Below are 72,089 nucleotides of genomic sequence, written 5' to 3' on the forward strand. Positions count from 1 at the left end.
CTTGGGGTGGCAAAAATGTTAGAGTCGGCCCTGGCTGCCATGCTGAGGCTGCAAAGGTTGTTAGTCTTTGTTCCTATGATCATATCGCACTCTGAATGCAAAGCTTTTGTCTTTGGAAGTTGTTTCTGTGCCCAACTGGCCCATGCAGTGCAAAATACCTCCAGGGCTAGTCAAGGCTATATCAGGTGATTTCATCTCTGGGAAAGGTTGAATGTGATTGTAAGACTATTCTGAGATGATGGTCACATCTGCTCCTGAATTAATTTTAAAATCAATAGCCTTTTCACAAATAATCATTTTCACTCTCCAGGCAGGCTCTGTGTCATCACACAATAGAGCCCAGGAACAATGGCTTGGGATCATCTGTAATTATAGTTAGTTCTTTCACTGCCTTAGTACAGCAAACAGCTCCAAAATGTCCATATTTTGTACATTTATTACATATTTCACCTTTAGCTGGACACACAAGTCTTGAACTATGACATTTTCCACAACTTGTACATTAATTCTGAACGTCTTTGTAGTTTGCCTGGAATTTCCTCCTATCCTTAGGGCTTTTATGGTGATGTTTTAGCACTCACGATGCATAGGTTTAAGCATCTAAGCTAGTTTGTTTTCAGGTTTGTCAAGTTTGTTTTGCTGTTTTACAAGTTCAGACTGTTTTGGGTTAAATCTGTCTTCAATTGTAGGTGCAGTGAAAGGTTATTGTCTTCAAGACCTGTAATTAGCCTGTTTCTGATATTTTCATGTTTTGCATTCCCAAAATCACAAGTCTCTCACAATGCATGCAAAGCTCATAGAAAAGATTCAACATTTTCTCTTGATTCCTAATTTTTCTGGTAAAAACATGCTCTTTCATAAACCACATTTCTCTGAGGTATAAAGTATGCATCAAACATAGCCTTTCATTGTCATCTTGGGACTGTCTTCAGTAAAGCCAAATGATTTAGAGATATGCTCTGCCTGCTTCTCCATAGCATGTCTCTAGTTTCCTTGTGGAGTTTGTCTGCAATGTGAAATCTTTTAAAATAGAGGAGTAAAAGATAGGAGTACGGTATTGGGTTCACATAGGGAAACTAAGTTTTCCCAGGTGTCCTCAACACTCCAACACTCCAACACCACCACCAGATATTGTTGGGAGTTGGAAGGTTGTGTCCAGTCCATCACCCAGTGAAGCCAATGGGAGTCTTTCCATTGCCATCAGTGGAAATTAGATCGGCTCCTTGGTAGGATTCAGTAGATCTACTACCTGCTGGGGTCAGGTGACCCCTTCACTGAAACTTTGCATGATTTTGGCACTTCCTTTCAGATGTGCAGTGGTCTCTGGGGTGCATATGAAAGAAAAGCCCAGAAGCATAGAAGATTTAAATGGATTGGCCTGGATTCAGCAGCTAGGAGGAGACCGGAGTACTTTCAGAACTTGGGTTCAAAAAGAGAGCTCTGACTACTAGTTATCATCTTCAGGGCTACACACAACCTTGTTCCATCCTACCAATGTCCCAGTCACGTCACATTCTTAGCATGATTGCTACCACCTGTGACAAAGTTCCTCCTCTACCTTGGTGGGTCCTGCGCTTATTGTCAGATTTCCTCACCTCAGTGATCTTCCCCACAGTCTGTGTCAACTCCTCCTGTGTCTGATCAGGAGTTGGGAGGTTTGGGGGGAACCCGGGCCCGTCCTCTACTCCAGGTTCCAGCCCAGGGCCCTGTGGATTGCAGCTGTCTATAGTGCCTCCTGTAACAGCTGCATGACAACTACAACTCCCTGGGCTACTTCCCCATGGCCTCTTCCAAACACCTTCTTTATCCTCACCACAGGACCTTCCTCCTGGTGTCTGATAACGCTTGTACTCCTTAGTCCTCCAGCAGCACACCCTCTCACTCTCAGCTCCTTGTGCCTCTTGCTCCCAGCTCCTCACACGCACTTCTCTCCTCTGGCTCCCCCCTCCCTGACTGGAGTGAGCTCCTTTTTAAACCCAGGTGCCCTGATTATCTTGCCTTGATTGGCTGCAGGTGTTCTAATCAGCCTGTCTGCCTTAATTGGTTCTAGCAGGTTCCTGATTACTCTAGTGCAGCCCCTGCTCTGGTCACTCAAGGAACAGAAAACTACTCATCCAGTGACCAGTATATTTGCCCTCTACCAGACTCCTGTACCCCACTGGCCTGGGTCTGTCACACACCAAAACTAATGCCAAAAATGCCTTTCAGCTGTAGCTGAAAATAAAGGCCATGTCCTCCACTGACTGCACCTTATTTAATCCTCTACACCTGTGCACAGCTGGTATAAAATACTACCAGATCAGCATGGCTGTACTTTACACGACCTTGGCATGGCTGTAAATGGCTACATGAGGCGCACGGCAATGGGGAATCAGGCCCTTTATTTTCATTTCTTACATTTCACAGCTGATTGATGATGAGAGGAACTCTCTTTACCTTTTGGACTTCCAAACTGGTGGGCTGAGCAGAAATGTGCAGCTTGTCTTTCATTGGAAGAATGGAACTGACTATTTTAAGCTACAACTTATGAAGATGATTAACTGTCACATGCGTTTAGCTTCATCAGGATAACAACTGACACGCCTGTCAGGCAGCTGGTCTTACTGTTCAACCTCATCTGTACCAGGCTTAACCAGTGTGATTCAGTCTCACACTCCACCTTCTCAAAGGAAAGCCGGAACTGTGAGTCAGTAGGACATGGATCCAAGAGTCCTTGATGCAATAATGTCAGTCTTATCAAGCAACGTTACAATGTTTAATAAATACAAACAGAGAAGTGATTGTACCTTCCTAATTTGGCAAAGTTGTCTGCGTACTTAGAAGGGCAGTCCAGATCAACTTCATTAAAATGTTTTATTTCAGAAACTAATGATCCTCATCAGGCTCCTGGAAATTCAATGAAGAGAACAGCAAAACTGAATGAGCTAATATATATGAAATAATATAATATAATAATAAGTGCCAAATTCTTTTTGTAGTGCCCAGTTCTCTTGATTCCTGACTGATGCAGCCACAAAGATGTCAGATAAAATAGAAAATAAATATGCCAAGAAAATTTGGAACCTTAAATTTGGCAAGGACCACATCAAGCCTGAAAGCCCCATTCAAGAAACACAGTAGTAAATAAATATTAATCCTTTGCCCTTATATGGGAGCTTCCATCTGATGATCTCAAGGCACTTTACAAAACTGTGTAAGTATTATAATTCCCTTTTTACATGCTAGTAGTTAAGACTATTTAGAAGCATTCTTATGTTCTTATGTTCATTCACAAATGGACGGTTTATGCCAGATGAAGCCCACAGCAGGCAGCAACAGTCTTTTTGGAAGCCTCTGAGACAAACTCAGCGATGATGATGTAAGTGATGCTTTAAGTTACACATTAGGCCCACTCCTCAAGACCAATTTTCAGTTTCGTGCTCAGTGTCATTAAGGGAAAAGGCAACAAACGTGCCTGAAAGACAGCTTTATGCACCACTGATGCTTAGGCTACCAGGTGCCAGTCTGGGCCAGAGCAGCCTCAGGGCTAATGAGCAGGGGTTGGACAGCAGCCGTTTGTGGGGATGGAGACAGCCAGAAACTGCTGGGATTGGGTGCAGTTGTGGGTGGCAAGTTTAGAGGGAGCTGGAGCATGGAGGAGTCAGGGGATTCAGGGAGCCTGAGCCTGGGATGGTGGTGGGAGCAGCAAAGGGCTCGGGGACTGGAATATGAGGCTTTCCGGGGGGAAAATGAGCAGTGATTGGTAAGGGGTTTGGGGACAGGAGCAGTGGAGAGGTGGGCAAGGACAGGAACAGGGGGGACAGAAGCATTGGACCTGTTTTGTTCAATATCTTCATTAAGGATCTGGAGGATGGTGTGGATTGCACCCTCAGCAAGTTTGCAGATGACACTAAGCTGTGGGGAGAGGTAGATATGCTGGAGGGTAGGGTTAGGATACAGAGGGACCTAGACAAATTAGAGGATTGGGCCAAAAGAAATCTGATGAGGTTCAACAAGGACAAGTGCAGAGTCCTGCACTTAGGATGGAAGAATCTGTAGTACTGTGTCCAGTTTTGGGCTCCACACTACAAGAAGGATGTGGAAAAATTAGAAAGAGTCCAGCGGAGGGCAACAAAAATGATTAGGGGACTGAAGCACATGACTTATGAGGAGAGGCTGAGGGAACTGGGCTTATTTAATCTGCAGAAGAGAAGAATGAGGGGGGATTTGATAACTGCTTTCAACTACCTGAAGGGGGGTTCCAAAGAGGATGGATCTAGACTGTTCTCAGTGGTACCAGATGACAGAACAAGGAGTAATGGTCTCAAGTTGCAGTGGGGGAGGTTTAGGGTGGATATTAGGAAAAGCTTTTTCACTCAGAGAGTAGTGAAGCACTGGAATGGGTTACCTAGGGAGGTGGTGGAATCTCCTTCTGTGACGGGTTGGATCACAGAACCCCCCTTGGGAACTGCCAACTGATGTGCCAAGACTACTTCTGCTCCTGCTTTCCCTGCCAGCCTGGGACTCCAGCACCCTGTCTTGTTGAGCCAGACACACCAGTCTACTCCAACAAAAACCCAGGGTCTGAACCACGAGACCCAAAGCTACAAACATAACTGAAAGCAACTCACAGAAGTGTTCCTGTCTCTAACACTCAGATGCCCAACTCCCAATGTGGTCTAAACCCCAAATACATCCGTTTTACCCTATATAAAGCTTATACAGGGTAAACTCATAAATTGTTCACCCTCTATAACACTGATAGAGAGATATGCACAGCTGTTTGCCCCCCTCTCCCCCCCCCCGAGGTATTAATACATACTCAGGGTTAATTAATAAGTAAAAAGTGATTTTATTAAATACAGAAAGTAAAAATTAAGTGGTTCCAAGTAGTAACAGACAGAACAAAGTGAATTACCAAGTTCTAAAATAAAATAGAACATGCAAGTCTATGTCTAAGAAAACTACATACAGATAAAACCTCACCAGTTCCAGTAAGCTTCCTTTTACAGACTAGTCTCCTTCTAGTCTGGGTCCAGCAATCACTCACACCCCCTGTAGTTACTGTCCTTTGTTCCAGTTTCTTTCAGGTATCCTTGGGGGTGGAGAGGCTGTCCCTTTAGCCAGCTGAAGACAAAATGGAGGGGTCTCCCACAGGCTTAAATAGACTTTCTCTTGTGGGGGGAGTCCCCCCCTCCTCTCTCCTAAGCAAAGTCCAGCTCCAAGATGGAGTTTTGGAGTCACATGGGCAAGTCACATGTCCATGCATGACTGAGTTTCTTACCAGCCAAGCCACATTCCTGGAAAATCTCCGATGTGGATTGGCGTCTTCGAGTTCATTGTTGGCTTAAATGGTTCTTGACTGGGTATTTAATTTGCACATTCCTTTCTCAATAGAAATCAAGCAAGTGTACAGCCAATATTCCTAACTTCAAGTACAAAAATGATACATACATACAAATAGGTGGAATGTATTAAGTAGATCATAACCTTTACATAGATATGTTACATGGCATATGTAGCATAAAACATATTCCAGATATATCATATATATATTCATAAGCATATTCCCACAAATCCTTATGGGGTACACCGTCACATCTTCCTTAGAGGTTTTTAAGGTCAGGCTTGACAAAGCCCTGGCTGGGATGATTTAGCTGAGGATCTGTCCTGCTTTGAGCAGGGGGTTGGACTAGATGACCTCCTGAGGTCCTTCCAACCCTGATATTCTATGATTCTATGATCTCTGGTGGGAGAGCAGGGTCAGAGTCCCAGAGCAGTGGGAAATTGAGAGGGGGTATTAGAGGCAGCAGCTGTAGGGGTCAGTGGACAGTCAGTGGACAGCTCAGTGGTTTGGGAATGTGGGGGACGCCCTCACTAGGCTTCAACTTGCTGCTCCCTTTTCACAGAGAGGAGCAGGCATGCAGTGTGCATATGCAGCATGGAGAAAAGAGGCCACTCTTCTCCCCTCGCCACACAACATACGAATCCCAAGGTCTGTTCCCATTCCCCTTGGCTGCCCCTTTCTTCCCCCAGCTGTGTGGAAGAGCACGGCTGGTACGTGGGAGAGTGACGCACCAAAAGGGAATGTGTGAATGTAGTGCGAGATGTGCCGTGCTTGGCAGAGCTGCAGGAGGCACAGATGTTCTCATGATGATGCTCAAGAGTTTTATGTGAGCAAAGGAGGACTCACACGTAAATCACACCCCGCCCCATCATACAAGAACTAGGGGTCAGTCAATGGCATTGATGGCATAAAAATGAAGAGCACATCTGAGCAAGCTGTTCCTCATACAGCCTGTAGTCAGTCTGTGGAATTCATTGTTGCAGAAGGACACAGACTCAGAGAGTGTTGCTGGAACAACTCAGAAACAACTACATGGATTCTCACCTCACTTTCCCCCAAAATCCACCTGTGGCCTGCGAACAAACAAAAGAAACCAGTTAGTTTTGTTTTGGGTTTTTTTGGTAAAGTTAGAAGCACCTGAAAATAGAGGCTTAGAAAGCAAACACTTTGTCAGCTAGTTATAATCTCACTGCCAGCTCCTGTGATAAAAGAGCAGATAAAGATGAGGGAGTTTGTAACCTATAGTGTGGCTTTTATAGTCACGCCTGCATTAGAGGGGTAAGAAACTTAACAATCCAACAGCAATAGTGAGAGGCTTTCTCTGTGGAGGATTGAGGCAGAGTGTGCCTGGGGGACCATGAAAGTGGTACCTACTACAGCAGTAATTGCTACACCAGGGGTCGGCAACCTTTCAGAAGTGGTGTGCTGAGTCTTCATTTATTCACTCTGATGTAAGGTTTCATGTGCCAGTAACACATTTTAAAGTTTTTAGAAGGTCTCTTTCTATAAGTCTATAATATATAACTAAACTATTGTTGTATGTAAAGTAAATAAGGCTTTTTAAATGTTTAAGAAGCTTCATTTAAAATTAAATTAAAAGCAGAGCCCCCCGGACTGGTGACCAGGACCTGAGCAGTGTGAGTGCCACTGAAAATCAGCTTGCGTGCTGCCTTCAGCACCCGTGCCATAGGTTGCCTACCCCTGTGCTACACCCTTCTAAAATAGTTTTTTCTGCAACATACTTGGCAATACACAATACATGGAATGCCTGGACTTAAAGTTTTACCAACACTAGCTTGGAATAACCTGCATAGCTAAATGAAACCAGCCCAAACCAATGCAAAAAAAACAAAAACAAACCCTTTATGACACACCACTATGTATGATATAGGACCAGATTGTTAGCTGGCATAAATCAGTGTAGCTCTATTAACTAGGATTTGGTCCGCCATATCCATTCAGTCAATAGTTATTTAGCTATCTAAGGTATTATTGTAAAAGTAATCACTACAGTTTTTCATAAGTTGGAGATGATGCTACAATTTATGTAAGAGTTATGTTTATGAAAAGACCCTCTCAGAAAACAGCCAGGAGGAGAAAGACTGAGGAAAAATACTGATCAGATTAGTGGTAGCAGCTACATCCACTCCCAGTAAAGTCTGCAAACTGGATGCTCCATCTCAAACCTCATTTGTTCTACCTACACAACCTGCTATAAATTTGTTAATCTACAGTGACCAAAAAGTGAACGTAGTCCCATTAAAACTTCAAGCCACAAAACCCACAAGGGACTGAAAGTGTAATTACCAAGGGGAGAAGTGAAATGTTTTCCTGAAAGTCAATTTCATTTATTTGTAGCACCTGTTCTCCTTGGAGATATATGCTCTGTACTGAAAATATATAAACACCAAACTAGGCAGGTGAGTGATATGGACAGGCAAAGAGGTAGATGGGTTATAAATTAGCCAAATCATAACACAAATAGCAGCAAGATCTACTTAGAGCTCAATAAATGTTTTTGAAATGCCAGCAAAGTGCATGGCAGGAAGAAGGTTCTTACAGGCAACTTTTAAAGACAGATTATGCAGCAGAGATAGGATATTGGCAGTTTTGAAGATGACGGTTCTTCAAAGAAATAGCAGCATGACATTTTTTGAGATCCAGAAAGTAATTTTAAAAGGTTAAATTGAATTTCTTTTCATTAGACATTATACTAGGTGGAATCTGTAAAAGGAAATCAGAGCAATGGATGACTGACCTTTATTCTGATGAAAACTTTAAAAAAAGGAGTGAGAAGTCACCCTATTTATGGAAGTTAAATCAGCTGCTGAGACAGAATTACTTAGACAGACAGAATGGTTTCTGACTGGCTGGAGCATCCAAGGCTCAAATTCAGCAAAATACTTAAGCACATGCTAAAATCCATCCCTATCCAGCAAAATACTTGTTTAACTTTAAGCATATGCTTAAATCCCATACAGTGAATGAAATTTAAGCTCATGTTGAAACTGTTTTGCTGAACATGGCTGGAATTTGCTTTTAAGGTTAGGGACATGTTTAAGTGATTTCCTGAAATATGACCAGAATGCAAAAGAAGTCATCTCTATCAGTTTGGTATAATAGAAATAATATTATTGCAATGACTTCTTTTCAAATAAAGTAATTCAGCCCAACATTTTTTCCCTATAATGAACATGAAGGAAATGGAATTTAAAAGTTGTATAATTGGTATTTGTATTATTTGGGGGGGGGGAGTTGTTTTGTTTTACAGCAGGTAAATAAACACAGAGACCAAGGATACAACTGCTCAGCAAGCTTGGTTTTCTAGGATGAACGGGTTTTGAATTTATACAAGGACAAACGACATCTGAACCTGCTAAACTATGTTTTACTTTGTACTGGTCTTAATCAACAATGATAAAATTCCCTCCCAGTGCAAGATCTTCTGAATGATGTCTAAATGTGGAAGAATTTTTTTTCCTGAGAAGAGACAAAGGAGGCTCCTGAAAATGGAACATTATAAGGGTTCAGTCTCCCAAACCTTAAATATATTAACACTAGCAAACATTTTACTGAGGGATTCTGAAGACATCACAGTAACCATGAGTAAGAACAAAGCTCAAGTGCTTTGTGTGGAACCCTGAGCTCAGAGCACACCCTTAGCTTGAAATATACATTAGTCACATAATGCCGGATGCAGTGATTTTATCTCTGAAGTTTTTTATGAAATGTCATGGACCTTTCAGTGTGAAGAATTGATTTCAAATTATTTGGGAGACTTGGATTCCTAAAGCTAGGCATGAGGGCAGGACCTACCATCTATTCTGTGGGGAGGAGCAAACCTGCCACTCGCCTGACAGAATGATCAGGAAGGGATCATTTCTCCTTGAGGAAGACCTTGCAAAGAAATCTTCTCCCAGATTCCAACAAGTTTTACCACAAGAGGTGATGATCCAGGTACCTAAATACATGACCCAATTTTCAAATATTAATGTTTCAACATAACATTTTCTATACTTCAGTGCACAGATCAGAACACATTCTCCTCTGATCCTCTCTCAGAGATGATTACTCAGTCTTTTTACTGTGACCATAGTTTGCAGTGTATGTCACCTGAACTCCTCCAAGCTTGAGAAATGGTCACTTGTTAGGGTGAAACAATCACTTGTTGCCTAAAATTAGGCACCAAAATTCATATTTAGGCAATGGCATTTTTCTCAAGGGCAACAAATGACTTATTGGCCCTTGAGAAATGGCAGCATCTAGTCTTTGCAAATACTTAACAACCCTTGTCAACAAACAATCTGGAGATCTCCACAGCTATCAGCATTCCAGTCCTTGGGTTAATAGTTGACTGGTCTTCTCAGCTGCTAGTGAAACAGAAATCTGTAGGCTATATCCAAAGTGGTACACAGATTGGGATCAGCATTTAAATATCCATTTCCTGGCACTCAGTCTACAAGGCACCGTCCTCTCCATAAGCCCAGCTAAGCCAGGCAAGAATTCACAAACCCTCCCATCACTAAGTGTTGTCCCATTCTTTCTCCATTCACTGAGATAGAAATTCCAGTTTGCAGCAGTCAGCTGATAGCTAACGGTAAGCGCCACAGGCTCTGTAGCTTGGAGGGGTAACAAACTTTTCTGCTGGCCCCTACCTCTCCCTCACTGTGGACCAACCATTATTCTCATGGAGGGCTTCCCTGTAAATAAAGCTAGAGTAGCACTGACTTGTATCCAAAGTGGCACTGGTATTGGGAATCAGCCTTCACAGCAGACACATCTCTTGGTCAGATGAAATTTAATGTTGATAAATGCAAAGTAATGCACATTGGAAAACATAATCCTAACTCTATATATACAATGATGGGGTCTAAATAAGCTGTTACCACTCAAGAAAGAGATCTTGGAGTCATTGTGGATAGTTCTCTGAAAACATCCACTCAATGTGCAGAGGCAGTCAAAACAGCAAACAGAATGTTGGGAATCATCAAGAAAGGGATAGATAATAAGACAGAAAAGATATATTGGAATTGGAAAAGGTTCAGAAAAGGGCAACAAAAATGATTAGGGGTATAGAACGGTTTCTGTATGAGGAGAGATTAACAAGACTGGGACTTTTCAGCTTGGAAAAGAGGCAACTAAGGAGGGATATGATTGAGGTCTATAAAATCATGAGTGGTGTGGAGAAAGTAAATAAGGAAGTGTTATTCACTCCGTCTCATAATACAAGAACAAGAGGCCACCAAATGAAATTAATAGGTAGCAGGTTTAAAACAAACACAAGAAAGTATTTTTTCACGCAACACACTGTCAACCTCTGGAACTCCTTACCAGAGGGTGTTGTAAAGGCCAATACTATAACGGGGTTCAAAAGGGGGCTAGATAGATTCATAGAGGATAGGTCCATCATTGGCTATGAGCCAGGATGGGCAGGAATGGTGTCCCTAGCATGTGTTTGCCAGAAGCTGGGATTGGGTGACAGTGCATGGATCACTTGATAATAACCTGTCTGTTCATTCCCTTTGAGGCACCTGCCATTGGCCACTGTCAGAGGACAGGCTACTGAGCTTGATGAACTTTTGGTCTGACCCAGTGTGGCCATTCTTATGTTCCTGCATCAATCAGCTGCTGAGTCCACAAGGCTGGCTTTAACTTCTGTATTTATAGTGGTCCCCATGTCCCGTCCCCCACCCCCGACATCCGCTTTGCCCTCTGACTGGCTCAGTTCTCAGAGGATGACTAAGGTGTGACTTACCAGGTGCATTGCCAACCATGAAAACTTCCTACCCAGCCTCAAAAACACCTATTGAGCATGTCTAGTATATGCCATACTCTGTTCTGGATGTTTCTGGGTCCTTCCAGCTGAATTGCCCTGCCCTGCTTTCTGCAGGTGTGCAAAGACACAGAGTATCCGACTCAGCTCCATGTCTCCTCCCCACTGCTTCTCTTCCACTACCCAGGAGAAACAAAGTCAAACACTCCCATTTAAAGCATGTGGGCTGCAGAAAATTTTGACAAAACACAAAATTTCTCATTTTAATTGATTTTTTCCCCACAGAAAAGAACCCCATTTTCCAGCCAGCAGTGATTTGCATAAAGAAGGTAGATCTCATTTTGGTTGTGCATTTGCAATTGTCAATGCAAAGTTGGGCACTCTGTTTCCAGCAGTTCCAAACTCTAAGGTGCTCACTAGCTTCAATTTCCACTGGGTTCAGTGGGAGTTCACCGTACAAATCTGGGGCGGGGACCCATTCTGAACACAAAGATTTAGACAAATTAAAGATCTGACTAAATTAAGCAAACAACAGGATTGGAGGGAACACATAAAAGTAGGTGGAACCTTAGCCATTCACTTCTGTGCTTCTAAGATGGGTTTGTATTAAGAAAGAAAAAAAATTGCAAACATTTGATGTCAACATTCCATGTCAGGCAATTTCAAAGGAGTAGCAAATCCCTTCTGGGTTAGATAAAGCTGTAATGCAGAGACCATTATGAAGTTCTCTTAGGGAATTACGGAAAGTCACTCACAGGTTTCATACGTAGGCTGTGATGCTAAAAATAATATCCTATACCTTGCTAGTAACAGGCTTAATATTTCAAATAGCAAGAGTCTATAAATGATATTCCTTGGAGAAATAATATATATTTGTTTTCTTTTAGATCTACAGCTGGGAGAGCAAACCACGCATGAATTTTATGACCTTGCCAGTTTTCTTTCTCTTCTGGGAGCTATAGATTTTACCTTGTAGACAGCTGTGTTCAACCTCAGAATTAGAAATCATTTTGGGGAAAAAAGGCATTTCATTCTAGGATGACCAGATGTCCCGATTTTATTGGGACAGTCCTGATTTTGGGGTCGTTTTCTTATATAGGCTCCTATTACCCCCCCACCCCACCCCCTGTCCTGATTTTTCACACTTGCTGTCTGGTCACTCTATTTCATTCCCTTCATTTTTTTCAAAAATAGTAGACTCTAAAGATACAGGCCCAGTTTTAGAAGTAAATTGAAGACAAAAGCTGACAATGTTTTTCATAAAACATTGTTTACATAAAACAAAAATCACCGTTCTCTTAAATGTGTCTATTATTTCTGATAATCTGTGATATAACTTGCAAGGAAATTAAATACCAATGAACACTGCGTTTAAATTAATTTTAAAAAAGAGTGTGTGCAAAAAGCGATATGATCTGGTGGTCTGAACACAAGTCTAGAAAACCTGGAATCTATTCTCCACTCTGCCATTGAACAGGCTGTGTGGCCTTGGAGCCAAAGTTTTCAAACTTGGATGCCTAAACCTAGCAGGCCCTACCATCTATTCTGTGGGGAGGGGCAAACCTGCCATTCGCCTGACAGAATGATCTGGAAGGGATCATTTCTCCTTGAAGGAGAGCCTTGCGGAGAAATCGTCTCTCAGATTCCAACAAGTTTTACCATAAGTGGTGATGATCCAGGCACCTAAACACATGACCCAATTTTCAAATCTTCCAAACACCAAACCTCCCAGAATTGTGGCTGCTCACAATCCCTGGGAGTGGGTGGGAGTTCAGTCATTTATTTAGGTGCCTAAATATGAATTTTGGTACCTAACTTTAGGCAGCAAGGGATTTTCTATGGCACCATTGGCAGTTAGGTGCTTAACTGCCATTGACTTTCAATAGGAGTTGGAACTTAACCGTCATTTGTGCCTCTGAAAATCTCCCCCCAAGTCTGACAATTTTGGCCCCGACTTCCAAGCCTGAGTTTCTGCATCTATAAAAGGAGAACAATCATAAGCACAGGTATACAGTAAGGATTTATCAGTTAGTATTTGTAAAGGATTTTGTAGATTATACAGTGATGAGTTGCATGGCTAATTTCACAGAGAATGAATAAGCCAAATATGGGATCACTGTCTTGAGCATCCCAATATACAGTAGCCTCATAAACAGGTTGATGAGTGCATGCATGAATCGGCATGTATTTCCTGTGTGCACAGACATACTGCTATCGTCACTCAGCCCACTGTATGACTAGCACAGCCTTTAAAAAGAAGCCACCTTTTTTCCACATGCACAAATATTGTATGTGCGTGCCTTACACATAAGGCATTGGCCAAATGGCTTGCCCACACAGTTCTGAAATGTACCCTTTTAAGTCTTTCGGTGCCAAGGAAATGTTATTGACTAAATTGTACAACCCAGTCCATACCTATAAAAACCAGCAGCTGAGCGTAAGTGTCTATTTGAAGGAATACAGATGAATCAGTAATGATATTAGAGTGATTAGCCAACTGCCTTAATTGATATGTACAAAACCATATGTGCTTATAAGCTTACAAATGCTAACTCACACTTATCACCATCTGTCCAAAAAAGCCACAGTAAATTTCCTTTTCCTAAATGCAAGTTTGTCATTTTAAAAAGAGATGTGGGGGAAAGTATTGTTAAGCAGTGATGTACTCTATCCTTCATCACAGGCATATGGTTCTCTTGCAGAAGGAATTTGTTTCAGGAAAAGCAGCTTTAACGGAAAATCATCGTCCAGCTCAATGCAAACATTCTCAGAGGACTTGAAAAACTGTAATTCCAGAAAGCAAAATAAAACCACACTTGTCACCGTAGTATCGAACACCGTAGTGTCTACACGTCTATCGTGTGTTTGTGCTCTCATCCTCTTCCCACAGGGAGAAGTGTGTGCAGCAGAATGTCTTGTTTTGGTAGGGTTGGATTTTTTTTTTAATATACATGTTGGTACGTGAAAGCAAGGTCAAAGAAACGTGTCTTGCGGTTGGAGTGGAAGGTGGCGAGGTTCTTGTGGCAAAAAACAAACAAACAAGAAAGAGACCATTAACAGCAGCTCCCTTTGTTCCCTTCTGTGATGTTCCCCTCTGGTGTTATCTGGACCGGTGATCTGCTAGGTCACTCTAATCCTCGACTCTGGGCACCAGCCTTACCCTCTTTGCTGTGAGAACCCCCACCCTCGGGGCTGTTCACACACAGCCTCTGGCATGTAAGCTGCTCCTTGGATTGTGCAACTGAATGACACTAGCCACTATCTCCAGTCCCAGACACAACCCTAGGAACCTCCATCTTGCAATGTCCAGTTATGCCCGCTGGACACTTCAAGCTTATATGAGTTTGTCAATTTAACAAAGAAATGGATATGCACCAGGCTTCTTATCCCAAGGGGAGACTCTGACAGGCTTCAAACCAAATGCACTGCTTTAGGTAGAATAAACAAACAAATTTATTAACTACAAAAGATGGATTTTAAGTGATTATAAGTTGGATTTGGTCAAATGAAATAAAAGCAAAACGCATTCTAAGCTGATCTTAACACTTTCAATGCCCTTAAAAACTTAGATGCTTCCTACCACAGGCTGGCTGGTTCCCCTTCAGCCAGGCTCTCCCCTTTCATCAGCGCTTCAGTCGCTTGGTGTGGTGTCTGTAGATGTAGGTGGAAGAGAGAAGAAGAGCATGGCAAATGTCTCTCCCTTTTATCATGTACTTTCTTCCCTCTTGACTTTGCCCTTCCCCCTTCAAAGTCAGGTGAGCATTACCTCATCACAGTTCCAAACTGACCAAAGGAAGAGGGGTGACTCACTCCAGAGTCCAACAGATCCTTTGTTGTTGCCTAGGCCAGTGTCCTTTGTTCCTGTGAGGCTGGGCTAGGTTTGTCCCATACATGCCCTGATGAGGTGTGAACTGCCTCTCTGCTTCTGGAGAGTTTTTGCCTAGGCTTGCTTTAAGCCATGAGGACACATTTTCAGCCTCATAACTATATACATGAAATTACAACCTATAACATTACTATAATGATTACTATAACATTACCATAACAACAATGCTCAGTACATCATGAGCCTTCCGAAGACACTCGACATGACAAACTTTGTATTAGATACCCCACACAATCATATTATAATGATGCACATGGGGGTGCTGGATGTTCCTCCAAGGTACAGAACGTCACACCTTCATCCACAGTTTTCTCCCACATTGTGTATGGACCTTTGTGGGCAGATATCAAAAACAAAAAAACCTGATGGTAAATTTTTCAGAAGCACCTGAGTCACTTAACACAAGGTTGACACTTAAAAGTTTTATTGACATAGCAATGTTGGTTAGGGGGGTGATTTTGTGTCTGTGTGTATTTGGCTTTTCTCGGTATAATTTATTTCACTCACGGAACCAGTAGAAGCTATACTGGGAAAAGCACTTTTTTGCTGGTATAGCATACCTACACTAGGAGGGCTTTGCCTGTATACCTATGCCAGCAAAGATTTTAAGTGCAAACAAGGCCTAAGTCCCATTTTCAAAAGTGGTGTTTGAATTTAGGAGCGTAAATCCCACTAACTTTGTAAGAGAGATATGCTCCTAAGTCACTTTTGAAAATGGCATTAGGCATTTTTGAAATTTTTACCCCGTCGGTCTGCAAAGGGAGACTCATTGAGTTCCACTGTGCTAAAGTCTGGTACCTTTGACGTAGAGCTTCAGGAGACAGAAATTTAAAGTTGGAAAAATTGATAAGGATTCTCCAGACTCTTCTGACACATTAAGGACACCTCATGAGGAGGAGAGACAGATGAATTATTTAACTTTCAAAAACATTGACAATATTGTCCATTAACAGCACCATAAAGATTGTATCTGTGCTGCAAGAGGAAGCTGATAACTTGTTATAGTGTAACCGCAATAGTTCCATTGACATTACATTGGGTCTGGAAGACATGTAGACCTGATATAATAATAATGGCAGCCCATCACGTTTCTTCAGTGACATTAAAGACAGAGTATCTGATAGGTATCTGCTCTGATCATGTTAGACAATACTCATTTTCTACTAAAGGCAAGAGGGCGTGGGTGGGTGGAAGCATATGAAATGGACCATTATTAGTCAGGTCTTAGCCATTCTCAGATGACAGTGGATCCTAGGAGGCCTGTAACAATTGTCACTCGTTGCCAACTTAACAAGTTTATCTGGAATAACTCAACATTGAGAAACTGACAAAAGTGGCAGGGATAGCAGCGACCCAGTAAGTATGCTGAGATTTAAGGAAAGATCCTACATGCCCAGCCTTGCCCTGTCCCACCCAACTCAGCCAATTCCCACAGAACTTTAGGAGCAACAGCTTTAACCAAGTAAGGCGCCATAGCGCTGAAAACAGGTTTTAGAAAAGTTTTATTGGGAAGCTGGGTAGGTCACACACCCTTATTAGATGCATGGGGGAGATGAGATGAAAATGCTTGGACTTAGCCATTTTGAGAGAAAAGAAGGCTGCAAGGTACTGAAAATAAAGGGATTCTGAACACAGTGATTTTCCTACAACCCCCCCCGAATTTCCCCTCTCCCCAGTTTTGTGAATTAGTTACATGCCAATTTAGTGACTGTTTGGAAATTTGAATTGAAATTGAAACATTAATACACACTTTAAAAGCATATACAACGTATGATAAAATACATGTATCTGAAAAAGTATAATAGATTTGAAAAGTATGAACATAGACTAGCTTCCTTATACAGCTGTTGCTTTTTTATGACAATGTCAGTGCATTCATTTCAGTGATGTTGGCCAACCTCATCATTTCAAATGATGATTTTTAAGCAAAGTCTAAATGAGCTCTCCCTGACAGCTAGTGATGAGTTGGGGCTGGGGTGAAAGGCTTCAAGACCAGACTGTATTTACATTCACACCTAATCTACCTAGGTAGCCAGCAAACAGAGCTGTGTTGCCCAAGGGATAGATTTTGGCTGGGGTTGGGTTACAAATCACTTGAATGCGGGAGGAGGGGAATGGGAATGAAATGTTGTTGTTCTTATTATATGAGTAAAGGGCAGTAGAACTGTACTTAGCCTGTGCTGATTGAGGGCATCAAGAGAGAGGGTGGGGACCTGCCCCTCTCCACTGTTTAAAGACAAAGCTGATTAGCCTCCATAGATAGTCCTTTGTTCTGTTAAGTGACCACTGCAGCTGAAATCACTGATAATCAGGTCTAAGTGCTTAGTCCTGCTGTCAGGACAGTGTTTCTGTGGAAGTGACAGCCCAGACTGCACTAGCAGTGAGATTCCCCCACTGAGAGCTCAGATGAAATCACTGAGAGCTGGTGGAACCTCAAGAGACCGACTCGCAGAGGTCACAGTGGCAGGTGGCAGCAGAAGGTGACTGCGCAGGGCCATTGGCAACAGAGTGGTGGAGTGAACGGTGGCACAACAAACAGCAGTGGCCAGAGCGAACAGTGAGCAGCTGAAGGAACGAGCAAGGTGCCTTCTTGTCCCTCACCTGGGAGGTGTACTCACATGAAAGCACCTCTGAACTCTGAGTCTCCACTGACCAAGGACAACACCATTGAGTGGGGTGCGGTGGAGGGAAAAGTGAGGGGCACATTAAATAAACACTTGTTTGTGGGACTATATTTTAGTGACTTTGCTCCAGAATGCTAGATTTGTGACTGGGAACAGAAACTTATATAAATATATTTCCTAGTAGGTCAAGATTTTTAAAATGCATTATTTACTAAGGTTGTTATCTCACATCGTTGCTATCTTGAGAGGTCATTATGTTGGGGCGTTTCTGTACTAAACATTTTTACATAAGAATGGTCATACTGGGTCAGACCAGTGGTCCTTCCGACAGTGGTCAAGGCCAGGTGCTTCAAAGGGAATGAACACAACAAGTAATCATCAAGTGATCCATCCCCTGTTGCCCATTCCCAGCTTCTGGCAAACAGGCTAGGGACACTCAGAGCATGGTGTTGCATCCCTCCCCATCCTGGCTAATAGCCACTGATGGACCTATTCTCCAGGAATTTATCTAGTTCTTGTTTGAATCCTGTTATAGTTTTGGTCTTCACAGCATCCCCTGGCAAAGAGTTCCACGAGTTAAACTTTATGTTGTGTGAAGAAGTACTTCCTTTTGTTTTTTTAAAACCTGCTGCCTATTAATTTCATTGTGTGACTGCTAGTTCTTGTGTTATGTGAAGGATTAATTAAAATTTCCTTATTCATTTTCTTCACACCGGTCAAGCTTTTATAGACCTCTGTCATATCCCCCCTTAGTCATCTCTTTTCTAAGCTGAAAATTCACAGTCATTTTAATTTCTCCTCCTGTTTCATACCCCTTATCATTTTAGTTGCCCATTTCTGTACCTTTTCCAATTCCAATATATCTTTTTTGGGATGGGCTGACCAGATCTGCACACAGTATTCAAGGTGTACACACACCATGGATTTATATAGAGGCAATACAATATTTTCTGTCTTATTATCTATCCCTTTCTTAATGATTCCCAACATTCTGTTTGCTTTTTTGACTGCCGCTGCACATTGAGTGGATGTTTTCAGAGAACTATCCACAATGACTCCAAGATCTCTTTCTTGAGTGTTAACAGCTAATTCAGACTCCATCATTTTGTATGTATAGTTGAGATTGTTTTCCAATGTGCATTACTTTGCATTTATCAACATTGAATTTCATCTGCCATTTTGTTGCCCAGTCATCCGGTTTTGTGAGATCCCTTTGTAACTCTTCACAGTCTGTCAGGGACTTAACTATCTTGAATAGTTTTGTATCGTCTGCAAATTTTGCCACCTCACCGTTTACTCATTTTTCCAGATCATTTATGAATATGTTGAACAGTAATGGTCCTCAGGGATACCACTATTTATCTCTCTCCATTCTGAAAACTGATCATTTATTCCTACCCTTTGTTTCCCATCTTTTAACCAGTTGCTGATACATGAGAGGACTTCCCTCTTATCCCATGATGGCTTACTTTTCAAAAGTCAATTTAAATTAAATACATTTTTTTTAAAAAATATATACTTTTTTAGAAATTTAGACCTGTTATGTGTTTTGGTGTAACTTGCATTATCCTTATGTTAAATTTGCATTATCCTAACAAAACATTTACTTTATTCATGTCTCTTTTATATATCTCATCAGTCCTGACACACACCCCCTAATTTCAATTCCTGGGGAAACCACTGTCTGAACCTATGCCCCTCCAAAACAATATTTCAGATAGGCAATTCCTGAAAATATATCTGAATAAATCAGGTCAGAAGGTAAAGACCCAATTCAGCAAGATGTTTAAGCAAATGAGTAGACACACTGATTTCAATGGAGCCATTCATGTGCTTAAAGTTAGGCGTATTCTTAAGCACCTTGCTGGAAAAGGGCCTGATCTTCTATCCCAGAGTAAGTACCTATTATACATTACTCTATATTGGAGGTGCACTGGTGACACCCAGAGATAGTGGTTCCGATAAGGTATTTTATTGTACATTCACTGTAAGCTGATATTCTGTTTAAAAAATTAGCACTATACAAACATCAGTGTAGTCCATATGAGATGGACTAAAAGCCTCTATGAAAATGGAGAAATAATGGGAATTCCCAGTTTTACCCCCACATCAAAAATAGTTTTTTAGTAACATAGGACTTGCCAGACTGGATCCAGGGGCGGCTCTAGAGCCCAGCGGGGCAAGCACCCGCCTGGGGCGGCCCTTTCCCAGGGGGGCGGCAGGCTGGGCCGGTGGACCTGCCGCAGTCATGCCTGCGGGAGATCCACCGGAGCCCGGGGATGACCGGACCTGCCGCAGGCATGACTGCGGACGGTTCGCTGGTCCCGCGGCTCGGCTGGACCTCCCGCAGGCATGACTGCGGCAGCTCAACCGGAGCCGCCGGACCAGCGAACCGTCCGCAGCTGCGGGAGGTCCAGCTGAGCCGCGCGACCAGCGGACCCTCCGCAGTCATACCCGCGGCAGGTCCGCTGCTCCCGCGGCTCAGGGGCGCCTCCCAGGCATCATTGCTTGGGGCGGCCAAATTTGTAGAGCCGCCCCTGACTGGATCAGACTTGAGGTGCATCTAGTCCAGTGTCAGATCAGTGACAGTGACCAGCATCATATACTTTAGGGCAAGGTGTAAGAACCCAGCAGAAAGTAATTGTATATGATTATGGTAGCATTTTGCACAAGTCAGGTTTGCTAATACACTCCATATCACATAATCATAATGGAGACGTCTGATTAAAAATGGGAGGTGCCTGGTAAGTCCATTTTACTGGGACATCTTTGAGAATTTGCCCCAGAAAACAGAGATGGCTCAGAGGAGATTTCCTTTTGCAATTTCATCTGGCTCTGATATGGAATTAAAGAGCCATTGTCAGCATAGCTGATAATGATGAAGCTCTGAAATTATTCTTTACATTCAGTTTCTTAAATGTCTAGGTATATGAATTGGTCTCATACAACACAGAGCAGCTTTAACTGTTTTCTAATATATTCAAAAACAAATAATAAAAGAGCAGTTATAGCACAATCAAAGTGCCATTTCAGTTCATTTTAAATACCATTGTAATTAAAGGGCATAGACAGTAACATTCATAAATCTATATGATTTCCTACGGATTTTTGTTCATGTTGTCCATTTAATATTTCCCAAGGCTTCCTTTTAGAAGAAAAATCTCAACTTCGGCTATCATTGATATCTCATTAATTGGGACACTTGTCTGTCATCACAACTGCTCCTATGACCTAATTCTAGTGCACCATCATTTTTCTAATGTGAATATTCAGGAACTAAAAGCTAAGAGACTTGGCAATAGGTCTTATATACCAACATCTCCATAGATCTAGCAACACATACTAACCATTGTTATTCCCAAGCACCACACAATAAGACAATTTTAACAGTAGATGTCAAAGTACTTTACAATGATGGGTCAATATCATTATCCTTGTTGCACATTAGGAGGTTGGAGCTAAGAGAGTGACAGCCCTAACTCTGATTTTCCCTGTTTTTCTCAGTGAGAATTAGATCCACAGGTCCACACCCCCATGCAACCCTATTGATTTTACTGAGATTGCACAGAACAAAAGGGCAAGGTTACACTACAGCAAACATACTTATGCCAGCAGAGCCCCCTAGAGGAGATGTAGCTCATAATGGCAAAAGGAGGTATCGTGACAGTATAGTTATACCATCTCCTCGAAAACATAAGTTATACCAGGAAAAGGACTCCTTTGCTCGTATAGCTGCATCTACAAAGTGGTTTTTGCCAGCAAATCCATGTTGGTCAAGGATGTGTTATTTTCACATCCCTGACTGACATAATTATGCCAACAAAAGTTTGTGGTGTAGCCCTGGGCTAAGTTGGCATAGAATTTACTTGTCTGAAGGCAGAATTTTCCCATTAAACTCTGCTAAAGTTGATGGGGTTTATATTAATTTAAGGTTATATTTGGTGATCATCTCCTCAGAACTTCATTTATAAGTTAACATATGTATGTACAGTAGATTCACTCCGAGTAGCATTTCAACCCTCCAAACAATGAATCTTGTTTGCGGCATTACGTTTTCACAGTTCACCTGTCTTATTTATCACCCACACGCATAAACAGAATAGTATCCAGTACAGCTCTACTGTCTTAGTACAGCCTCCTGTCCCACTAGAGTTCCATATGGTGGCTTACACAGGCCCTGTTTGAATACCCCATGGTAGGGAGTTAACTCCCTGCTTAGACCTTGCACAAGCATACAAGATGGACTAACGAAGCAGGGTTGGGGACTGAAGGCTGGAACCCTATAAAGGCAGCTGGCTGGTGGTCACAGAAACCAAGCTCCCTAACCAGTTGTTAAAGGGCTGGTGTGTAGCTTGAGCTGGGCTTTTTGTGTTCAAAGAAAAACCTTTTGTTTCTTTAGTTATAAACTGAGCACCTTAAACCCCAAGTATAAACATCGGGCGGCAGGGGGGAGAGGATTTTTGGACAAGAGACTGTCTTGCTATTGCTGAATCAGTTTGCAGCACAATAAGGGTACGTCCAGACTACCTGCTGGATCGGCGGGTAGTGATCAATTTATCTGGGATCGATATATCATGTCTCATCTAGACGTGATATATCGATCCCTGAACGCACTCCCGTCAACTCTGGAACTCCACCAGGGCGAGCGGCGGTAGCAGAGTCGATGGGGGAGCCGCAGCAGTTGATCCTGCGCTGTGAGGACAGGAGGTAAGTCAAAATATCAGAGGGGTAGCCGTGTTAGTCTGGATCAGATGCAAGTCTCTTGCATCTGAATATACCAGCCAGTACATCAACACCCCGCCACCCCCAGTGTAGACCAGGCCTTAGTCCTGCATGAAATCCTGGATGTGTGCATTGTGTGGTGTTCAAAGGGTTGGTGAACAAAAATAGCCATAACAACAAGCTCCTAGACTTCAGCACTTGTTCTACTGTAATCCCAGAACTTGGTAGGAAGGCCTTTGTATAGGTTATTACCATCTGAATGTTGTACTATATAGCAGGACCAGACCTGGATCCTTTCTTGCATCAATGACTCGCTCAGTTTCCTAGCACCAGCAGAGTATCTCACTACATCAGACTTCTTGTAGCTTGATTACATTTTGATAGCAGCTCTCTATGCGGTGGTGCCTGGAAAACACAAAAGAAGGCATAAAACAAATTTACGAAGCTAGATTGACACGCACAGAAGGAAATGCCAGTTTTTATGGACTAAACAGAAATACTTCAGGGAAACAATGCTTTGCGGTATAAATAATGAATACGCATCCTGCTACCACAGCAGCTACCTGTGGAATAGCTCTACCTACAATACTTTATAATATTAGGTTATTTTTTTATTATCTTGCTTCACTCTGTAATAATGCCATAGGGGGGAAAAACATATAGACAAACAAGTGACTAAAAACATTTTCTCTGAAGACCATGGGATACCAAGACATTTTTCAAATTTAATAAAGAAAGATTGGATTCACAGACTTCTCCGGCACTGAGATTTCTACATTTTGAACTTCCACTCAGCCTTAGTACCTATGCCTCTGATCTTGGCATAGGATCATGGTTAATTCAGATGAGTCCAAAAAGAGAGAGCTCAGTAATTGCTTATGCAAAGAAAACGTTATCTGCTTCTGAGCATAAAGTCTATTGGAAAAGAAAACTTAAAATTACAGAGAAAAAATATATTTTGCCCTTCTTAGGACTCCTTTAAGCTGGTTATTCTTTTGCTTTGGGAATGCAGCTCTTAAAACTGTTAATCATCTCAGAGAGATTAAAGATGAAGCAAATAAAGAGGAAGTGAAAAGGTATTATTCATGCCCGTGTTAACCAAAATGCTCTTTTTAGGCGGGGAAGGAGAGGGAAGTGCTGCTCTTTGACTTGAAAGCTTATCTGGCCTGAAAAAGCCATATGGCTCAAGGAGGTTCATAGCAAATGTGTCCTTCATGGCTGGAGAAGTACAGTACATGTACCCGGTTGGATGGTTTGCCCTTTTAATAGGTAAGTAACATGCAGAGATAAAACATCATTACAGTGACTGAACGTCAAGCTTATTTCACCATGAATTGTGAGCGGTACATTGATGAGCTGATTCAAATTAAATTGCAAAATTGATATTGTAAAGCAAATCCAGCAAAATAAGGATATTCCGATTTAAGGCTGACCGTCGCTCTTTTTAACTCCTCAGTGATTTTAAAAGCAAAATCTCTATGGGCCAGATGGTGCACAGAGGACTGAAAGGTCAATCATAGGCAATGGGTATAAGAGGCCAAGGGAGGCTAAGCCTCCCCAAACAGCTGGCCCACCGCCTTCGGAGCACACCACTGCGGAAAGGGTGGGCAGCCCAGCATGGCCCTGCCCGCGCTCTGCTCTGAGGCCCCGCTCCCACTTGTCCTCTTACCCCAAGGTTCTGCCTCTTCCCGTCCCTGCTCTGCCACATGTGGGCCTCACGGCAGTGGGTGAAGAAACACGCACAAGCAGTGAGCGGGCAGCTGGACCTCTGGCCCGCAGGCAGGCGGGGGGACTGGAGGAGAGCGTGAAGAGGAGTGTGCACACAAGCAGTGAGCTGCCGACCAGCCAGCCAGTTTAGCTGGCAGGCAGGTGGGGTGGGGGCAGTCTGGGGCAGGGAGTGAAGAGGTACAAGTGGCAGGCGAGGAGAGCCAGGGGAGGGGGCAAAGAGGTGTGCAAGCAGTGAGTGGCCAGCTGGCCAGCAGGTAGGCAGGGGAGGCCTGGGACAGGGGGCAAAGAGGCATGACCGGTGGCTGGAGGGGTCTCAGGGAGGGGGCCAAGTGGGGCCAGGGATGGAGTGTGGGCGGAGCTTTGGGGGAGGCTGCTGAGCAGCGGCGGGCATCGGGGCGGGGGCACAATCCGGGCACGTGCAGCCTCCCCAGATGGAGGAGTCATGCGCTGCCCATGATCACTATCTCTCCTAACACTTGCCAGGACACAAGTCAGCCCAAAGGGGCAAGGAGGGGTGGAGAGAAAGTGAGACCATTGTGGGACCACCATCACACCAGCCAGGAAAAGCTGAGGGATTGGTCCAGCAGGCACAGTCTCTTTAAACACCTGGGAATGCTGTGCCTCAGGGCTGCATACTCCTTCCCAAACTCTTGGAACTCCACTGGGATCAAGCAGTTCTGCACCAATACAAGCTGGTGCCTTCAAGAGAATCTGGCCTATGCTGTTCTGAGATCCCTGTAGCAGTACCGTATACCTGAAGAGATGCATGGGTGCATAATATGCATGTGAGTAGTGACAGCTCCAGATATTGTGTGCGTCCATGTTTTCTTTATCCTGACACAGATCTACATTCAACATGACATCACCTTTCCTATTAGCTCAGTCAGCTGTGTAGTCTCAAATGTGACAAAACAGGCAATGGGTATTTTTTGCCTGGTCCTCTCTTCATGCTGCACAGCATTAGGAATATAAGGAAACTACTGGACACAGTTGGGTTCCCAATAACTGAATTTACTTATTATATTCAAACATGCAGACCTAGCTACCTGCATATGGTGCTGCTCAGTTAGGATTCTGGTGGCATCTGCAGTAGAAGACAGGGAGGCCCTCTACAGTGACATTACCCAATTCTTGTACACTGCAGGTGGGATTTTCAAAAGCACTCAGCAACAGCCTCACTTTGCTCCCACTGAAGCCAATAATAAAACTCTCACTGACCTCAATGGAAGCAGAGTTAGGCCCACACTGGGCACCACAGAAAGTCTAACATTTTGAATGTCTTGGAATAAACATGTTAATTTTTAACCTAGATAATGAAGTATCCAGAGGGTTAGCAGCAGTACAGTATTGCAATAGCACCCACAGGCTTCAGTCAAGATCAGGGCCCCATTGGTGCCAGTGCTGTACAAACATGTATAAAAACAGTATGACCAAATGCTGCCCTGTATTCAGACCCTACACACTACTGTAATAATCTTTGTACAAAATATGCCTTGTGAGGTATCATTTAAAAACTAATAACTCATTGGGTCAATAGTATCATGATAAAATGTGTGTAGCAATATTATATGTAAAGTTATGGATTTCCCCTGAATGATGTTGGTGGCACATGTTCAAAGCCTCATAGCCCCGTTTAGGCAGGACTGATCAAGCAGGCCCTAAACAAAGAAATGTGTGTTTGCTTCAGTTTACATATAAGTAGTAAACAGGGTTCTCAGACAGCGAGAGGGGGAAGACAGGAGACAGGGAAAAGCTGCATGCCAGCAAACAGAGGTGAGAAGAAACAGCATGCATCCTCTTTCACCACCAGATACCATGTTGCCTTCTCTACTGTTTGAATGAATTTTAACCTCAGGAAAATGCATTCGAAAAGGGGAACAGAACTATAAAAGTGAGGGGCAAAAGCACCCCAAATTACATCTCCCTATTCATCTCTGTCCTTTTCACCTAAGAAGACAAAAGGAACAGTCGTCGGGCTTTGGGAGCAGATCCTGGTTTGAGAATTTGGTCAGCAATGCTCCTGGCAACATGTGGTAAGGGACTTCACCTTGAACCAAGTCTAGTTTGTTAAGTGTAGTACAAGGAAGCATTTATCTTTATTTCTCTTGTAACCATTTCTGACTTTAATGCCTTATACCTGTGGTCACTTAAAACCTATCTCCTTGTAGTTAAATAAACTTGTTTTATTCTTTAATTACAACTAATCCAGTGTTGTGAATTGTTTGGGTAATTCCATTTAAAGTAGCAGACTTCTGTACATTGATCCTCTTACAGAGGCAACAGACCTAATGTATCTGGATTGTCCAGAGAAGGATGGACAGTGAAAAACATACTTTGGAGGGGCGGGGAATGACCAAGTCAGGGAATGTGGTTGGGGCCACCCTACAATTGGTAACCAAGGCTGCTGACAAGTTGCTGGGGTCAAAGTTGCTAGAGCAGAGCTGTGGCTACACACAGACACTCAGGATGAGACCTGCATGCTGTTTGGCTGGCTGTGAACAGCCCAGGTTGGGAGCTTCAACAGAAAAGCATTGTGAGACACCTCCAGTTGCAAGGCAGGTGGTCATACAGTCCCTCACTGGTCTGGATTGCACCCTGGGGTGTCACAGACAGTACTCTGCTCTGAGATCTTAGCATAGATTATGAGTTATTGACAACCTATATGACACAATGTAGGTACTGTTCATGCCTTACTTAGGGCTGCTTGATAGATCATCATCATAGGATGTTTTTTCTGCAAAGAAACCTGTTCCTCTTTTTCGCATATTTTATCATATAATTTTTCCATTCAACTTTGTCTTCTAGATATATTTAAAACTTTAAGATTCTTACTTTGGAGGGTAAAGAGAAAGTGCCTCTTTTTGAGAACAAGGTAAAGAGCTCAGCTATTGCTTGGTGCATTTGAGAGTTTCATGCAAAGGAAGTGTTTGTTTTGTGTCAAGGTTTTTAAGAGATGGCAACTTGCCTCATCCTTTTTTTTTGCTTCCAGCAATTCTTTGGCAATGCCGTTCATGTTTTCAAATACAATACTACAAACGTATCAAACATTCTATGAAAGGAACTAGTCATGCTGGATAATACAATGCTGTTCATTTTTATAATATGGTTCTTCATGCAGAGAATTACAAAATGCATGACAGACAGACAGGCAAAAGTGGCCAAATCCTGAAGTCTTTACTCAGTCAAAACGCCCCTGGAGTCAGGTTTTCCTCTTTCTGGGAAGCTCAACCTCTTGTCCTAGCCTAGTCTGCTGTGCCTTATGGGGAAGTCACCAAAGGTAGGAAAGGCAATGTTACTGACACCTGGCCTCCCTTTGGGTTTCTGCCATGGAAGTGCAGCTATAACAATTGCAGGGCTCCTTAGAAGCCTGCCAGTGAAGGCTGTTGAGGTAATGCACTGACAGTGCATCCTCTGCCTGCTCTAGGATAACCCACTCCGTGGCTAGACCCAGGCAATTTTTGGGTGGCACTGACCGCCTGCAGCCCCCAGTAGGAAGAATGTTGTGGCTCCACAACTTCCCCTTTTGGCACCTTTCTGCTACTGTGGACCCTGTGCCTGGAGTTATGCTGGAAGGAGCTGGTGTAACTCACAGCTGAATCTAGCCCATTGAACCCAATAGGAAAATCTGAACGAGTAAAGTCCAAGTAAAAACTGACTGAGAGTAAGTAGATGATCCCAAATTCAGGAAGTGTGTGGCTGGTTAGTTTTGCATGAAAAATAACTTATTGGACAATATATTAAATCTATAGAATGTTCTGAGTTACTCCATCATCAGTTTGTGATAAAGTTTAAAAGAGAGAAGTTAGATTCATATCAGAAGACAAGAACGTTTGAGACACCTGTTGCTCTCTCAAGCCCCTCCGACAGGCTAGTGTGACGAACATTATCTATGCAGTGGTGTTGTAGATGTGTCAGTCCCAGGATATTAGAAAGACAAGGTCAGTGAAGTAACATAGCTTTTATTTGACCAATTTCTGTTGCTGAAAGAGACACGCTTTTGAGCTTACACAGACCTGAAGAAGAGCTCTGTGTAAGTTCAAAAGCTTGTTTCTTTCATCAGTAGAAGTTGGTCCAATAAAAGACGTTACTTCACCCACCTTGACGTTATCTAGAAACAATGAGATCAGATGGGTTGAGAGAAGAGTAAGGGATGCATGCGCAGAATCAAGTAGCAAATTATTAATATCTGAAGAAGGGTGTTTCTGTACCATGAAAGAGCTCAAAGCTACTCGAAAGTATACGTGCTGGCACTAGCGGTGCTGCCACTCCCCCTGGCTTGAAGTGGTTTCCATCATATCTGTTAGGAAATAGATATTCAGGCCTATCTGCTGTCAAAGTTAGACTCAGGACTCACAGTTTGTCAGACCACTCTGTTTTATTAGCACAGCGCTTCTGCTAATAACACCCAGATAATGTGAGCCCCATGCAAGACACAAACTGTCTTATTTATACAGATAAAAGGATGAGAACTTAACAGCAGAATCAGATAAGTTTACCTGGGTTAGGCATGCATATTTTATTCCCTTACTAACTACCATCTTCTGTTAATGTTTTGCCATGTTTATGCCTAATGTTTCTTTTCCTGGCACCTGTATTTCAACATTTCTTATTTCTGCTTAAAGGTACATACAACATTTCTTTAATCCATTCTTATTTTTACAATATAATTTATTCTACTTTCACACTGCAAAGGCCTATACTTTAAGAATTTAGGTGTATTCTTATCACTTAACTAGTTATAGAGGTATAAAAGAAAGAATCAAAATCACTGTCTGTCTGTGTAATGGCCTTCTCTTACTGTGACAGTCTAAGGCCTGGTTCTTAGGCTAAGGCCTTCTGCTAAGCAGCAGAGGCAGCCATAAGCTGGGAAGTGTATGGTCACGTCCTCACATTCCAAACTAGTCACATTGAAATAACAATCCTGTCCTGATATTCCTATCACCTCCAGAGAAAGGGAAGAGCCTAGAAGATGTAAAAGGAAACTTAGTTTGATAGTGTCCTGTCTGGCAAGAACTCACTTCTCAATAGCTGGGATGTGAAATCCTCATTTCTGTATTGCTCTATCACTGTAGTCTCCACTTTCCTATTGTTTGTCTGTATAATCTCTGTCTGGTTCTGTGATTGTTTCTGTCTGCTGTATAATTAATTTTGTTGGGTGTAAACCAATTAAGGTGGTGGGATATAATTGGTTAAATAACCGTGTTAGGATTGGTTAGTTACATTTCAATAAAATGATTGGTTATGGTATAGCTAAACAGAACTCAAGTTTTACTATATAGCCTGCAGTCAATCAGGAAGTAAGGGAGGATGGGAACAGAGACTGGGGATGGGGGTGGGGGAATTGGGATCATGTTTTGCTAAAGGGGAAAATGGGAAGAGGGGATGGGAACAGAAACAGGGACACAGGCAAGGCTCTGTGGTGTCAGAGCTGGGAAGGGGGACACTAAGGAAGGAAACTGGAATCATGCTTGCTGGAAGTTCACCCCAATAAACATCAAATTGTTTGCGCCTTTGGACTTCGGGTATTGTTGCTCTCTGTTCACGCCAGAAGGACTAGGGAAAGCCCCCTAACAGTATACAGGTTTTACAGTTTGGTTCAATGGCTCTCAGCATCCCCCACTATACAAATTGTTCCAGCACCCCTGCTTGAGAGCACAGATATATAGGATTTGCTATAAACCAGATCCAACAACTGATGCAGTAATTCCATTGCCTGTCTCTGGTACTTGCCAGCATTTGATGCTTCATAGAAAAGCATATTTTAAAAATCCCCAAAAGCAATGTATTTGGCCAATTGTGCAATGATATTTCTGCAGGGAAAAATTCTTTTCTGATCCCTGTGGTAATGAATTTATAACATGAAGCATGAGCTTTGCCTGACCGCATTTTAGCAATCAGAGCCATAATGTTACCTCTAGCCTAGTAAAATCCAGACTGATTTTTCGTATGTCATCTCATGGTTTTATACGACTGTGTCACTCTGCTTACTTCAGTAGAGTTACTCCTGATTTATACTGGTATAAATAAGATTAGACTCATAGCCCCCTGTATTTTATGACTTAATATCAGTACTATGTGTGTCATTTTCACCATTTACCTAGTATATGATGCAGCAGGCAAGCAATTAAGAAAAATACCATCTAGGGTCTAAAAGTACTTGAATTGCAAATGGTGTTTGTTATGATATACCAAATAATCCTTGTGTGTGTGTGCACACGCACATGTGTGAGTCTATGAAAGATGGAAGAGACAATATCCTTTATCAGGGAGGCATGAATGAGGATTATTTTAAAAACATTAAACTTCAGATGGTTATCACAGAGTGGCTGATGTGTGACCACAATCAGCTCTTTAATATTCCATTTTTTTAACCTTGCTTGACTCTGACTGGGTAAAGTCATTCTGAAAGTGACAGCTACTTTATAGACATTATGACCCTGGGACTGGCTGTTTGCTAACACAATTTCCATTAAGTGGAAGCTATGTTGAATAAAAGGTTTTACTTAGAACAATGTAGGCAAGGTTGGGCCTCATTAAACACATTTGTATTTATTGCCCCCTCAGTGTAGGAAACAAATAAAATTACCTCTCCTTTTCAGAAGATTTAACTGACACACACGTCTGCTTTGATTTTTTTTTAGAACAAAAGAACATAAGAATGACTATATTGGGTCAGACCAGTGATCCATCTAGCTCCGTATCCTGTCTTTGAACAGAGGCCAGGGTCAGACACTTCAGCAGGTGTGACGTTGCAGTCTATATGGTTTTATAAAAAATTGATGAGTGAATATAATGTAACTGGAATACGCTTCATTCAAAAGGTCTCTTGTAAGGTATCATTACAAAGCTTATAGTCCACTGAGTGTGATCATCCTATTTGTGTAAATGTACCACTCTTGTATCTGAAACTAGAAATATGAAATAAAGCTCTGAGGATCTATTGTAATTATGCAAAATGTGGGCCATTGATGGTGGTTTGGAATCTTGATGACTCCCATTAACCAGGGCAATTGACTGGATGGCTCTGTTTGCAGGCAGGCCTTCCTGTGAGTCAGGCTGGGAGGAATGAAGGCTTGAAGTCTTGCAGTGACATGTGATCATGTCACCTGAACTGGAATCCATCTTTAACCTGGTGCTTTTCCATTGCAAAGGAGGGGGTGGCAAACCCAGAGAAGGACAAAAGGATTCCCACCTTATGCAAAAGATATGTAAAGGGGTGGAAGAGAACAAAGGGAGAGAGGAGCCATCATGAAGAATCCCCTAGCTACCACCTGAGCTGGAACAAGAGCTGTACCAGGGGAAAGAATTGTGCCCATGCCTGGAAGGTGTCCAGTCTGAGGAAAAAACTTACCGAAACATCTCTAAGGGTGAGATTATCTGTATTCAGTTTGATTAGACATAGATTTGTGCATTTCATTTTATTTTGCTTGGTGACTTTTACTTTATTGTCTGTTACTACTTGGAACCACTTAAATCCTACTTTCTGTATTTAATAAAATCACTTTTTACTTATTAATTGATCCAGAGTATGTATTAATACCTGGGGGGAGCAAACAGCCGTGCATATCTCTCTATCAGTGTTATATAGAGGGCGAACAATGTATTAGTTTACCCTGTATACGGTTTACGGATTTATTTGGGTTTAGACCCCATTGGGAGTTGGGCATCTGAGTGTTAAAGACAAGCACACTTCTGTTAGCTGCTTTCAGGTAAACCTGCAGTTTTGGGGCAAGTAATCCAGACCCTAGGTCTTTGTTGGAGCAGACGGGAGTGTCTGGCTCAGCAACACAGGGTGCTGGAATCCTCAGCTGGCAGGGAAACAGGAACAGAGGTAGTCTTGGCACATCAGTTGGCAGCTCCCAGGGAGGGTTCTGTGATCCAACCCGTCACAGCAGGAATTAACAAAACAGGACAATTTCAAGTGATTCATCCTGTTGTCCCATCCCAGCTTCTGGCAGTCATCCGTTTAGGGACACCCAGGGCATGGGGTTGCATCCCTCACCACCTTGACTCACAGCTATTGATGAACTTATCCTCCATGAACTTATCTAATTCTTTTTTGAACCCAGTTATACTTTTGTTGTGGTTCCTTTTAGGAACCTTGGAGTACATTTTCAAAATGCTATATACTATTTACATGTGTGAAAACCAGGCATTGTGTCTGTGTTTCTGTGCACTGACTGCTGCAGGCAAAGTTAAATCCATGTAACATGTGCAAGAGTGCACTGATTGTTGTATCCAACATTAGGCAAGATCCAGTGGGGAAATATCAGAAGGAAAACAATGAGGAAGATGCATACATGGTAGCATCTAGAATGTACAAAGCACTTTGTCCTTTCAGGAATGTCTGGAAAGGTGCTAACACTTTGTGGGTGCTGTTCATTCACTAAGAGTGAAGCTAAATGCATATTAGGTTGAATCAATGGAACTTTATTAACCTCTGTGTACAGTTCTGTTCACATGACTACTTTGCTTACTTCCTGCCTAATTCCCTGGTGTCCCATCAATAACAGTCCTTCCAGATAACATGGGCCCTCTGACTGCAGTTCCACTGATCCCGACACAGTTGTTACCAGAAACAAACTAACAATAGCAAAATTTGTTTTCCTTCTGATATTTCCTTTCCATTCCACTCTCTCTTCATTCAAATCTGTTCTTGAGATACACACACCTCTTCCAAAAAACTCTTCAGAGGTAATCCATTAAAAACATAGTATTAACCACTCCTCCACATTAGCCCAGTTTTGAGACTGGACTTTCATCATTGTTATATTTGAATGTCTATACTGAGCAATATGTTTAATCTAGAGTATAAACCCCTGAAGGCAAGGAACATGTCATCTTCTAATACTGTACAGCACCATGCAGAATGATAACACTTAAATAATCCATCATAATTCCATGGACACACAGCACCACTAGCCTGTCATTTATCCCCTTCATCATGAACACACTGGCTTCAGGATTGAGAGTGGGGAAATAATTCTGATCTAAAAAATGCAGGTCCTTCCCACTTGAGCTAATGGGGAATCTTGAAAAGTCATAACTGAGTCTGGTAATTTTCAGGCAGAGTGTCAGACTCAGCATTTTCCTCGAGGCATTTGAAAATTGAGGTGAGGGCAGAGAAAATTGTACGGGTGGGGAATTGTCAGAATAGGAGCGGCATTTGAGATTTTTAAATTGTCTAGCTCACTGGTGGTGGTTTATATTAAAAATACAATACAAATAATAAATATACTTAGAGAAGCAATACAGTTTCAGTTATGACAAGGGCACCTAGGATGTATGGACAGGGACCTTTTCTGTAGCTTTTATGTACAGAAATGCTGTAGCAGTATTAAGGCTAGCAGATTCTCTTGGCCAACCACAAGAGGGCAATAGAACCAAGCACACCCCCTTGAGCATCTCTGCCCTGCCACCCAGAACAGAGAAGTTGCAGAGTTCAATCCTGCAAGGTGCTGACTGCTCCGGCCCTGACCGAGGCCTTGGCTACACTGGCGCTTTACAGTGCTACAACTTTCTCGCTCAGGGGTATGAAAAAACACCCCCCTGAGCGCAGCAAGTTACAGCACTGTAAAGCGCCAGTGTAAACAGTGCCCCAGCACTGGGAGCGCGGCTCCCAGCGCTGTAAGCTAATCCCCACGGGGAGGTGGAATACCTGCAGCACTGAGAGAGCTCTCTCCCAGTGCTGGCGCCACGACCACACTCACACTTCAAAGTGCTGCTACGGGAGTGCTACCACGGCAGCGGTTTGGAGTTTCGAGTGTAGCCAAGCCCTAAGTATTATCTAGACCAGGCAGGGTCAGATTAACCTTTTGTGGGCCTTGGTGGCTGGATGGTAGCCATGCCCCCGCTTCGCCCCGAGGCCCTGCCCCTGTGCTCTGCCCCAAGGACCCTCCCCTGCTTGGCCTCTTCCCCCAGAGGCCCCACCCACCACTCACATGGGGGCTAGGGGCCAGAGAGGAGCGAGCAGCGGGTGAGGGGAAGGGATGGAGGAGCGAGCAGGGGGCAAGGCCAGGAGGGGGCAGAGAGAAGCGAGCTGGGGGGGGGCCCTCAAGGGAAGAGGCCAACCGAGGGTGGGGCCTCAGGGCAGAGCACAGGTGGAGCTGGGGGCATGGCCACAGTCTGGACACCAGGGCCCCTTCTCTGAGTGTGGGCCTGGTGCCACAGCACCACTGGCACCATTGTAAACCTGGTACTGAGACTAGGGGTGGCCAAACTTACTGACCCTCTAAGCTGAATACAATTTTTGCCAGGGTTTGCTGGCCTCGCTCGGTGACATGGTATTGCTGGGCCCCCTCCCTGCACATAGCTCTGTGGCCATAGGGAGAGGCAGCTGGGAGCTGCGGGGAGAGCCGCTGCATTTGCTGCTGCCTATCCCCACAGAGCTAAAGCAGTGGCCCCTCCCTGCAGTTCTCAGCTGTTTGCCGCTGCCTCTCCATGCGGAGCTAACACCTGGGAGCTGTAGGGAGGGTCCACTGAGGGTAAGAGTGGGGGTGTGCCTGGGAGAGCATGACTCAAGCTGATGGGAGGTGGTGAACCTTTAAATCGTGCCACCTCACTCTCAGCAGGCACCAGTCGTCTCTGACAGAAGTCCCTAGCCCCACCACAAGGCAGAAGCCCTTAGCTCCTTACCCCCCACACACCCCGAGTCTGGTAGGCGGAGAATGGAGGGAACCTGGTGGGGTCTGCAAGCTGCACTTTAACTGTACAAGAACGGCATGCAAGTTGCAGTTTGGCCATCCCTGATCTAGACCATCCCTGACAGGTGTTTGTCTAACCTGCTCTTAAAAATCTCCAATGACGGAGACTCCACAACTTCCCTAGGCAATTGATTCCAATGCTTAACCACCCTGACAGTTAGGAAGTTTTTCCTAATGTCCAACCTAAACCACCCTTGCTGCAATTTAAGCCCATTGCGTCTTGTCCTATCCTCAGAGGTTAACGAGAACAATTTTTCTTCCTCCTCCTTGTAACAACCTTTTATGTACTTGAAAACTGTTATATCATGTCCTCCCTCAGTCTTCTCTTCTCCAGACTAAACAAACCCAATTTTTTCAATCTTCCCCCCTTGGTCATATTTGCTAGACATTTATCCATTTTTGTTGCTCTTCTCTGGACTTTCTCCAATTTGTCCACATCTTTCCTGAAATGTGGCACCCAGAACTGGACACAATACTCCAGTTGAGACCTAATCAGCGTGGAGTAGAGCGGAAGAATGACTTCTCGTGTCTTGCTTACAACTCTCCTGCTAATACATCCCAGAATGACGTTGGCTTTTTTTGCAACAGTGTTACACAGTTCACTCCTATTTAGTTTGAGATCCACTATGGCCCCCAGATCCCTTTCCACAGTTCTCCTTCCTCAGCAGTCATTTCCCATTTTGTATGTGTGCAACTGATTGTTTTGAGTGCATTACGCCAAGGTGAAAAATGTGTAAAAATAAAAAGTACAGATACACATGAATGGAAAAATAAAAGTTAACTTCCTCAGAAGAAACTTATTCAATTTGAAAAAAAAATTATTCACATAGCTTTGTAAGTAATATTTTGTAAAGAGGCACTTTCAATTGTCAATATTGCCGAACTTGTCAAATGTTCCTGACTCATCGTATTTCTCAAATAATTTTTAACTCATTTCAATACAGAAAAAGAACATTCACCAGAAGCATTTGTGACAGGTATTGTTAAAAATATGTTCAGAATGGTTTCTACATTTGGACAGGTTGCCTGCAGACCATCACGTACAAGTCTATACAAATCAACTGGTGATCTCAAAGCACTGACCTCATCATTTTTGAGAAAATGAATTAAATGTTTCACTTCATCTTCAAAAAGATTTGTGTCTATGTCCTCTTGGTAGAATTCATTTAATTTCTTATTGTAGTGGCTTTTAGCATTTTCGTCAATACTTCTGTCAAAAAACAAACAACATAAATCAAGTTTTCTTTAGAGATTCACCTCTACTCTGCAATTGCACTATTATTGTGTCACAAATAGCATTGACAGTCTCAACGATGATCTTCTCTTTCCCTTTTAAATTGTCTCTAGTTTCATTGAAAAATAACATCCTGCTTTTTTTACACTTCTCATCAGATATATCAGAGGAACCTATATTTTCTGTTAATGTTAGTGCCTCTGCTTCCACCGAGCTATAGTCATTTTGAACTTGCATGACAAAACTTTTAACCGAGGCTAACAATTGTGCAGCATTCAATAAATTTGTATCAACCTTTTGCAGCGATTTGTTGACGGCATTAATTCGTTGAAGTAAATGGTTCCACAAAAGAGTAAAAACAGCAATATCGTACTTTTCAAACTTTTCTGCTAAAGATTTTACTTCAGTTTTCATATGAGGTTTTTCAGAATTTGATGTTGCTATGTCTAATAAGGTTTTCTTTATATCATCATAGTTGATTTTCAAAGCCAAAACAGCATCTGCACGAGCAGACCACCTGGTGTCACAAATTCTTTTGACTGTCAAATGTTTTTCATTTGCCTGCTCCAAGCATGATTCTAGCACACTCCACCGATGTGTGGAAACCGAAAAAAAGGCATACACATTTTGAATGAAGTCAAAAAAATGTGTAGCTCCCTCACAAGATTCAGCTGCAGCGTTGCACATTAAATTTAAGGAATGGCTGGAACATAGTATGAATAAAGCAGAGGGGCTTGCATTCAATTTGTGTGTGTGTGTGTGTGTGTGTGTGTGTGTGTGTGTGTGTTCTTGGATTAATGAAAAGTCACCAAAGACAGTTTCACTTTTATGGCATTAGTTTCACTTTCAGGTACTTGGTGCTCCAATGATTGAGTTGCTATTGTCAATGCTGCCAGAGGATGTTTATTGCTTCAAACACAATTGTTTCCACTGGATTTAGAGGGAAATAGCATGGGAGTATTTCTGTTGGGTGACGGTTTCATAGAGAGTTGTGGTTCTTTTTATTTTTTTTTAAACAAAATCGAAGGTTGGGACTAGCTTTGAGTTGATGGCCGGTATCTCTTCAATCTTCTTATTGGATGTGGAGCCTGCCAGGCCAATTTGCAGCAGTCTCATCAGTGAAGTATCCCTTCAATAACAAGGATTCTTTCTGCACTGGAAGAAAGAGATTACAGAACTATCAACTACCTAACCAATCTATACCTAAAGCTGTCCCTGAGGTTAAAGGAAACCAGTAATCAAGACTCCAGGTCATGTACAAGTCTCACATCTCCTCTACCCCATTAACAGCATCAGCCCTGATTAGAGCATATGGCTACAAAGAGTTGCCTGATTCTGACCTGAGAGTGCAGCTTAAGGTTGTTTTTCTTATTCAAACCATTTTGTTATTCCAACCACTGGTGCTAATTTTGTTTCAAATGTAAGAAACAAAATTAGCATCCTTGAAAGGCATTTAGCAGCAATCTGTATAGGGAGGATACAGGCCAGAGGACAAATGATTGACCATACCTCTAAAGAGCTGAGGGAAAAGGGCAGGTCTGGAACCATTTTTTATCTATGCTTTCCTATCTTCCTTTCTAGCACTGTATAAAGTACCCTATAAGTCACATTTTCCAGAAATAAGTCAGAGTTAAAAAGAGAAGATAAGAAACAGAGAAGTATAACACCATGGAGCAGGACACAGATAAGGAAAATAAGCTGATACATAGAAAGAGGAATTAAGAAAACTGATGGATTTTATAGGCAGAAAGATGTTGTGGAAGGATAAGGAAGGTATATCTTCTGGGTTAAGATATACAAAAGGGCTTGTCTACACTACTGTGCAGAATCAATCTAAGATACACAACTTCAGCTATGTGAACAGCTTAGATGAAGTCAACATACTTAGATCTACTTACTGCAGTGTCTCAGCTGCAGTAAGTCGACTCCGCTTCCGCTCCTTGTTCTGGTAGAGTACCAGAGTCAGTGGGAGAGAGCTCAGTGGTCGATTTATCGATAGATGCAATAAATCGACCCCCGCTGGATCAATTGCTGCCCACTGATCCAGCGGGTAGTGTAGACAAGCCCAAAGTCACACCCTGTTCCTAGTGCACAGCCCAAGTAACCAAATTCTGCTCTTGGGATTTTCCATGCGGTTCAGAACTCTCCCCAAGCCACGGAAGAGAAGCAGAATCCGTCCCTCGTTGCTACTATAGCTTTGGGCCTAAAATAGATCTCAGTGTCCCTGCAACCCTTTCTGTGGAAAGACATGATTGGTGGATCCCCATCCTTGGTGATCCACCAGCCTTCATTCCACTCCCTAAATTCGCCTGTATATCAAAGCACAGGGAGCCCTATGAAGCTCAAAGGGTGCAGATCCCCTACATGGGGTGCCGGATGCCAGCCTGTCAGTAAGTGCAGAAAGCAAATTCTTCACCCACATTAAAATAAATCATTCAAGCTAAAAGTGGATGGAAAAGCATAATGGGACAGATCCGTGGCCCTGTGAAGAAGCAGCACAAAGGCACCTCAAAACATGCTCTCAATAGGCAGCTGAAGATTCCCCTGGCATGGAAAAGTGAACGCCAGTAAAAGTCTTCTCCTATGCAAGTGCATGTACTTGACAGCTACTTTTGCTCTTTCTTGCAGTCAGCATTTATAGCAGAAAAGGAAAGGCAGTATCAGCAGAAAAGGTAAGCAGCCATTGCTGTTGATAAGACCTTGAAGGCTGGCAGTGCAGGCTAGAGTGGATGTGGATGTGTTTGGAACCTGCTCACCAGCTGCAGGGGCTGAATTTACACTGACACAGTTTGGACTGTGCAATCAATCACAGAACAAAGGCACTAGCTATGCAGCTGCTCTGGACACATTTTGCACGGTTTACTTTGCCCAGTGCCTAGTTTTATTTAGGCTCTGTCCGTGACTAAGAAGTTCTCAAGTGAAGTCAGTGAGCATGCCCAAACCCACTCTTCATATAGATTTTACAGTTGTTTTCTATGTCAGGAAAGACGTGATTAAAGGTCTGTTTACATGTCAAAACCACCATTTGGGATGGGGGAACATAGGAACTGTCATATCAGGTTTGCCCAGTGCTTCAGCTAATTTGGTATCCCGTCTCTCATAATAGCCAATAAGAAGGTGTAAGAAACTCTAATTTATTATTATGGAATAACTTGCTTATTTTATGCCCTCAGTTGTAAGGGTTTATATTCCTTTTACATGTTTAATTTTATATAATGTAACTGTGGACACTAAGCTCTTTGTCTCAATGGTATCTTGTAGCAATGAGGCCCATGGGGTAAATTTGCATCATGCTAAAGTATTTTCTTTCAGTGTAAAGTGTATTTAAAACTAAGAGAAGAATATTATGAGGGATTCTATCTCAAAGAGGTTATTCTTATATATTCAACAGGCCCTGTATGTACTTCTAAAGGCATGGCTATTTGGGACCCTATATGTACCTGGGTTGTATTCAGAGGAAAGAAGGGTTTCCTATTTTCCCAACAGACTCATTTCCTTAACCCCATCCTGACACTGTCAGAATAACTGGTAGCTTCACACTCAGCTGCAGGGATTTTGCCAAATTATGATTGCACCTGTTGCTTGAGTTTGGACAGGACTTGCCTAAATTGTTGTGACCACTTCAGGGCTCCTGACAAATCACTGTACGGACTCTGGAAGGGGCAAGCCAACAGAGATTCACTGAAAGAATTCATTCCCTTCAGTATGGGTGGTGGGTATAATAGGCCAGAGGAAACCCTGGCCCCACCCATACTCTGTCCTCTCCCCAAGCCAGTGCCCAAGCCGGCGGGACTGGGAGCATCAGCCCTACTGCCAGCTGGAGGCCAGCAGGCCAGGGCAGCCAGTGGCCCAGTTCTGGGGCCGGCGCTCAGAGCTCCAGTGGATGGGGTAGTGGCAGGGCCTTGGACAGAAGGGGCGGGGCTGCGGGGCTAGCCTCCTCGAAGGGGTGACTTATGCGCTGCTCATGCCTTCAGGGGCTGTTGACAGCAGCAGTCCCATTCAGCAGGTCCTGGGTAGAACAATTAACAATATACCGCAGGTCAAACAGGGATCAATAGTCCGATGCCAGACCTACCTTCCCTAAGGGAGGCTCTGGCATCTTGCAGTCTCTAGTTCAGTCCTGGACCCAGCCAGGTCTTCCTACAGGGAGCTAGCACAAGAGATCTGCTCTCCCTCAACTGAACTGACTCTCCGTCACATAACATCATAGGTTTTGTAATCCACAATGGTTTCCCTTAAAGCCTCAGTTCCTGGCATCAAGTGGATATGTGGTGATTTCAGCCTTCATTCTTAAAGAAAAAGTAAATTTCTAGCCCTCGTGGCTGTGGAGAAAGCTTCAAAATGTGACCCCAGTGCACCCTAAAGGCTCAAAAAGCAGAAGGCAAATAAAAAGAACACCAGAGCTATTATTTTTACAAAATCTCAGGATTTTAAAGCCAATCTTATGATTTTTAGTGAGCCCGACTCATGATTTTTTAACAATACTGAGGCCATGGCTACACTACCACTTAGGTCGGTATAACTTCTGTCACTCGGGGGTTTGAAAAAACAACCTAAATTAAGACAGAAGCGCCATTGTGGAGGTGGCTACAGGAGCGATCTCACAGTGGGCGCAGCTGCATCAGTACAGCTGTGCCACTGTAAACTCGCTAGCATAGACATGGCCTAAGACTGCCTCCCCTACTCTTCTGCTTTAATCACTCACCCTTCTCTGGCTCTTTTCCCTCACAATACAAACATGCTTAAGTCTCTCCCATCTCAAAAACACACTCTTGACCCCCACTAACCTCCCTAACTATTGCCTCATCTCCTTTACAGCTCTAGACTTATTGAATGCACAGTTTACAATCTCTGTCTGGAGTTCCTCTCCTCCAATTCCATCTTGGACTTTCTCTTTTCCAGCTTCCACTTCTTGCACTCCACTGGAATTGCTCTCACCAAAGTCTCTAATGAATGGCCTCTTCTTAGCCAAAGCTCAGAACCAGTACTCCTGCCTCATCCTCCTGGACCTGTTAGCTACCTTCAACACTATCAACCATGTTCTTCTTCTTGAAATCTTGGCCTCCCCTGGTATCCATGACTCTCCTGGTTCTCCTCCTACCCATCTAATTGCTCCTTCAGAGTGTCCTTCAGTGGATTCTCCTTATCCCTCATCCAACTTTCTGTGTGGGTTCCACAGGGCTCTGTCTTCGGTCCCCCTTTTTTTTCTCCCTATACCAGTGGTCCCCAAACTTTTTACCTCATGCCTCTCCTTACCCTTGTTCACACACACCCCAGTGTGAGGATCAGGAGCGGGGCTGCAGCTCCGGGAGTGGGCACAGGAACAAGGACAGGAGTAAGCGGGACAAGGCTGGGGCCATAGCTGGGAGCAGAGACTCGACCAGGGGCCGAGGTCCACAGCTGGGGCCCCGAGCACAAGGCCAGGAGCGGAGCTGGGTGATGCTCCCTCCCTGCCCCCAATGTGGGCTGGCTTGGGCCCCAGCCATGGCCCCTTGAACATTCCTCCACAGCCCCCTAGGGGGTGTGCTCCACAGTTTGGGGACCTCTGCCCTACATGCTTTATCTCTGGGTGATCTCATCATACAAATTCAATTATCTATATGCTGATGATCACAGATCTACCTCTCTGCTCCAGACTGGTCTCCCTCTGTCCAAACTAAAATCTCAGCCTGTCTGACATCTCCCTGTGGATGTCTAGCTGTCAGCTCAAGCTCAACATGGGTAAAAACGGAGCTCTTATAGCTTTTCCCCCACCCTAACAATCCTCTAATGTCTCCTTCCTTAATCACCGTGGCCAAACCATCCTGCCCATCACTCAGGTCCAAAACCTGGATGTTATTTTCAACTCAGACCTCTCTCTAGGTCCTCACATCCAGGCTATGTCTGTTAACTCTTCCATATTCTTTCTGCATAACATCTCGGAGATATAGCTTTTCCGATCCATTCACAGGGCTAAAACTCTCACACAGGCTCCCATAATCTTGTACCTTGATTACTGAAAAATCCTCTTCTCTGGCCTTGACAAACCTTGCCCCACTCATATCCACTCAGAATGCTGCTGCAAACATCATTCTCCTATCCCAATGCTTTGACCATGTCACCCCTCTCTTTGCATCCCTTTACTAGCTCCCCCTTCTCTATTGCATCAAACTGAGGCTACTTTTCTTCACTTTCAATGCCGTTCATGACTTACCCCGCCCCCCCTTAGCTATTATCTTCCACTCCTTTTTAAGATGTTGACTCCTACATTTGATCAGCCCATGATGCCAGCCTCCATCACCCACTTATTACATCTTCAAACAATCACCTTTGTGCTTTCTTCCTTGCTGCCCCTCATGCTTGGGAGTGGCTCCCCATAAACATCCACAAAGCTACCTCATTATCCTCCTTCAAATCCCTCCTTAAAAAACTCTCCTTTGCCATGATGCCCACAAAAACCTGGAGAGCAGTTAGACTGCTGGTGTGCTGAGTCCACTGCCTCTCATACTGACCAGTATTGTCTTTTTATTTTTTTAACTGTTTCCCTGTTGGTCTGTCTATCTGCATCAATTGTCTTATACATAGATTGTAAGCTCTCTGGACCAGGAACTGGATTATTTTGGCCGTGTAGTCCCACGACTAAGGCTCCTAGGTGCTACAGTAATACAAATAATTAATAAATAATAATTTAAGACATGTTCAGGCAGGCCACTGTAGATGGAGCCTTGAAGCATTGCTGTGGACACTGGTTGTCTACTCCAGAGCTATATTCTGATTAGCCTTTTGGGCCTTTCAGTGATTCCACAGCCAGGAACCATCTCCTAGCAATGCACCTAGTAGCCACTGAAGAGTTATGTAAATTAACTTTGCCTAACTTTCAGCAAGAGGGCCTCCCCACCCCCCATTGTGCCTCACAACCACCTTCATTAGGGTCACTTTGCATCACAACGAAGAGCAGACAGACAACCCATTGTGTACACAATGCTTCACTTCCCTCAATGGTTTGATGCTCCCACTACACAGAAGTTGCCCATCCTCTCAGAAGCTCTACATCTCTAGGAACTATGGTTTTCTTACAGAAGCATGTAGAGGATTTCCAGGACCTTGCCGGAAGTAGATTCCACACACACACACACATTTTTGCTATGGGTTAGACAACTTGGTGGACAATAGAGACCAGCTGCTGGTCTCTGCTAGGGACCCTTTGCTACTGCTGGTGGAGCTGCACCAATGGTGGGAAGTCTGAGGAATTTTAAGTCTAGGCTAGACAAATCCAAAAGCTGAGACAGGGTGGGTGAGATAATTGAACCAACTTCTGTTGGTGAGAGAAACAAGCTTTCGAGCATACACAGCTCATTCGGCAGAAGAGCGCTGTGTAAGCTCAAAAGCTTGTCTCTCTCACCAACAGAAGTTGGCCCAATAAAAATACATGTTACCTCACCCACCTTGTCTCTGTAATATCTTGGAACCAACAGGGTTACAACAACACTTTATACAGCCAAAAGCTGTTGATATTTAAAAACTTTCCCAGGAATGACTGTCACACCAGGATGTGCATTCCTAAGCTCTTGTTTCACTTCTAAGGTACTTGAACCTCTTGTCATGATTTACTGTTAGTAGAATACACTTAAAGAAAACCTTCCACCACCCAAGCTAAGTACTATTAACCTCATAATGTACACCCTGTTGTAGCTTAATGGTGTAGTGATTCAAAGGAACCCTGGCATAGAGTCCCCACTGCCCTCAAGCACCCCTTACAGGCTATTTCCTGAGTCAATTAAGGCAGTTAAAGTTTTATTGCCTATTTTTATTGCTTTGAAGTTATTTAAGATGCGCCCACCCATCATGCTAAGTGCATGTACACTGTTTGTTTGCATCATATCAATAGGACTAATATCTCCAATTAAAACTCCTTCCAACACGCCCAAATTAAGACTCTCCTCCCTCATCCATTCCCACCCACTCAACATCCCCACCCTGATTAGTTTTGCACTAGGACTGAATGGTGGCATATTTGAGCAGTGATGAGCCAAATGGAAAGTGAATTCCAGAGTCAAAGATCCTTCTCTGGAAAAGGCTGACCTCCATCCTCTCTTCTTTAATCCCAGATAGCATTAACTCCAGTGACTGCTGATCCCAGCTGCTTAGTCATCTGTTATTATCTTCATATCTGTTATTTGTTATATATATAAAATGCCATAGGTGTACATGGACTATCATTATTCTGAGGCCTTCCCTTGAGATACACCCAGCAAGGCTTTTCACACCTAACAATAGACAACACACGTATGAAGGAGAAGACTTCAGCTCCCATTAGCAGAAGGCTTCGCTATAATTAAGCTTGGCAGAATTAGATTTTTATTTTTTTTCTAATTTCAAGGGATGAGACTGATCTTTATTTGTAAGCAGTTTTTATTTTCATCCATTTAAATTTTCACAGTTGTGCAAAATTATGACGACAGTGAGATGCTGAGGGCTTGTCTACCTTTAAAATGCTACAGCCGCAAAGCCATAGCACTGCGGCTGCGCCACTGTAGCACATCAGTGTAGACATTACCTACACTGACAAGAGGGGTTCTCCTGTCAGTGTAGGCCAGGGATCGGCAACCTTTAGCCAGCCTGGAAGGCTGGGCCAGTTTGTTTACCTGCCGCATCCGAAGGTGCAGCCGATTGCGGCTCCCACTGGCCGCAGTTTGCCATTCCAGGCCAATGGGGGCAGTGGGAAGCGGCAGCCAGCACATCCTTCAGCCCGTGCCGCTTTCTGCAGCCCCCATTGGCCTGGAGCAGCGAACCACAGCCAGTGGGCGCCGCGATAGGCCGAACCTGTGGATGTGGCAGGTAAACAAACCAGCCCGGCCCGCCTGGTGAGCCGCATACCAAAGGTTGCCGATCCCTGGTGTAGGCAATCCACCTTCCTGCGACATGGTAGCTAAATAAGCAGAATTCTTCCATCAGTCTAGCACTGTCTATTCCAGGGGTTAGGTCAGCTTAACTACATTGCTCAGGGTGTGTGGATTTTTCACACTCCTGAGCAACTTCGCTCAGTCAACGTAACTTTTTAGTGTAGACCAGGCCTCAGATTCAAAAAGTTAAAGCTTTATAGCCATTGAACCAAATTTGTCAACATCACATGCCAAAATGTACAAATATCCTTAAATCACATGCTAATTATTCCTCAAGCAGCATGTTTCTTACTTTGCCTATCTGTACATTTGAATTATTATCAACGGAAATATTTTTCATCAGTTTGTATGTGTATGGTGGAATCAACATTTATTGATAAAAAGCTAATCCGTCCAAGCCTAACTATAACAAACCACACTTGTCTACTTTTCCCTCAGTTCATGCAATTTAAAAAATAAAGATTTTCCCAGGTCAACCAACAGTTCTGTTTTATTTTCTAGGCTTTCTATTGTACAATTGTGCTTTTTAAACACACACACGTACAGTTTGATAAACAGAAGAAGTTTGCTCTCTAGTGGCTGAATTTTTTAAATGGCTCTGGGAATAACATAGCCTCTTTTAGAGAGAAAAGATTTTAGTCAAAATTATATTTCATTCCTTAGACTTTGTGCATACAAACCCAAATATTTGCTCCTAGCTGCTATTTTATGTCGAAGAACCAACTGCTCTAACACACAGTAAGAAGATATTTATACATTCAGAGAACATGAAAAGGTGGAAGTACCCATACCAACTGTAAGAGGCTAATTAATTAAGAGAAGCTATTATCAGCAGGGGAGAAAAACTTTTGAAGTGATAATCTAGATGGCCATGTTCTCTGTATGTATAAATACCTTCTTACTGTGTGTTCCATTCTATGTATCCGATGAAGTGGGCTGTAGCCCACGAAAGCTTATGCTCAAATAAATTTGTTAGTCTCTAAGGTGCCACAAGTACTCCTGTTCTTTTTGCTGATACAGACTAACACAGCTGTTACTCTGAAACCTCTCATGTTAGTGTAAATCTAGAGTAACTCCACTGAGACTCTTTTCCACGCCTCTCTTGCTTCCTTGGGAGTGCTGTGCACCCCAGAGGAGTAGTCACTGAAAATGTAGATAGACCAAGCTACATTGCTCAGGGGTGTGCCCTAGTTAAGCTGACCTAACGCCCAGGATAGACGCAGCTAAGTAAATGGAAGAATACCCATAGTGTCATGGGTGGTGGGTATTGTAGGCCAGGGGAGGCTTAGCCCCACCAAACCCGGGCCATGACCCCACCCGTGCTCTGCCCCAAGGCCCTACCTCCCTCCCATGCTTCCCTGAAACTGGCAGGGACTCAGCTCCAGCCAGCAGCCTGAAGCTCGGGATTCGGGCCAGCTGGCGGCCCAGAGGTCAGGCTGGTGGCCAGGGGCAGCTCTAGCCAGCTGGTGGCCCAGCAGTCGGGCCGGTACTCAGACCGGTCAGCGGCCTGAAGGTCGGGCCAGCCCGGGGGTTGGTCTGGATGGCGTGGCTGGGGTGGGATGAACGGCAGCTCAGAGCAGGTGGGGCGGGGCTCCTCTGGCCTTGGGGAGTGGAGAGGGCTCAGAGCTCCAGTGGGGGTGGGGGCTAGCCTTCCCAAAGGGGAGGTTCACCTGCCACGTATGCAGAACGTAGACATGCCTGTAGAGATAGTGCATGGGAGCTGCAGTTCTGCACAAGGACTGCACAAGGTGAGGTTGGCTCATAACAACTTCACCCCACACACTGCACACCCAGTGTGAGGTCCAGGCATAATCTCTGTGGGGTTCAGTGTAGGGTTACCATATGTCCGGGTTTTCCCAGACACTGCCTCTTTTTAGATCCTCTGGCCTCTGTCTGGGTGGATTTTTCAAATAACAGGAAATGTCGGGGATTTTTGTGGAGCAGACACTGCATCTCAGAGTTCCGATTGGTCCCTCCCCTGCATGCCTATCTGATTTGTCCCTTGCAGCTACCGGATCCCTCCCACCCCGGCCCCAGCTCCGAGCCCTGGGGAGGGGATGAGCCGCACAGGGAGGCGCTGACTGATGGCTGTCGCTGCATCCTGGGTCTGCGCCAGCTGCCCTGCCACTGTGACAGGGAGCAACACTGCCCCCCCCCACCTCATGAGTGAGACCCCAGGTCTCTGCCCAGTACACACGTACACTCCTTCAGCATCCCTAAATTCCCCCTCCAGCACCCCCTCCCCCTGGTACTCCCCAGTACACACACACCCCTCCAACATTCCCCAACTGCACCCCTTCCAACACCTCCTCCCTCCCCCAGCAGTGTCCTCTTTTGGGGAACTGAAACATGGTAACCCTAGTTCAGTGATCACTCAGTACTTAAATTGCCTGCAAGCGCTCTGCTTTATTCTGTGTCTGGTTCTACCTAGCCCTGCATAACAAGACCTTCACAGCACCCTGCCCAGACTCTGTCTGGGAAGCTGAGTCCTTAATGGCACTATCACCAGTACCACAATCTGGCCCTTTAGGATTAGTACATTGACAGCAAAACCAAGCTCCTCAAAGGTATTCAGGGCACCTAATTCCCAGTGATTTCAATGGAAGTTAGGCACCTAAATACTTTGGGGAATCTGGGCCCTAGTGTATGTCATTATGAATCACGATAGGTGCAGGCAACATTTCACCACTGCAGCACTCACTCATCTTTACTGTTCCTATTGCTAGCAGGCTGCCCAGTTCTCATGCTGCCCTGAGTTGGCACTTACTGAGCAGTGAACCAGAGAGGTCCTATATTTTGGCATATTTTCACTATGACCTGCTTTTGCTGCAGTGTACTTATCATTGTTGCCAACTCCCACAGTGTCATAAGCCTCATGATTTTAGGTGTTTTTAGTTTCTCACAATCTCCTGACAGAGGGACTAAGTCCTGGGGGGAAGAGGGAAGAGGCGGGAGGCAGAAGAGTGATAAGGAAAAAGGAGAAGGAAAGAGTATCAGCTCCTCCACCCCTGTGGCCAGAAGAGGGTACTTGGGGTCTTCTTTGCACCCAGAGGAAACATCCAAATTTAAGGTTGAATTTTCATCCTGAAACAAATCACACCCAAATTTGGGCAGATGAGGGGACCACCCACAGCTCAAAAGTGAGACTGTACCATTATTAATTTTTGAGGATGTTGTCTGACTCGTTTTTTTAAATGTTTGAGGTTGACAGTACAGTTACTGGGAAATGAAGAAGCAGCTTTGGAAACTATTTCTGGGATGTTGTTTAATCAGCCTACTGGAGATGAGGAAGTGACGCAGTTACTGTCTGTGACTGTCTTTAGCACCCTTTGTTGCCCATTACTGGCTAGTTCTAAGAAGAACGGCCTTAGCTCATCCCCAGAAGAAGCCAGTAATGCGTTCTTCTGGCAGGAAGTGGGGATATTACTGATGATGGCACCTGGAATAGTGTCTCAGACCAAACAAACAAGAGGCATCACTAGCATTGTAAACCTGAAAGTTCTCCTTCTGTGAAGGTATTTATTTCAAACAGCCTCAAAAGAAAAGAAAATTTACCCTCAGTCTGACTGACTGTTTCAGACTCTCCTGAGAGGCACCCACCCTCAAATCATTATTTAAAAAAAAAAAAAAAAAAAAAGATTACAAAGCAAGTTAATAAAGGAGGGAGTTTTACCTGCCCACATTCCTCCCAAAAGACCATCAGCACATCCCAGAAACCTCAGGTCTCTCTACATCTTCTGGAAGGGTTAGTGTTTATATACTCTTAGATGTATAACTTTATATCTGGCCCTGTTAAAACATGTATTGTTTGTTTGCACCCAGTTTACCCATTATCCAGGTCACTCACTCTCAGGGTAGGTCTACACTACACACTTTCTTGCCCTGTCAGCTTAGGACTTCAGTGCCCTGCCTGGTTTGAGCCAGACTCGCTAGCCTGCTGCAAACCCAGACCGAGGTCTGAATCACGTCCCCTAACAGCTGTAGGTTTACCTGAAAGCAGCTAACAGAAGTGTGCTTGTCTTTAACACTCAGATGCCCAACTCCCAATGGGGTCTAAACCCAAATAAATCCATTCTACCCTGTATAAAGCTTATGCAGGGTAAACTCATAAATTGTTTGCCCTCTATAACACTGATAGAGAGGTATGCACAGCTGTCCCCCGCCCCCAGGTATTAATACATACTCTGGGTTAATTAATAAGTAAAAGTGATTTTATTAAATACAGAAAGTAGGATTTAAGTGGTTCTAAGTAGTGACAGACAGAACAAAGTAAGTCATCAAGCAAAATAAAATAAAACATGCAAATCTATGTCTAATCAAACTGAATACAGATAATCTCACCCTTAGAGATGTTTCAGTAAGTTTTTTCCTCAGACTGGACACCTTCCAGGCCTGGGCACAATTCTTTCCCCTGGTACAGCTCTTGTTCCAGCTCAGGTGGTAGCTAGGGGATTCTTCATGATGGCTCTCACCTTTTTGTTCTCTTCCACCCATTTATATATCTTTTGCATAAGGCGGGAATCCTTTGTTCCTCTGGGTTCCCACCCCGCTTCTTGATGGAAAAGCACTAGGTTAAAGATGGATTCCAGTTCAGGTGACATGATCACATGTCACTGCAAGACTTCAAGCCTTCATTCCTCCCAGCCTGACTCACAGGAAAGCCTGCAAGCAAACAGAGCCATCCAGTCAATTGTCCTGGTTGATGGGAGCCATCAAGATTCCAAACCACATTAACGGCCCACACTTTGCATAATTATTATTGGCCCTCAGAGTTATATTTCATATTTCTAGCTTGAGATACAAGAGTGATACATTTATACAAATAGGATGATAGGTTTCAGAGTAGCAGTCGTGTTAATCTGTATCCACAAAAAGAACAGGAGTACTTCTGGCACCTTACGGACTAAAATTTATTTGAGCATTATTTGAGCTTATGCTCAAATAAATTTGTTAGTCTCCAAGGTGCCACAAGTACACCTGTTCTTTTTACAAATAGGATGATCACACTCAGTAGATTATAAGCTTTGTAATGATAGCTTACAAGAGACCTTTTGCATGAAGCATATTCCAGTTACATTATATTCACTCATTAGCATATTCTTATAAAATCATATAGAGTACAACATCACAGAACCTGCTGATGAAACATGAAGCATCCAAGGTGATGAAATGTCTTTCATATATCTTTAATTTCTTAAGAAGGTTGGCAGACATAGTAAGAAGAACAATGTGTGCATCCATGTGTGAGAGAGTCAGAGAGAAAAAGGAGGCAGAAGTGGAAAAAATCTAAGACCAAGCTTTGATGCCTGAGGTCCCTAAAATGTGGTGGAAAAATCCCCTCCTATTTCCTGTCCGGGACATCTAAGCAACTGAAGAAATGCTGCCCAGGGACAATCCATCCCAGGTTTTACACAAGAGGTAGTGAATGCTGAATGGGACACGTTGGAAGTTTACACCTGCAGCATAACTAGATATATTCAATAAAGCTGCTAATTATTTACCTCTGTTGGGTCTGATTTAACACATTAAAGGCTCCCAGTAATCTAAGAAACAGCAGAGCCCACAAAAAAAAAAAGTAGGGGCCAAATTTTTCTTACTCACACCATTGCCATCAGTGGTGTACAGAGAATAGGTTCTGGCCCTATTTAGACAGGCATATTTCTTCAGAGGGGTTTTTTAAAGTAAATTTTCATGTTTTATTTTGAATATTGCTTGTGGATTGACACCCTTATTCCCTTCAGCTTTACAACTGTAGCTTTCTATAGACTACTCCGCACAGAATTCTGTACCACTGTGCATGCGCAGAATTTATGTCCCCCACAGATTTCTTTGCTTCCCCACAGAAAAATGACTTTCTGATGGGGATGCAAAAGAAAGCCACAAGAGCGATCATGTGATCCTACCCAGCAATATGTTTTGGGTGCCCAGGGCATCCGGCAGATAGGTAAATCACTGTGGGGCACGAGATGGGACTGAAGAAGACTCGGCTGGTGGTTCCTACCCTGCACCAAGCTCAGCTGCTAGTCCTAGCTAGGCTAGGGAGGATGGGACTTCCGCTTCCCCTGCATGGCATCTGGGGCTGGGTCAACCCCACCCCCAGATTTCTCCCCCAGCTGCAGGAAGCTCTGCAAACTCCCCCCACCTGCTTCCTGAACCCATCACTCCTCAGCTGCAGGGAGAGAGATCTCTTTACAGGGAGCTGCTCCCCCATCTGCCCAACCCCCATGCATCCAGACCCCCTCATACTCAGACGCTCCCACTGAACCTCACCCCCCGGCACTCAGAACACCCCTCCCCGATGAGCCCCCTCCTTCTACACCTGGACGGCCCAGACGAACCACACGCACCCAGATCCCCATCCCACCAAGCTCCAACCAGCTGCACCTGGATCCCAACCCCACTGAGCCCCATCCTCCCAGGATCTGGACCCCTCTAAGCCCCCACACACACCCAGACCCTCTCCTCTGCTGAGCCCCAACCACCTTCACCTGGACCTTCCTGCAGAGTCCCATTACCATTGCACACAGAAGCCCCCAAGAAGCCCCTGTGTATCCAGATCCCACCCTGCACCCAGATCCTCCACTGAGTTGCCCACATGCAGATTGCCCCACACAGAACCCTCTCAACCCACACCTGGATCCCCTCATAATAAGCTCCTCTACACTTGGATCCTGACTTGCTGAGCATGCCTGCCCATGCCTGGTGCACCTGGCATGGAGGGGCAGGGCCATGGGGTGTTTCTGGGGCAGGCCTGGACCCTGCGCTGTTGGGTGCAACCTCACCACTAAGTTTGTGTCCCATGTGGGGGGAGCTGCATAGTGATCTCCCACCTCTGTGCAGCCAGTGACCTGTGCTCCCCAGTGCCATGCTGGAGCCTCCACATTTATTTGACAAATATGCAGAATTTTAAAATATTGTTTGCAGAATTTTTACTTTTTGGTGCAGAATTCCCTCAGGAGTAAGTCATCAGTTGATCAAGATGCATAAGAAAGCAGATTAAATATATTAAAAGTAATATTACTGAACTTTCCAGGTCATGCTGCATGTCATCAGATCATACTGAAGAGCTGACTGTTGGTTTCAAATATATATGCCTGGTAGTAGCTAGTGGCTTAGTACAGTGTGCAGGTGACACTGCATTTGGTCTCCTTTTGCCCCATCTAACAGCCAAAGTGGATATTCAGAAGTATGCCTGACTTTATTACTGTAAATGACTAAACACCAATTTAAACATTGCCCTTGATGAAGATATTCTTTCTTACTGTAAGTGTTGCTAAGGAAACCATCTTTCTGCCCATATGCTGTGCATACTTATTCCAATTTGTCTTTGAGTGCCTCTAGGAAATAATAAAGGTGGAGATAGAAGGGTGGAACCTTCCAAAACATAATAAGCAACACTTTGAAATGAAAATGAATGTTAATAGAGCAGGCTGGGTAATGGGATACACAGTCTCTCAACTCTAGGTCATGCACTAGAATTCAGCCCAAGTCAGTAGTGACTGAAAGATGCTGCCATTTGATGGGCATTCAGGGGTCTTTATGATGGATTAGCTGTGTGGGTCCAGCTCCCTCACTCTCCTGGTTGGGTTGAATATAGGCCAGTGGTTAGGATGCTAGCCTGGAACTCAATTGAGCTGGGCTCAATTTCCTGCTCTGTATAGACTCTGTGACCTTGGGATAATAGTGATTCCTTAACGCACAGAAGATAATTCTGTTTAAGATTGTGAGGTGCTCAGATACCCTGGTAAGGGAGGGCCATATAACTACCTAAGATATATGCTGCCTTTTTTATTAAAATGCTGTGATTGTGGATAGTATTCTTCTGCTCATCTTCCCCTGCCCCACAAACAAACAAACATTAAATAATGAATCCGTTCTTCTAATTGTGCTTCTAGGACAGTGGCTTTAGATATTAACTACAGCTAGCATGCCACCTACCCAAAAAGGACCTCCCGGGAATGGAATCACCCCTTTGAAGAACCCACCCACTGCCAAAACAATTATCTGCAAAGTGTCCAGTTATCTCTCTCAGGAGGCAGGGGAGGCTATGAAAGATAAAAAGAAAAGAAAAGAAAAGAAAAAAGAAAAGAAAAGAAAAGGGGGAGGGAATGGAGGGAGAGAGACAAAGAAGAGGGATTTAGAAAGGGTGAAAGAGAAAAAATGAGAGAAGGGGCTGGTCTACACTAGGATGCTCAGCCACTGGTGCAGCTACACTAATGGAGCCATATGCCAGTACTAACCCTCTAATGTAGTTGTGCTGCACTGGTGTAACAGTGATTTACGCTGGAAAGCATCAGTGTAAGGCATGATTTCAAATCAGTTCAACACTAGTGCTGGGAGTTTGCACTGATGCAGCTACCCTGATGTAACCATACTGGTGGCTAAAACCCTAATGTAGACAAGGCCAAAGAATGTGAAGGGAGGAGAAAGAACAGAGAACCACACATGCTTTTCATATATATCTGTCTCCTACTTCCTCTGCTTTTTTAAACATTTATATTTCCCTATGTCAGGGTCATATTATAGTGAGAAAGCCCTCATCAAGAACTATATTGAATTATATTTAAACAATGTAGCTAAAAATATTTTTCAGTCTAGTATGTGTCTTGGAGCATATGATAATAAATACATGGAGATATACCTAACACACAGAACTGGAAGGGACCTTGAAAGGTCATTGAGTCTGGTCCCCTGCCTTCACTAGCAGGACCAAGTACTGTCCCTGACAGTTTGTTGTTGATGTTGTTTTCTTCCCCAGATCCCTAAATGGCCCCCTCAAGGATTAAACTCACAACCCTGGATTTAGCAGGCCAGTGCTCAAACCACTGAGCTATCCCTCCCCCCATCTGGGCATACTTGGCCTGTAAGCTTTTCAATTTAATAAGCTCCTGATACTGCAGACAGCGTGAAATATTGGTCCTATGGACGTTAAGGGGAGTTTTTTCACTGATTGCAGTGGGGCCAGGATTTCACTCTTTATGCTTACTGACTGTGTAGGTCCACTGATATCAGGGGGACTATTCATGTTGTAAGCACTATGGCTGGCAGCAAGTGTTTACAGAATCAGAGTCTCAAACGGGAAATGATAAACCAGATGATGAAAAGCCAAGAGGAACTTGGCCCTTTAACAACCAAATAGAACTTTCTGTACTTTCCTCTTCTTTTCAAAAGAAGTGTTCCCATGTTTTAACCAAATTCCCCTTAGGCCTGCGCCAAGGTAATTCAAGGTATGTTTTTAAACACAGTTAGTTAAAATAGTGCAAAATCCAGTGTAGCCACTCTTACTTTGGTTCAAAAGGGCCTTATATTGATATCGCTTAAATTGATTACCATCTGACTTAAACTAAATCAAAATAAATCACTCAAACTGAGATGAGTGGCTATGAAAGGTCTCACACTAGTTTAACAAATCAGTTTTTAAATCCAACTAAATTAAACTGGTATACCTATATCATGTAGACAAGCCCTCAGTGACAACTGCTGGAGCCAAATTTGGCCTGCAGAATCCACTAGGGGCTTGGCTACACTTGAGAGTTGCAGTGCTGGTGGAGGCTTTCCAGCGCTGCAACTTAGTAACTGTCCACACCTGCAAGGCACATCCAGCGCTGCAACTCCCTGGCTGCAGCGCTGGCTGAACACCTGGTCTGCTTGGGGTGTAGCGAGTGCAGCCCTGGTGATCCAGCGCTGCTCGTCAGGTGTGGACACACACCAGCACTGTTATTGGCCTCCAGGGTATTAGCAGATATCCCAGAATGCTTTTAACTAAATTACTCTCTTTGTTTTGTTATGCAGCCTCTCTTTGTTTTGTTGTGAACTCGGAGCTCCGGGAGTTGCTTATCTAAAAAACAAACACAGCTCCTGTTTGCTGTGATCAATCTGTACCTGACTGTGAACAATCAAATGAGATAACCCCTGTGAATGAAGCAGGCAGAGAATGAGTGTTTGCTTGACAGAGAAACAGTGGGGGCAGAGGGGAGAAAGGGAGTCCGTTGGATGCAGGCTGTTTGCAGTCAAGAGTTAAGAGTAAGGGGTCGGGAACATTTTCTGATTTTGCATGGCAGGAAGCTAACACACAGTGTTGGCTCCAAAAATCCACTCTCTCTCTCTCTCTCTCTCTCTCCCCCCACCCCGCTCCCTGTCACACTACACCCCACCCCACCGCCCCTCTTTTGAAAAGCGCGTTGCTGCCACTTGAACGCTGGGATAGCTGCCCATAATGCATCACTCCCAACAGCGCTGCAAATGCTGCAAATGTGGCCACACACCAGCGCTGGTAGCTGTGAGTGTGGCCACACACCAGCGCTGTTCCTACACAGCTGGATGACCAGCGCTGTAAACTCCCAGCGCTGCAACTCTCAAGTGTAGCCAAGCCCTGGGGTTGATTCTGATTTTGACTGTGTATGCTTAGGAATTATTGAATTATGGTAAGTACAATGGAACTATCTTGGATATATAATATTTAACCATTAAAAAGCTTAATGTTTTGCAATATTCAGAATAGAATCTGAAATTACACATTTTCCTTTCTCTTAAATCAATATTCTCTCTGCAACTTTCTCTTGTCCAGTCAATGAAAGGATGGGGTATTAATATTGAAGAGACGTGATTCTATTTTGTTAATTAAGGAAACAAAGTTCATGTGTGATGCTAAAAGTCAGCTCTGGAACTCTGACTATTCGGTGGCATTTACTCTACTATTTAATGACAGGATAATTTTTCTAGCTCTTTTAAAATTATGAGTACATAGTCCCTAATGTTAAGCAAATGTCATCTTATAATTTGCTAATTCTGAATGTTTGAGCAGATGGATGTGAATTTCTCTTAGACTATTAGGAGTTGAAGGTCATGTCATACTGTGTGCCATTTAATTTCCCATAAATTTCCAATGACATCTTGATTTGAACTATAACCTCTTGTATTTGACCTATAAGCTTGAACAGTCAGATGTTAACATTACCTACTGAGTTCTGACAGTATGCTTTAGGGGTTGATTAGTTACACAATAAAGCATAGTGATAATCCACCCATAGAGCAAGCTTCACCAGCCTGAGATGCAAAATAAGATGCCAAACAGTGGTTACCATGCCAAATTTCCATAGTGTAGGCAAAGATTATAGCCAAGCATTAACCAGGAGCACCACCACCACTGCAGGCTGATGTCTCAGCTGTATGCCCCAGGTGATTCTAAGCAATATCTGAGGCTGGTTTGCTTGCCCAGCAACTATAGGATCCAGGTTGCATTGTGTGTGTCTTGGGGTGTCAATGGTAGAATGAACCGAAGCCCCCTGTCTCCTTCTAGACTTAATGGAATAACTTTATTCTGTTTGGGGTCCTTTTTGTATGTCAGATTTTGTAATATGTATTTTCTATTCCACTCATGACTTTTCAAAACATTTCAAGCAAATAACCAGCAGTGTGCCAGGACAAACACTGCATTTCACTCTTGGTTTCATAATAAAACTGCTTCTTCAAGACAAAAAAAACCTAACCAGGATCATATGACATGTTAAACACAATCCTTGTCTAGTCAGAGTGATAACTAACCTGTTTTAACTAACATGATGTTTAACACATGATGTTACCCAATGTAGAGAAGGCATATGAATAGTTGTTTCAGGTGTCCCAGGCTGCAAATACAAACCACAGTTGTAAGACAGGCTGTGTGTGAACACACTAAAATTGGTCTTTTGGAAATAGTGATGCTGTATGCTGTATGCATGGTAAACTGTTGCAAGGACAAGCATGACAACCAGCTATTTCATACAGTTGATTTCCTTGCTTAGTGTCAATGCCCCCCAAGGATTTATCTACTATAAAACCAGTTGTGATGAGGGACCCGGCTATAACACATTTGTCTCCTGGCATAGCTGAAGCACCATTTGGAAGTGAAGTGTAGATGGTACCAACAAAACAGGAATGCTTGTGACACCTTAGAGACTAACAAATTTATCTGAGCATAAGCTTTCAGATGCATCCGAAGAAGTGAGCTGTAGCCCACGAAAGCTTATGCTCAAATTAATTTGTTAGTCTCTAAGGTGCCACAAGTACTCCTGTTCTTTTTGCGGATACAGACAAACATGGCTGCTACTCTGAAACCTGTGTTTTAACAGTGTCCTTAAGACATGGACTGTGGCATGGTTAGGGGACACAGTTAAAGTATGGTTCAGTCGCATCTACACTGCAAGACCAAACAGTGCTGTACACATGTTGGGAACCAGCCATGTTTCAAGAGGGTTCCCTGGCATAGTTCTACTGGAAGTGCAGACAGACCGGGCGCTGAAGTGGTACCTGTTGAGTCACCAGTGTTATGCTACAGGTCTGGCTGCACAGCACTCTTTAGCCAAGTGCTATGTAGCAACAGTTGGTGGGAAAGAGTTTTACACCCATCATTCATTGTAAAGCAATTGTCACTGTTGCAGCAATTGGAAAACAAAAGGACAATGTTTTAGCCAAAGCCTTAACTCCAGTTGAGTGTTCCTGCCTTCTATTTCTGTTGCTTGAAATTGTTAGCATTTAAATGGTCCCAATTAAGCTTTAAAGATAACACTTCAGTGACAGGAATGAGGTGGGATGGGTAGTACTTTACAAAGGTTTAGGTCTTTGCTCACCTGTTACCTGGTTGGAGACAGTGTTCTGCACAGCCAGATTAACAAGATAACAGAGTATCATTTTACATTGCATCTGTAATGAATGGGCTAGAAAATCTAACTAGTTTGGACATTTAAATTCTACCTGAAGCAGCAAAAATCTGAGTGGCTATAAAATTCTGGGATCTGTGATTATTTTCGAGCATGCATTTTCATTTCATTTTCCAGTGATCATGACCTTTGCTTCTGGGTGATCTAGGAATTCCCTCCCCTGCTCCAGCAAATATATAGGATAGAAAAAAGCAGGGGAGAAGGCTGATAATTCTAAGGCAGGGGTAGGCAACCTATGACATGTGTGCCAAAGGCAGCACATGAGCTGATTTTCAGTGGTACTCACACTGCCCAGGTCCTGGCCACCAGTCTGGGGGCCTCTGCATTTTAATTTAATTTTAAATGAAGCTTCTTAAACATTTAAAAAACCTTATTTACTTTACATACAACAATAGTTTAGTTATATAGTATAGACTTATAGAAAGAGACCTTCTAAAAATGTTAAAGTATATTACTGGCACACGCAAGCTTAAATTAGAGTGAATCAATGAAGACTCAGCACCCCACTTCTGAAAGGTTGCTGACTCCTGGTGTAGCAGTTACTGCTGTAGTAGGTACCACTTTCATGGTCCTACAGGCACACTCTTCATCAACAAAGGAAGGATAGCCCAAGAGCCACGGGCAAAACACAAGGATACAGTCCAGAAGAACTCCTACCAAAGACCGAACCGATCTTGTTGTGCATGAACATGCTAAAACCACCAGCCAAAGAGATTTTCACTACAAAATTATTTCAAGGAGCGCTAGGTCCATACTTCAAAGTTTTAAAAAAAAATCCCTATAGTTATAAACTGGAATCTTGCCATGGCAGGGACTTACTTTATATCTTGTATAGCCCCAAGCACAGTGTTGGCATGTAATAGATACATACACAAACTTTACAACTAGAGATATGCCAAGCCAAAACCTCAACCCAAAACTCCACAAACATCAGGGAGGGCTTTGGGGTGCAGGAGGGTGCTCTGGGCTGGGACCGAGGGGTTTGGAGGGCAGGAGGGGGATCAGAACAAAAGTCACGGAAAAGCAAAGCATTTCCAGGAAGGGGCCCTAACCGCATGATTCACTCTTGACACAGCTATGCAGTTGTTGCTCAAGTCAGTCCTTGTCATGCCAAAGCAGCCTGATAGTATCAGGAACTACATACACATTTGTCAAACAGGATGACATCTAGAGATAGCATTGAACCCAAGGGGAAGGAATTTAAAAGAAAACAAATCACCATGGTTACAGTGTGTACATGAGAAGTACAGCTCTGAAGTGTTCCTTAAGCACAGAAATTTGGCTTTGGGGACCTTCATTAATATGGGCAGCTTCTTCTGAAACAGAAATAATCTTGTTACAAACCTAGTGAAATTTAAAATAAAAAAAACTAACATCAGCTGAGTCCCAAGAAACAAGTACAGATGCTTTTTGAGTCAGAAAACTCTTCTTAATCTAACCATTCAGTTAATAATAGTGCTTCACGAGTTCCAAGTGTGATCAGAGCATTAATGGATAGATTCTGACTTGGGCTGTGTACCCACGGGTGGGGAGGGGAAAGAGCTTTGCTCCTCTCTACAGACTGCACCAACCCTTTGTGCAGACTACCCAGCTGTGTATGGGAGTAAGGGGATTCTGCACATCCTTTACTGCCTCCTGAAGGCAGGAGGTTGGACTCTTGCTTCTGCCACCTCTCACAATGCATCAGCCAACATAACTGTGCTAGTGTTGGGGGGCATCAACATTTACTGCTGGCATAGTCCAGGAGCAAATTTCTTCTCACTCTGTCTTGGAACAAGGGGGAAGAAAGGAGGGAATTGCTACTGCGCCTCTCAGAAGCACAAGATGTTGTTCTGATGCACCTATGCAAATGCTTACAGCACAACCACTATCAGCCGGAAATATGAAATTACATAGGAACATTAATGAATGAATGCAAGGTCAATATTATCCTGTTGATTTTACAGCTGGGGCAATGGAAGTACCTGGCAACCCAAGGGATCAGGGCAGTGCAGAAGAGGCACACAGCTACCTTTGTCCTCTCTTCTCTCTCATACATCCTGCACTGAGTACAGATTTGAAGGACTCAAGGATCTGGGTCGGGGTCGCTGTCACTGTCAAATAGAGATGACTGAGTACAAAACGAAATTAGAAATCAATGGGTGCACCATATTTCCCAAGCTCTGAGGAATGTGGTTAAGAAGATGTATGTTTAATATAGGGTTACCACACTCACTGCCAGAGAGAGTGGGAGCTGGAGGAGGTGTGGGGGGGTGCAGTTTCTATGGCAATACCACACCATGCCACCGTTACTTCTGCGCTGCTGCTGGCGGCGGTGCTGCCTTCAGAGCTGGGCGCCTGGCCAGCAGCCGCTGCTCTCCAACCGCCCAGCTCCAAAGGGGGCGCTGCCGCCAGCAGCAGCACTGAAGTAAGGGTGGCAAATCCAGTAAACATGCATGCTGCTATTAGGGCATGCTGGGAATTGCAGTTCTACGAGAATCAATGTTGGAAAAAGGATGAGCAAGGAAAAAAATCTCAGACATTTGTTCATATTTCAAAAATCCGCCCGGACAGAGCTCCGAGAACCCCAGAAGAGGTTATGTCCAGGAAAACCCAGACATATGGTAACCTTAGTTTAATGCCTTGAAGTCTCAGGAAAAAGCCATTCAAAGTACATTTTCTCCTGAATTTTTCATTTGGTATACTTTACCGATGAAGGGATTCTCTCCCAAGGTAGGGTTTATAACTGGGGCAGGGACTGTCTTTTTGGTTTGTGTTAGTACAGCACCTAGCACATTGGGGAGCCTAGTCCATGACTGGGGCTCCAAGGTACTATGATAATATAAATAATTAGTAATAAAAATACTGTTTGTTCTATGTCACTATGCAGAGTTTTCTGTGGTGTATGCAGCATCCAGGAGAGGGTAAATTTGTATGAGGGGATTGCTTCCACAGGAAACTAGAAAGCTTAATATACCAGAGTGTGGTTAGCCAGTGAGAGTTTGCTGTGATGAAATAACCTACATAATATGATATTGTGCTAGGTAACTCTGGTGGGTGGAGGTTCCATGGAAACAGACAGAACTGGAAATCTCCATTTCTAGCTTGCTCATGTAGTTTCATTAGCTGAATTAGTCTTTTACTCTCCAAGTCTGTTCTAATTTTTCTACTTAGCTTATATGGCCTTATAAATACACTTACTTCTAACACAATGTTTCCTTCAAATTATATTGCTGTTGCACCCAAGAGTAATATGGCCTGTATACAGAGAGCAGTGATGAAGTTGTTATACAGTGAAAGTTATAACAATATCTTGCACTTGTATAATACCGTTTGTCTGAGAATGCCAAAGAACTTTACAGATATGATTATAATGACATTTGTGTGCCTAATAATTTGAGAAAGTTATAAATAAACTGGCGGGCAGCTGTGGAAAATACACAGGTTGGTATAATTGAGATAGCAGAGCTAGTTACAATTCCTCCCTTCTCTTTTCCTCAACACTCATCCCCACTCCCTTCTTTCCTTCCTTCACTACTTCTGCTGCTACCCTAAAAAGACTCCTTGTTGAGTGGTGCAATTGTGATGTTTGAATGCAATAAAAGTATATATACTTGACTCAAACCAAATGGCTAGACCACAAAATCATCCCCTCCAACCTACAGAATATCTTTTAAGAGTAAAGGTTTCAAGGGTCTTTTTACATAAAAGAATTTTACAAATCATCCTTGTGTCTCTTGGTTTGTTGTGGGTTGTTTTAACCTCCTTGTTTTTTATCATAGAAATATCAGGCATGTCAACTCTGGTCTTCCCTGATTTTTGTTGGAGGACCTCTTGGGGGTGGGGTGGGGATCTCAGGAGATGTATTTTGTGAACTCTCATAACTTAATTGAAGGTGCTGAACATTTAACTAAGAGGTCTTTCTCCAAAATGTTAATTAGTAATTTACATTAAATACATGTTAACAAAAACCAGAATTTTTAACACTGACAGAAATCCCATCTCCTCAGCTGTCATGCTTCATTTTTCTGACATCACTAGTTCTCCAGTCATCACAGAGTCTATCAGGACCTCAATTTCTAATGTAAAATACAAGCCAAAATTTAAAAAGCAAAACAAAAACAAGACTTTTCAGACCTATATTTTAAAGAAATCAAAAAATGAAAAAGATCCCCCCACAACATTTTCCTTCTCACCCCCGCCTCCCCCATTTGCAGGTCACTTTTAAGACCGATGAGCCAAACTATCAATGGTCATGCAATACATGGTGGAACTGTATATATGGTATGACTAAAGCTAGAAAGCTCTTTGCGTAATTTACATGTAACCACTTAGTAACACAAACCATCCTCATCATTTATTCCCCAAAACTTTTATACCACTACAGCACAGTTTTGTTGTTTTTTATACCTAATATTGCAACATCTTAGCAAGCCCTAATGATATAAGGCAAGCCTCAAGAGAATTTGTCAGAACTATTTACAAATGGTAGGAAGTGCAAAGGGGCTAGATGGGAATTTCAATTAACTGGAAATCTAAACAAAAATTGGAAGGAAAATGAAATTCCAAAAACCTTCCAGTCTATAATAGCAACATAATGAATGCTCTTGATTTGTGTTTCTTGATAAAGAGGCAAAAATTCCATGACAAATTGATGTAGCTTCTGGGACAAATAGAATCAATAATGTAATAACGCTGAGTTAATTCCTAGATGACATTGATTGAGAATGACTGCATAGAATCTGAGGTCTCTTTCCATACATAGGCAGATATTGGTAAATGCAAGATGGATTTCCAATTAAATGTTATTTCAATTCACACTAAAACTAAATAATGTGTGATAAAGGGAGTACGCCAAGAGAAAAGTTATTTAAATGGAAGCCTGCTATGCCTGTAGTCTATGATTCTTGAATAGGAGTGTTTGAAGACGTTAATAATGTCCTCAGAAGATTTGATCTATGATATATTTGCCAGAATTATTGGTGTACAGATATTATTATTGGGGATAGGCTTAATTTAAGACATTAGTTTAAAAAACATGTAGTCAGGTTAATTAATACTCACAGCCCTCCTCTTCTTTTAACCCGCCCCCTCCAGTGAGATAGCTGTATATTACTATTTTAGCTTTATAGAATGGTGAAACTGAGGCATGATTAGGCCTGATCCAATTACCATTACCAGTAAGTTGCATTTCTTCTAGTGACTGTGTAAAACTAGCACCTTTGTTCTCAATAGACTTGTTCCCTGTATGTATTCAGAGTCACAGTGCCACTTGTAGCAAGGGGGTGTGATCTCCCTCCCGCATGGACAGGGAGAGAACGGCAACCGGCCCCCAGCATGCAGAATCGGGACACCCACAGCAGCCCCACTAGAAGCAGAGGGGCGGAACAGGAATCAGAAATATAAAAGGCAGATCCTCCAGCTCAGTGGAGGGAGAGCTGCCCGAGGAGCAGGCCATCTCCCCCATGCTGCTGGAGCCCAGATCCGACAGAGGCCTTTGCAGTGCCAGAGACCCAGAGGGACTGCCGGAGCTGCCAGATGCCGGGGATACCAAGGAGCCATTGGGGCTGCCACTTGCTGTATACCCCACGAGACGAATGACAACCCTGGAACCCAGATACCCCCTGACAGAGTGTAGGAAGGACCCCAGGGAAGCCGAATAGGGTTCAGCTGTATTACTAACTGCAAGCCAGCCAGCGTGTTGCACCCAGATTTCCCCACTGACCCAGTGGTGAACCACGCCGCCACTGTTAGGGCTCTGGGGTGGGACGTGACACAGTGGAGCAAGTGGGCCTGCATCCCCCTGCCACCTCACTGTCAGCAGTGGCAGCCTCCCTACCTTCTGGCCAGGAGGCCTGCATTAGTCTGGTGCCCACCGGAGCTAGGACACCAGATGGTTTTGCTGGCTCTTGCCAGAGAGCTAATCCCCCCCTAGACTGGTGTATTGCTCTACCTGACTGCAGGCCAGAGCCATTACCTGATTGCTGCCCCGCCCTGTTTGAGGGCCCTGGGGCCTATAGACTTATTGCTACCCTGCCCAACTGCGGGCCAGAAGCATTAACTGTGTGCTGCCCCATTCTGACTGAGGGCTGGGTCTCATAGACCCAACTGCTGCCTGGCCTGGACTGCAGGCTTGGGCCTACTATCAACTGTCAACTAATTCCCCTCTGAACGTAGTCGCTCTAGGAGCACTGCAGCGAGAGGGCATGGACTCCCTCCCTTACGGACGGGGAGAGAACCACAACCGCCTTACACTGCTTCACACTAGTTAAGGTTATGGGCTTGTCTACACTCACAGCACTGTAGTGGAGCAGCTGCACCAATGCAGCTGCAAGCACTGCTGTAGCACTTAGGCCCTGGCTACACTGGTGCTTTACAGCACTGCAACTTTCTCGCTCAGGGGTGTGAAAAAACACCCCCCTGAGCGCAGCAAGTTACAGCACTGTAAAGCGCCAGTGTAAACAGTGCCCCAGCGCTGGGAGCGCAGCTCCCAGTGCTGTAAGCTAATCCCCACGGGGAGGTGGAGTACCTGCAGTGCTGAGAGAGCTCTCTCCCAGCGCTGGCACCATAACCACACTCACACTTCAAAGCGCTGCTGCGGGAGTGCTCCCGCGGCAGCGCTGTACAGCTGCAAGTGTAGCCATACCCTTAGTGAAGACACTACCTGTGCCAACAGGAAAGCTTCTCCCATCAGCATAGGTATTCCACCTCCTCAAGAGGCAGTAGCTATGTTGACAGGAGGAGCACTCCCACTGACACAGCGCTGTCTACACCAGGAGTTCAGTTGGTATAACTGCATCGCTCAGGGGTGTGGAAAATACAGAGCAACGTAGTTATATCAACATAAGTTCATTGTACTGTAGACCCGGGCTAAGCTGGCTTACATTTTACTCAGCACAGCAGAACCAATACAGCTATATGAAGTGTTGTAGCTGTGTCAGTCTGACAAGGTGGGTGACATAATACCTTTTATTGGACCAACTTCGGTTGGTGAAAGAGAGACAGGCTTTCAAGCTAGACCTGAAGAAGAGCTTTATGTAAGTTTGAAAGCGTATCTCTCTCTCACCAACAGAAGCTGATCCAATAAGAGATATTACTTCATCCACCTTGTCTCTCCAATACAGCTATGTGAGAGTGAGCTGGATTCTAGCTTGGGCACCATGAGTAGATTTAATTGCAGGAACTTCTTATTGGTGATGTGCAAGCTAGAAAGTAGATCTGGTCAGGTACTTTTTGACAAAACCATTTTTCACTGAAACCAAACTGTTTGTGGAAACATACCAAAGTTCAACTAAAGTTTCATCAGGTCCAGGATGAAATTTCCAGTCTAAACCAGAGAGAGGAAGAGAGCTTGCAGCCCAGAACTGCCAATAGCCTCAGCCACTCATCTGTGACATAGGAGAGCTGGGTTCAATTCCCTGCCTCAAATCAGGCAGAGCAGGGACATAAGCCCAGGCTCCCACATCTGCAGTGAATACCCTAACCACCAAGCTATTGGCAATTCTGAGGAGTGGGCTTGCTTCTCTCTCAAAGTTTTGAAAGGTTTCACTTTTCCCCCCAGTATGGAACAGGAGAAATCTCATTGTTCACAGGACGGGAAAACTGTTTCCCATCCAACTTGGCTTTCAGACTCCAGGTTAGGTTCTGCGACAAAGTTCCTCCTGTACCTTGGTGAGTCCTGCACTTATTGGCAGATTTGCTCACCTCAGTGATCTTCCCCTCTGGTGGAACCCACAGTCTGAGTCAACTCCTCCTGTGTCTGATCAGGAGTTGGGACGTTTGGAGGGAACCCGGGCCCACCCTCTACTCTGGGTTCCAGCCCAGGGCCCTGTGGATCACAGCTGTCTATAGTGCCTCCTGTAACAGCTGCATGACAGCTACAACTCCCTGGGCTACTTCCCCATGGCCTCCTCCAAACACCTTCTTTATCCTCACTACAGGACCTTCCTCCTGGTGTCTGATAATGCGTGTACGCCTCAATCCTCCAGCAGCACACCCTCTCAGCTCCTTGCACCTCTTGCTCCCAGGTCCTCACACACATACATCTAACTGACTAACTGGGAGGCTTTTAACTAGTTCCAGCCAGCCCTTGATTGGCTTCAGGTGTCCCAATCAATGTAGCTATCTCCACTGCCTTCTAGAAAGATCTTAATTGGCCCCAGGTGTCTTGATTAACCTGGAGCAACTACCATTTGGTTACCATGGTACCAGGGATTTGTTTAGCCTGGGGCTAACATACCTGTTCCTCACTACTTTACTGTAGCCATCTGGCCTTGCCCCATCTCAGTTCATAGAACTGCAAGTTAGAGAAATGTTCTCTTATTACCTGTAAACTGAGCAGATTTGATCATGAGTCATTGAGGAACACTAGGTATGGAACCTCATGATGTCATTTATTGTATACAGTCACTTTTCAGACTAGATATACACTTTGAAGTCAATGGGAGTCTTTTCACTGACTTTAATGGGAGTTGCATCAAGATGAAGTGACTTGCCCAGAGTTATGCAGGAAGCCTGTGCAGAGCCAGAAATACAACCCAGATTTCCTCATTCCTAGTCCTGTGCTTAAAACTCAAAACCATCTCTCCCCGCCTCCATATGTGAGACAAACAGCAGCTGGATTCCTTCTCTGATGAAAAATTTAGACATACACACACATATATTACAGCCCCACTTTCAAAGGAGATCCTCTCGGAGGCACAGCTCCTTCCTGCACTGATCCAGGGGTGACATAGCTATTCATCATCCTAAGCATAGGGCTTGTAGCCAAGCCACAGTCTATGTGCATTCACAGTATATATGTGTCTGCACTGTGTAAATCACTTTATTAACCAATAATAAATAATATACATTATCCATATATCTTTCTAATATGCAGTTCAAGTCCTATATAAATGCACATATTTATTTTGTTTTTTTTACACAACAATCACTTGATCTTGTTCCTACTAAATTAAATGGACTTTTTTTCTCATTGACTTCAGTGGGAATAGCACTAAGCCCTTGTTGCTCTGTAGTATTCTATGCCAGACATTCTCATAAGCAAACTAGGGAAATGCAGTCTAAACAAATTTACTCTAAGGTAGGTTCACAATTTGTTGAAAGACCATATTCAAAGAGTATTATCAAAGACCATATTCAAAGAGTAATTGTCAAACAGGGAGGATGTATCTAGTGGGGTCCCAAAGGTACTATTAAATATTTTCATTAATGACTAGGATAATGGAGTGGAGAGTATGATTATAAAATCTGCAGATGACACCATGCTGGGAGGGGTTACCAGCACTTTGGAGGACAGGATTAGAATTTGAAACAATCTTGACAAACTGGAGAATTAGTCTGAAATCAGCATGATGAAATTCAATAGGGAGAAGTGCAAAGTACTTCATTTAGGAAGGAAAAAATCAAATTCACAACTACACAATGGGGAATAACTGGCTAGATGGTAGTACTGCTGAAAATGATTTGGGGGTTATCGTGGATCACAGATTGAATATGAATCTAAATGTGATGCAGTTGCAAAAATGGCTAATATTCTGGGGTGTATTAACTGCAGTGCTGTATCCAAGACATGGGAGGTAACTGTCCTGCTCTTCTCAGCACTGGTGAGGCCTCATCTGGAGTAATGAATCTAATTCTGAGCACCGCACTTTAGGAAAGATGTGGATAGATTGGAGACAGTCCAGAGATGAGCAACAAAAATGAGAAAAGGGTCAGAAAGCCTGACTTATGAAGAAAGGTTTAAAAAATTGGATCTGTTTAGTCTTGACAAAAGTAGACTGAGGAGAGACCTGATAGCAGTCTTCAAATATGTTAAGGGCTGTTATAAAGAGAATGGTGATCGATTGTTTACCATGTCCACTGAAGGTAAGAGAGAAGTAACTGGCTTAATCTGCAGCCAGCAGGGGAGATATAGGTTAGATATTAGGAACATTTTTCAAACTATAAGGGTAGTTAAGCTCTGGAATAGGCTTCCAATGATGGGCTTCCACAGCCTCCCATGGAAGTTTTAAATAACAGGTTGGACAAACACCTGTCAGGGATGGTCTAGGTTTACTTGGTCCTGCCTCAGCACAGGGGGCTGGACTTGATGATTTCTCCAGGTCCCTTCCAGCCCCACATTTCTATGATCTTGTTTTCTAATTGTAATGTCTGCTGTTTATGACTGTAAGGAGGGAAGGAAGCTGCTACTGTAGTAATATCATACAGGGATCAGGGAGACCACCCATATTCCTGTGTATTATACAGAAGAACTAGAGGTTATTTGGCCACAGTGTAATTCATTCAACTTCTCCAACAAAAATAAAACATCAAATTCTCTTTTTATAGTCAGCCACCCATAAAAGTTATTTTCAATCCAAATAGCTAATATAGATAGATCATCACAAATAGTTTAGAAAAGAATTTGATCTCTAAGTAAAATAATTAAGGGTTAAAAGGACATCTTGGCATGGGCCTTTCATGAATATAAATTGATCTGTTTATTGTTGTTCATTGGTTCAAATTCAATTCATAAGCTTATCTCCAAATTTCATTTTATATGGTACCATAAACAAACTCCCACTCAGCCTGATCAAAAGCTTTTCCTGCATTGAGAGACTAAGCAACAATCCGATCCCTTGTTCATTTAGCCAAGTCAATGTTCTTAATCAGAGTAAAAACATTAGAAGCCAAATGGTGTTTTTTAATAAAACTGGTTTGATCAGGCTCCAAGTTGGTGGCTGCAATTAAGCAAAGAAACATTCTCCTAAAAAATGCAGGCACACACTGCAAACTACAGGACTATGAGAAGGCCCTGTGGCCCATTGAGGGCTGCCCTTCCTACCTTAGGAAAAGAGATTTACCATAGCCTTTCATTCTAATCCACCACAAACCCTGAACACTCTGTGGTTCCATACTGCTGAAATCTCATTTGTCTCAGCTCCTTCCATTAGAAAATAATCAAGCCCCTGGGCTTTGCTAGAGATCAAAGTAATGATTGCTTCAATTGTCTCAGTTTAAAAATCTATCATTTCCTTTAACTTAATTGCTGCTGCTTATTCAGGCAAGGCAATTTTATGGGAAAAGGAAAGTCCACAGCACTGAGAATACAGCCAAGAAGGGTTTTTTGAAGTAACTGAAAGCGCAGCATCTGTCTTTCTAGGCATTTATATCACTCATGAGTCTCATCACTATAGAACTCAAGTGGAGGCAGGTAGAATGCCTTCAGGGGCACTGCAGCAAGCATGCTCATGAATGACACTTATAGCACCTGCAACAGCTATATCATGCACTCTTCTCAGTGTAGGCCCCCAGGCACTAGCCAGGAAACAGTGGCCGTACCCTCATGCCACCCAGACATATCCCCTTTCAACAATTCAGCACTGCCAGAAGTGCTGGATAACTGTGATGCTGGTAAACCAGGGGCCATCTCTTGCCAAGTCTGTAGGCGTCAGCTGAGCACTGACAAATTCATAGCTGGAAACCAAACCAGCTTGCCTACCTGTTAATATTGTCCAAGAGAGGTATTAGGCTTGTAAGGATGTGTTCAGACTCCATAAAAGGCGTGTAAATTACTGCATGCATTAATCTTACTTGTAATGTTTGTATTCCATGCTACAAGGTAAAATATAAGTTTGTTTTATAATTTAAAAAATGCCTGCTTTGAGTTTGAGAACTCAGATGGGAAGAATGGTTCCCCCCGCCCATCCAGGAGAACTATCAAAATGAAGTGGCCCATTGTAGGACAAAAGCTTTGTTGATTGCAAAGGCCCCATCCCATCGGTTGGAGTGCTGGAAGAAGGAAATAAAGATAGTTGACATCAAGATTTTTCATTTCTTTGCTGTTTGGACTCTTACAAAGGCTGGAGCTAAGAAACAAAAAGCAGAGATCCCCAGGGTTGCCCTGGGTTAAGCCCTGAGAAGACATTTAATGCTGACATTATTACTACTACTCTGTCATCTTTTGGAATCATAGTCTGAACTCATATGTGCATATATATTGCACGCTTTAACCTGTAAATAACTCTCATTTCTTTTTCCTAGTTAATAAATCCTTTATTAGTTTACTATAGGACTGGCTACCAGCGTTGTCTTTGGTATGAAATCGAAAGTACAAATAGATCTGGGGTAAGTGACTGGAAGCAACCTGAATACACCTCTACCTTGATATAACGCTGTCCTCAGGAACCAAAAAAATCTTACGTCATAGGTGAAACCGCGTTATATCGAATTTATTTGATCCCGCCGGAGCGCACAGCCTCCCCCCCGCCCGGAGTTCTGCTTTACCACGTTATATCCGAATTTGTGTTATATCGGGTGGCGTTATATTGGGGTAGAGGTGTATTTTATGGTCTTTGGTGTAAGTCCTGCTTGCCTGCGTGGCAAGATAGACTGGAGAGCCTCAGGGACTCTCTGTGACCCCATGGTAAGAGTATTACACTGATCCAGGAGTTCACATTTGTTACTGAGTTGGTGAAATCTAATTATAAAACATAGAGCCAGTTTGGGGTGTCTGCCCTGCTTCTGAAAGTCTGCCCTGAGACTGACACTTACAGTGGTGAACCACTCCAGACAGCATGACAATAACTTCCTCCCTTGAGCTCCTGCAGTGCCAACAACCAAATCATATCTGCTTCTTGCATGGAAGTGTTGGTGGGGAGGGGAAGGAGATCCCTTAATCCCCTCTCTCCTATCCCAGTCCACCCATGAGAGAGCAGCTATAGTTTGGTTCAACATTTTATACTTGGTTATTTTGGTTGAGGAGTCAATGGTCCTGTTTACAACAGAAAATCAATTGTGCCAGAGTTCCTCTGGCAGTGCAGATGATACCTAATCATGTTTTAGCCATGACTCCAAATCATGTTAAATCTCCCAAGTCTTTAGCATGATTTGGGGATGCAGTTAAGAAGACACAGTTGAGTCTCATCTGGATTACAAAATTGAACTATGTTTTAATAGTGCCTGGGGGCAGTTGTGTTGTAACCAGGTCTCCTGGTGGCCTTCCAACATGGATGACTTTACATTATTGTCAGGATCTATGCTGGAAATTATATTCTATCAGTTTGCTAGAATATTGGCTGCCAGAAACCATTTTACTATAAGAAGACTAGCTCAGCTCTGTGCTTCTATATAGCTGCAATAAAGAACAATCATCAAACAACAAACATTGTCTGTTGAGCTGGGATTGAGAATCAGTAGGGAAAATGAGGCCAGTAATGAGATAAAATTACTTTTTTTATTAACTCTTGATTTATAAAACATTTAGGACCAGTTAACTTAATGTGAATTAAATTTAGATCCAGGTAATTAAACATCACTCTGTTCATGAAAAATTAAGGTAAAAAGACAGTGGTGTCATTTTAGTTTCACACACTGGGAAAAATGAATGAAGATTAGGGCACTTTTGTATTCATTGCCTCCTCTCCTCTCTTAAAAATGCTATGCACAGAAGTTGGAGATAAGACCATTACAGCGGAGATTGCTTCAGCAAGCTGGTGCCCTGACTCCACCTACACTCTCATACATGTCAGCAACAAACACAAAGACAAGTGGGTGAGGTAAAATCTTTTATTGGACCAACTTCTGTTGATGAGAGAGACAAGCTTTTGAGCTACACAGAGCTCTTCTTCAGACCAACACAGCTAAAACACTGCAACCTGGGAAAACTTTCAAACTTAGCAGGAAGACCTTTTCTCCCACTGAAATAGTCTTTGTTGGAAAATCTTACCTGCCAACATCAGGTCTTTTTTTTTTTTTTTTTTTTTTTTCCGGGAAACGGGGCGGGCAAAGCCCGCCCCATGCTAACGGATCCCCCCCAGCCGAAGGGGAGGTTTCACAGGGCCTCAGAAACCCACTAATTGCGGGGGACAACTAATAAAAGAACAGGGACAGGAGTGCGGTCAAAGGGTCATAAGAAGGGAGCCTGACGGAGACACCGAGCAGAGAACCCCGGACAGCGCCCACTGCTCCTCGAAGGCGTCAAGGGAGCCAGCGGACGCCGCCCAGAGGAACTCCGCCCGGAGACGTGAACGGACTAAGGATCGGAAACAAGCCCCACAGTCGCAGGAGTCTCCATTGGCCAACCGCCTCTCCCTGGTCACGTAGATGGCCATTTTAGCCAGGGCGAGGAGGAGGTTGACCAGGAGGTCCCGCGACTTTGTGGGGGCCCAACATCAGGTCTGCCAGACAGATCCCTGCTCCAGATAGGGTAAAATCTATGGCTCTGAACCTTTTTGAGAACCACTTGGGCAGATCCTTGTATCTGTGCAGAGCCTTACTCATGGGGTTTTGTGTGGGTGCAGGGATCTGCCCATACGTTTGTCAGTCCAGGGTCTAATGGGGCCTTAATGTGACAAGTATGGACATAATGTCCACTAGGAAGTTGGAGCCATGAGGAAAGATACAGCTAACAGATTTATGCTTACTTATATGGATACTCAGTGTAGGCCTACTTGTACCTTGGGGGTTCAAATGTGTGTGGATGGGTTTTTTGTTTGTTTTAAGAACTTCAAGCAAAAAGCAGGAAGGGTATCTGATCCTTCATACTATTAACC

The 72,089-nt window shown here is 43.6% G+C and overlaps 1 long non-coding RNA gene across 1 annotated transcript; it reads right to left on the reverse strand.

Moving 5' to 3' along the window:
* Positions 1 to 22,475: 22,475 nt before the first annotated feature.
* LOC120401735 lies at positions 22,476 to 49,235 on the reverse strand. The gene is made up of 3 exons (XR_005596687.1): positions 49,220 to 49,235; positions 35,846 to 35,972; positions 22,476 to 22,736 (listed from the first exon to the last, which is right to left on the reverse strand). It is a non-coding gene; the product is annotated as an uncharacterized LOC120401735 (long non-coding RNA).
* Between the last annotated feature and the right edge of the window lie 22,854 nt (positions 49,236 to 72,089).

This window comes from Mauremys reevesii, linkage group 3, assembly GCF_016161935.1.
Source record: "Mauremys reevesii isolate NIE-2019 linkage group 3, ASM1616193v1, whole genome shotgun sequence".
Lineage (NCBI taxonomy): Eukaryota > Metazoa > Chordata > Testudines > Geoemydidae > Mauremys > Mauremys reevesii.